Source organism: Pristis pectinata, chromosome 8 (assembly GCF_009764475.1).
Source record: "Pristis pectinata isolate sPriPec2 chromosome 8, sPriPec2.1.pri, whole genome shotgun sequence".
Taxonomy (NCBI): Eukaryota; Metazoa; Chordata; class Chondrichthyes; order Rhinopristiformes; family Pristidae; genus Pristis; species Pristis pectinata.
Window position 1 is genome coordinate 91,254,049 of NC_067412.1, and position 72,089 is coordinate 91,326,137.

General features: G+C 42.9%; 1 protein-coding gene across 3 annotated transcripts; it reads right to left on the reverse strand.

The window, feature by feature from the left end:
* Positions 1-3,541: 3,541 nt before the first annotated feature.
* Positions 3,542-57,281, reverse strand: si:rp71-46j2.7 (sorting nexin-25). Of its 3 annotated transcripts, none has more exons than XM_052021855.1 (16): positions 57,194-57,281; positions 53,343-53,436; positions 49,795-50,011; positions 46,354-46,496; positions 42,724-42,874; positions 40,014-40,066; positions 34,869-35,059; positions 30,034-30,117; positions 28,209-28,337; positions 26,378-26,491; positions 24,892-25,005; positions 19,389-19,710; positions 16,124-16,190; positions 9,168-9,349; positions 6,722-6,813; positions 3,542-3,935 (listed from the first exon to the last, which is right to left on the reverse strand). In XM_052021855.1, exons 2-16 carry the CDS (start codon positions 53,428-53,430, stop codon positions 3,834-3,836), a joined length of 2,049 nt encoding a protein of 682 aa, XP_051877815.1. In that variant the 5' UTR covers positions 53,431-53,436; positions 57,194-57,281; the 3' UTR covers positions 3,542-3,833. The 3 variants fall into 3 exon arrangements, with proteins under 3 accessions (XP_051877815.1, XP_051877814.1, XP_051877813.1); XM_052021854.1 differs by lacking the exon at positions 57,194-57,281 and adding an exon at positions 56,660-57,009; XM_052021853.1 differs by lacking the exon at positions 57,194-57,281 and adding an exon at positions 56,606-57,009.
* Between the last annotated feature and the right edge of the window lie 14,808 nt (positions 57,282-72,089).

Genomic DNA, 72,089 nt, shown 5'->3' on the forward strand with positions numbered 1-72,089 from the left:
GCAGTAGGAGTGAAGTTTTCAATATTATTTTTCAAATTTACCGTGAAATGGAATTACAAATCAATGTAATATAAATGATTCTGTAATTTTCATTTTTTCCCCCAGTTTTTAAGTCACTCGCAGCTGATGGATGAGTAAATTTGCTCAAAAATACTTTGTGTGGTGAACTCAATTCAACAGTGTTAACCAACTTCAATATACCACTCTGAAATATATCCAGAAACATTTATTTTAATGCAATCTTCAAAAAAAATAATTAAGGTGTAAAACAGTGCCCAATTGCACAGCTTCACAGAAGGCTTTATGTTGGTATGATGCAGATGAACTTCCATGGAAATACAAGCAAAGCAAAACATCTTAAGAGCAATACATTGTTAAGTGCAATTTCAGGATGCGTCACTAATAAAATCATAAGTGGAAATTCTGGCTAATATGCTTCAACATTCCTTCGGTGGATGAGGTACAAATGCTTTTCATCTGAGACACTAGATGGAGCAGTGGCTAATAGTGGAGAGCCTGGAATAAGGTAAAAGCATTGAAGTTTACACATCAAGATGGTTTGAGAGCTGTTTTTAATTGCAAAGGACTGGGTTCATATTGGTTCACTTTTCCTTCCAGAGAATGAGGAGAGTTTTAGAGTCAGCATTGGTCTGCTCGCTTTTTTTATAGCCTATAATACTTTGCTCCTAATAGTTCTGTCCAATTTCTTAAGCGGATTAGAAACATTTTATGGGTGTTTATCACTGTTCATTCAAAGGTCATCTGTACAGATCTGAATTGAATTCCGATTCTAATATGACATCCAATCTTTTCCATTCTTTTTCTTCTTTTCTCTGGATTGAGATCTTTTGAAAACCACCTTTTGTGGAAAGATTAGAGATTAAATGTCTGCCAAATGTTAATCTTTGTTCCCCACATACATTTTGCATGAGTAATTACAATACTTTGCATTGATGTAATGCTCTTAAAGTAGCAAAATGTCCCAAGGTGAACGACAAAATGTGAGCAAGGCAAAGGGGTGATGTCAGGACCTGTGCATATGACTTTAAGGAACGTCCCAAAATTGGACAGAATAGTGGAGAAGAGCAGGAAGTTTTAAGAAGGGAATTTCAAAGCCTGAAGTCCAGGTGCTGAAGGCACTACTTCCAATGGAGAGGAAAAGGCACTCAGGAATAGGAAGCAAGAGCCAAATACAAAGTTGTAAAGCAGAATTCACTCAACAGGAAAAGAGAGAAACAAAGAAAATGGGGAGAGAATGACTTACGGCCTTGTAAAGACACTGAGTGGGCAGGCACGGTAGTGTAGCGGTTAGCACAACACTATTACAGCGCCAGCGACCCGGGTTCAATTCCCGCCGCAGTCTGTAAGGAGCTTGTACGTTCTCCCTGTGTCTGCGTGGGTTTCCTCTGGGTGCTCCGGTTTCCTCCCGCATTCCAAAGACGTACGGGTTAGGAATTTGTGGGCATGCTATGTTGGCGCCAGAGGCGTGGCGACACTTGCGGGCTGCCCCTAGAACACTCTGTGCAAAAGATGCATTTCACTTTGTGTTGCAATGTACATGTGACTAATAAAAATATCTCTAATAAAGATATCTCATCTTATTCTTATCATACATACCGGCGGAGAGGGCAGAACCAGAAATGAGATAGTGGGACAAATGAAATTCATCTGTGTCTCTGGCTATAGGCAATGGTTTGTACAAGGACCCAAAAAAATTGGTTCTGGTAGCAGGAAAACAGTACAATAAAAGCAAAGAAATATATCAATAGGAATATCAATCCAACTTGCAAGTTCAGGCCAGAGGCATTGCAGCTTTGGACCACAGGATTACACAGCACTGAAACAGGTCATTGCAGCATTTACCTCCCACGTGAGCTTCCTCCAGTCTTTCCTCATATAAATCTGTCAGCATAACCCTCTGGTCTATTCTCCCTCCCCTAACCTCCCCTTAAATGCATCTATCTATACTAATGGGTACAGTAGCATTGTGGTTAAAACCAAATTAACAATTACAAAAATGGAATTAAAAGGAAAAAACCTATTAACAATGAAACTACTGGACTGTTGTAAGAACATCGCTGCTTACCAAAGTCCTTCAGAGAAGTAACTCTGCCAGTGCTTAGCTGGTCTGGCCCATTTATGAATCCAGGTCCAAAACTCTGGTTGCCTTGTAACTACCTAGCACTTTAGGGGCAACGTGGGATGAACTATAAATGCTGCCAGTGACGTTCTCCTCCTGAGGCAGCAAGTTCCACTTTCTCACTACTCATTGAGTGAAGAAGCTTCTTTCAAATTTCCAACTCAATTTCTTGGTGACTGTCTTATATGGAAGGCCTGAAAACATTCTCACTGTATACTCTTTATCAGAGCCTTTCACGTTAAAGGCTCAACCTCTCAGTAAGATTGAATTTTTTTTCTCGGACAAATGAGTGAAACTAGTAGTTTGGTAACAGATTAAGAGTTTATTAAGAACAACTGTCCATACTTAACAACTAGTGATGGTTGACAAGTAGCTTACAGTCCTTGGTCTGTGGAGCCACTTGGAGACAGTGATGTCTTCAGTCTGTTCTCCCTTCCTGTTTCTCCATGTGGTCCTTCCACCTGTGTGGATCCTCCTTCCACCTGCTTATCTTTATCTCCCAATCCTCAAAGTCCATACATGGTCTTTACTACAGTCTACTTAATTTCATTGACTCCAGTGGTCAAAAACCTTACAGCCACTAAACCTCTTTTAGCTCCACCCAGCTCAGCACCTCATGTTAATTTGGCCGTTGTTTACCCTTATGCCCCCAACACAGGTCATTCAATCTGTTCCCACCCCATCCTTCCTGCTGGCCTCTGACTTTACGAACAATTCCCTTGTCGCCATCAAATTAATGATGATGTGTGTCTGAGTTGCTTCCCGTTTGTCTGCCTTCTTTCCAAAAACACAGTGTTGAAAATCTGGTCACTGCATAGGAAAAGCCACCTCAAGGAAGCAGCATCTACAATTGTACTACTACTCATAAATAAAAGATCACGAGGGGTTTGTCTGATACCATACCTCAAATCTATCTATATGTGGGTTTCACAATCATATAGCATGGGAGCAGGTCCTTCAGCTCTCCGTCCATTGCCAATCATGAAGCACCCATTTACACTAATCCTACATTAATCCCATTTTCCTTCTCCTCCTATTCTCACCAACTCTCCCCAGACTTTACCACCCACCCAAACACTAGGGGCAATTTACAACGGCCAATTAACCTACCAACCCACACATCTTTGGGACGTGGGGAGGAAACCAGCACACACAGGGGGAAACCTATGCAGTTACAGGAGGAACGTGCAAGCTCCACACCGACAGCACTTAAGGCCAAGACTGAATCTTGGTCACTGGAGCTGAATATCTGTGTTGACCATAAGAGGTTCCAGGATGGTATAATTTTTGGTCTATTGAAGGATTCCATGCAGAGCAGGAATCACAAGCACGCCATTGTTTCTATATTTGTGGCAGAGATGAATACTCCAGCCTAGTTTAATGGCTTGCATTAAGTATGCAATTCTGTGTCCTAACACCAACTTTAAGGCACTTGTGGAGATTCAGCCAATAGTAGCAAACGTAATGTATCTTCAAAGTAACAATTGATATCTAGCAACATCACAGAGTCGAGTCATTGATGGAAATGAACTGTAAACATTTGTGCTCCCACAATCTGCTCTTCCATCACAGTCAGGTGATTTAACAGCAGAGGAGGAAATACTGGAGGCTGCAAAATATCCTTACGCCAGGTATATTTCTAACATTTGCCACTCTTCATGAATCCAGGCATTTTTCATATTGGTTGATCATTTTACAAGTCAACAGCGAGGTCTTCCAGGCAAAGCCCTGGATCTCCTTTCCATGAGTCCTTTACCTCAGGAATGAGTTCAAAAAGCAGAAACACCAGGATTGTCTGTATAAATGCAGGACACACACACACAAATGTGATCAATTTACATCTTAACAATACAGTGGAGATTCAGCATGAAAGACTTACTGATTCATTCTTTACTATTAGAACACAGAACAGTACAGCACAGGAACAGGCCCTTCAGCCCACAATGTTGTGCTGAACTAATTAAAATAGTAATTAGACGCCTAACCAAACTAATCCTTTCTGCCTACGCAATGTCCACATCCCTCCATTCTCTGCACATCCATGTGCCTATCTAAGAGCCTCTTAAATGCCTCTATCGTATTTGCTTCCACTACCACCCAGGCACCCACTACTCTCTGTGTAAAAAAAACTTGCCCCACACATCTCCTTTGAACTTACCCCCTCTTGCTTTAAATGCCTGCCCTCTAGTATTATACAGTTCATCCCTGGGGAAAAGATACCAACTGTCCATTCTACCTATGCCTTCTCTTATAAACTTCTATCGGGTCTCCCCTTGGCCTCCGCCACTCCAGAGACAACAAGCCAAGTTTGTCCAACCTGTCCTTATAGCAGATACTCTCTAATCTATTCAACATCTTGGTAAACCTCTTCTCTACCCTCTCCAAAGCCTCCACATCCTTCCTATAATGGGGCACCCAGAACTGAATGCAATACTCCAGATGCAGCCTAACCAGAGTTTTATAAAGCTGCAACATAGCTTTCCAACTCTTGAACTCAAATTAAATTCTAATTAAAACATTTTGAATGGGACTGCCCAATAACACTTCGAAGCTGGTCACTTTGTTCAAAGAAACTTCAAAAGCTGATTATCAATTATAAATATTAGTGTGATGCTTTAATAAATGTAAAATGAAAAAAAACAACATGGAAGCCAGAATTGACAGGGTCATTCAGCAACCCTAGGACTACAGCTCAATGAAAACCTCAATTGAGTAGAAAAAAAATGAGTTAAGACAATACTCTTACACCTTTCATCAGATGGCATCATCTGTATTTGAGAGGGAAAGCTCACAAGAAAATGAAACAAAAGAAGACCCTTTGAACCTGTACCATTATTCAGTGAGACTTTGGCAGATGCTGTGCCCTCCTGATATATATAGTTTTCAAAAATCTATCAACCTCTATCTATGAACATAGACAACTGAGCATTCAAACTGTGATAGTGAACATCACCAATAGCCTGTCCTGGTCCAACCACGTGAACACCACAGCCAAGAAAGCTCACCAACGCCTCTAGTTCCTCAGGAGGCTAAAGAAATTCAGCACGTCCTCTTTGACACTCACCAAATTTTATTGATGCACTATAGAAAGCATCCTATCTGGATGCATCACAGCTTGGTATGGCAAGTGCTCTGCCCGGGACCGCAAGAAACTGCAGAGAGTTGTGGGCACAGCTCAGCACATCACGGAAACTAGCCTCCCCTCCATGGACTCTGTCTATACCTCTCACTGCCTCGGTAAAGCAGCCAGCATAATCAAAGACCCCACCCACCCCGGATATTCTTTCTTCTCCCCTCTCCCATCAGGCAGAAGATACAAAAGCCTGAAAGCACGTACCACCAGGCTCAAGGACAGCTTCTATCCTGCTGTTGAACTATTAAGACCATTGAATGGTTCCCTGGTACAATAAGATGGACTCTTGACCTCACAATCTACCTGGTTATGACCTTGCACCTTATTGTCTACCTGCACTGCACTTTCTCTGTAGCTGTGACACCTTACTCTGCATTCTGTATTGTTTTACCTTGTACTACCTCGATGCACTGTGTAATGAATTGATCTGTATGAACGGTATACACAACAAGGTGTTCCACTGTACCTCACTACAAGTGACAATAATAAACCAATTCCAATGTACAGAATTCTGAAGATTTACAACTCTTCACATTGAAATTTTCCCTTCTCCCAGTGCTAAATGGCTGATCTGTTATCCTGAGACTGTGCAGCTTAATTCCAGCATCTTCAGCTAGGATCTACCATCCATCTCGTCAATCCCTTTCAAAACCTTGTATGTCTCTCTTCGCCTTCTTCTGACTTCCAGCGAGTACTGTCCAACATTAATCTCTCCTCACAGAACAGCTCATTTATCCCAGAAATCAATGAAGTGAATCCAAACCTAACTAACTCCAAATAAGTTGGTCCTTTAGGTCTTGGACAAAAATTGCACAAAGTACTCCAGTTAGTTTTTGCCAAAGCCCCATACAATCTCAGCAAGACATTTTTGTATTCTAATCCTCTTGCAATAAAGCCCAACATTCTAGGCAGCTCCCTAATGTTCTGTTGAGCCTCATGTTCTATTTTCACGAATCACTGAACAGGACACTAGGAGCTTCACCTACACCAACATTTACTAATTTCTCACCATTTAAAGAAGTTCTTTTATTCATTTGAAGGAGAAGTGATTCTATTTATTGCCTATTATATCCTTTTCCAAAGCATCTAGTGGTCAATGAGGGAACGTGAGTTACTGTTGTCATACAGAAAATATGACAGTCAATTTGAATTCAGCGAGGTCCCACACCTAGTGAGACAACAATTAATTTTAGTGAAGATGGTTGAAGGTAGAACAAAGGCCAGAACATGGGAAGAATTCTGCTTTACCTCTATTCTGAGAAAGCTGACATGATCTCAGTTTAACATCTCATTCAAAAGACAGGTCAATACTCCCCTGGGCAAGCTATCTTTGTGCTCAAGTACCTAGAGTGAGCTCTGAACCACATTTGACAATCTTGTGAACCAACATTTTTAAGCTGTCAACTGCATGTAGTAAGAGAAAGTGAAGAGCATTTTGTGGTACTTACATATACTAATCGCTTATTGGCTTCCGTATCTTGAAATATAGTAAATAGATTGTTGACAATTTCAGTTCCAGGCAAAAACATACGGAAAAAAACTGAAATAAAACATAGTGAAGATCATCAACCTGAAACATTAATTCTGTTTCTCTCTCCACAGATGCTGTTAGACCTGCTGAGTATTTCTAGCATTTTCTGTTTTTATTTCAGGTTTCCAGCATCTTCATTGAGTCACAGAGCAATACAGCACAGATACAGGCCCTTCGGCTCAACGAGTCCATGCCGACCACGGTGCCCACCCAGCTAGTCCCGATTTCCTGTGTTCAGCCCATATCCCTCTAAGTCCCGCCCCTCCATGTACCTATCCAAGTGCTCCTTAAATGATACTATTGTACCTGCCTCACCCACTTCCTCTGGCAGCTTGTTCCATATACTCACCACCCTCTGCATGAAAAAGTTGCCCCTCAGGTCCCTTTTAAATCTTTCCCCTCTCACCCTAAACCTATGCCCCTTAGTTTTGGACTCCCCTACCCTGGGGAAAAGACTGTTACCATCCCCCTCTCATAATTTTAAACATTTCTATAAGGTCGCCCCTCATTTTCCTACATTCCAAGGAACAAAGACCTAGTCTGGCCAACCTCTCCCTATAACTCAGGCCCTCTAGTCCTGGCAACATCCTTGTAAATCTTTTCTGCTCTCTTTCCAGTTTAACCACATCTTTCCTATAACAGGGTGACCAAAACTGTACACAGTACTCCAAGTGTGACCCCACCAACAACTTATACAACTGCAACATAATGTCCCAACTCCTATACGCAATGCCCTGACTGATGAAGGCCAGTGTGTTGAATTCCTTTTTCACCACCCTGTCTAACTGTGAAGCTGTGTTCAATGAACTATACACTTGTACTCCCTAGTGCCCTACCATTCATAGTATAAGTCCTATGCTGGTATGACTTTCCAAAATGCATCACCTCACACTTATCTGTACTGAAGTCTATTTACCACTTCTTGGCCCACTTCCCTAACTGATCAAGATCCCCCTGTAATCCACGATCAACAACGCCTCCTAACTTGGTGTCATCTACATCTGCAGTGTTATAGTTTTGTAAATTTCTGCACATTCAAAATGTGGTGTCAAATTAAAATGACATACATACATACCCTGTGGTTAGTAAAGAGACCAAGGCCACAGTAACGGCCAACATTTGTTATAAATTGATAGGTTGAGCTAAATTTTAATGTCTATGTTTTAATGTTAGCGCAAATTACAATTTTAGAAATTTCAAACCTGGATCCAACTCACTTCTAATTTTTTCTTGTGTTTAAAGGGGAGCGGAGAGGACTAGGCGACCAACATGTTCAGATGAGGTTTGTTATTCAATTAAATATTACTGTGAATTTGGTAGCCTTTCATTTAACCTACTTGGCTGGGTTTCCCAGGCCTCAGGAAATTCAGCTGCTGAAGGGAGGTGAGAACAGTTTTGCGGAGAAAGTAAGCACTCCTCTTGACCCTTCAAGGCAAACCATCCCCCACCCCACTACCATCAGATACTCAACTAGGGTCTAGGATGGGACCAATCAATTTACCACAACCCAAGTTCTGTGTCCAATTTCAGTGATCACCACGTAGGAAGGAAATGAAGGTCCTACACGCAAATGATTTATTACAGTGGTTCCCAAAGATCTGAGGCAGATGACCAAATGCTTGGGCAAAGAGATACGTTTTAAGGAGGGTCTTAAAGGAAGGAAACGTAGTGAGGCAGAAAGGTTAAGAGGGAATTCCAGAGCTTAGCGTCACAAGCATTCCAGAGCTGCTGAGTAATAGCATAATAGTTAAAAATATCGTACGATAATCCAGAGGCCCGAATGAGTTCAAATCACACGCTGGCACACAGAATTTTAATGAAATAAATTCTGGATTTAAAATATTTATTGATAATGATTATCAGACTCCACCACCGTTTGAGTCCTTCAACCTCCCCCAGTCTCCACCAATCACAGATATTCCCTTTCGTTCTCTTCACCCTATCACTGCAGCTTAAATTGTCGAAGTTTCCCTAATTCTAATAAAAGATCAGGGACCTGAAACGTTAACCGTTTTTCTCTCCATGTGTGCTAACCAATCTGCTGAGGGACTTCCAGTGTTTCCTATTTTTATTTTGGATTTCTAGCATCTACAGTATTTTGCAGAGGATGAAACCGGCTGGTTGTTCCAACAATTCCTCTGGAGAAGGCAAAATTGAGCTGGGAAATTCCTCTCTTTGAAGCAAGTCCTGGGGATCACCCTAACCATGACAATATAATTGGATTTGATTCAGCAGGAAGATTGGCAGCCTTGGAACAAGTTTGGGGCTGCTCCCTTGGGCAAGAAAAAATTGGAAGGGATGGGGCCTGAGTGAGGGTCTGGGTGGTGGAAGATTAAAAGAAAGCCTGGATAACTGAATTTTACCTGGAATTTTTCTCAACAGTACTTCTTTAGCTTTCTCTTTTGCAGAGGCTTTTTCTTCATCGGATCTTTCTGGAGATGGACAGACAGGCTTTCCATTTGGCCACAACACCTCTCTTAGATGATCTATGTACCAGGTTACCTGCTCTTTACTGAAGAACCAGTCGAGATATTTCTTTAGAGACCTATTGAAGAAAAACAATCCAAGGAGTCAAACATAACACACCTCAGAAGAAGATTCAATGCCAAAATGTTTGAAGTGTGCTGCGGTCAACAGTATGGGTGTTGTTAAGTATATTAAGTATATGGCCCTCACTAATTTTTATAGATGTACCATAGAAAGCATCCTATTTGGATGTATCATGGCTTGGTACGGCAACTGCCCTGCCCAAGACTGCAAGAAATGGCAGAGAGTTATGCATGCAGCCCAGTCCATCACGCAAACAGCCTCCCCTCCGTGGACCCTGTCTACACTATTCGCTGCCTCGGAAAAGCAGTCAACATAATCAAGGACCCCTCCTGCCCTGGTCATTCTCTCTTCTCCCCCCTTCCATTGGGCAGAAAATACAAATGCCTGCGAACACACACCACCAGGCTCAAGGACAACTTCTATCCCATTGTTATAAGACTCTTGAACGGACTTTTTATACAATAAAATTTAACTCTTGATCTCTCAATCAATCTCATCATGGCCCTTGCACTTTATTTGCCTACCTGCATTGCACTTTCTTTGCAACTGTAACACTATATTCTGCCTTCTGTTTTGTGTTCCTTTTGTACTATCTCAAAGTATTTATGTACGGAATGATCTATCTGGATGGCATGCAAACAAAAGCTTTTCACTGTATCTCGGTATATGTGACAATAACAAACCAATTACCAATTCATCTTAGAGTTTGCATATTTTGATCATTTGGTTACATTTTGCCTCAACATGTAAATTCTTTCACTACATGTTTTAACTTGCTTTTACGAAAGGCTAAGTCAATTAGTTTGCACCAATAAGGGCATAACTAATTTATGAAAACAGATTTCACCAAACATAGCAACATTTCCCAGTACAGTGTTATATATTTACTTAATCTACCAGAATTCTCTCCATGCAATAACAAGAAATAGCAACTACGGGACCAGACAACATCCTAGCTGGAGACCCGTGCTGCAGCAACATGTTATATGCCTTCTTTAGTACCCTGTCTACTTGCATTGCCACTTTCAAGGAGCTATGGACTTGGCTGGTTGTAACATCCAGTACCCCAGTAAAACTGAAGTCAATGAAGCCAAGGGAAAACTCTCCAGCGGCTGGAGATGTCCAGCGGACAAAGGAAGATGTCATAAGTCAAGCATCTCAGCTCCAAGACATCAACTGCACGAGTTCCTCAGCGCAGTGTCCTTCATCTTCAGCTGCCTCTTCTGTGACCTTCCTTCTATCACAAGGTCAGAAGTGGTGTTTGCACTATGTTCAATTCTGTTCATAACTCCTCAGCAAAGGAAGCAACCCCTGCTGCAAGCAGCAAGACCTAGACCACATCCAGATATATGCTGAGAAGGGAAGTAAAATTGCACCACAGAAGTCCCAGGCAATGACCCATGAATTAATACAGTTTTTATATTCAGTACTTGATGGTATTTCCATAATCATAGAGTCATAGTGTCAAAGAATAATACAGCATGATTCAGTACTTGATGGTATTTCCATAATCATAGAGTCATAGTGTCAAAGAATAATACAGCATGAAAGCAGGCCCTTTGGCCCAATTTGTCTATGCTGACCATGGTGCTTACCAACCATGTTCTATTTGCCCGCATTTGGCCCATATCCCTCTAAACCCCTCCTATCCATGTACTTACCCAAATGTCCTTTAAATGTTGTTGTTGTACCTGCCTCAACCACTTCCTCTGGCAGCTCGTTCCGTATACTCACCACCTTCTGCGTGAAGAAGTTGCCCCTCAGGTCCCTTTTAAATCTTTCACCTCAAACCTATGCCTTCTAGTTTTTAGTTCTCCTTCTCTGGGAAAAAGACAGTGTGCATTCACCCTATTTATACCCCTCACAATTTTAAACACCTCAATAAGGTCACCGCTCAATCTCCTATGCTCCAAGGAATAAAGTCCTAGCCTGCCCAACCTCTCCCTGTAACTCAGGCCCTTGAGTCGTGACTCAAGCCCATTAATCTGCCTGGATCAGGAAATACACAGTTGCTTGCTTTGTTCCCTCAGATTCCAGATGGACTGGTTTCCCCAACCACTACTTGCAAACATTGTGTTAAAACAAGGGGGCATTTAAGCAAGGGACTTGCTGACTTGCTGTCCTTTGAAATGCTACAAGTATATATGGACCAATATCGGGCATAGCAGAAGAGCCTTCCAAGATAGTGAATTGGAAAAATAAATGGCATAAAGGGCACTCAAAGGCAGTTCCGACACATAATTTACAGCATAGAAACTTACCATTTAGTTCAACTAGACCACGTTGTTATTTTTGGCTCCCAAACTTCTCACCATATCTAGGCTACATAGTGGTTACTAGTATTGGTTAGAGTAAGTTTTCTCTTTTAGTACAAGCTGAATAGGTAGAAACTCTAAATGAGGCTTCTTTTCCTTCTTAAATTAATATTACAAATAATATATACCTGCAGTGAAAAGTATTTTGTTGTAAACATACATACTCTGTGTTGAAAAATGTTGGTTCAGGTAACTGTCAATTATATTGGGCACAGAAGTATCCCAGAATATCTGGAGCGATTTGAGTCGGAGTCTGTAAGATGTCAAGGGGATGTCACTGATGCTTTTCTCTCGGGACTGACAACAGTGTTGGCAGGACATGAGGGTCTGAGTTATAGGGGCAGGTTGGACTTCATTCCTTGGAGCGCAAGATACTGAGGTATAAACATCACTATATTTATACATAGAGATGTATACAGTCTTGAGGGTCATAGATAGGATGAATGCACACAGTCTTTTTCCCAGGGAAGGGGAATCAAAAACTAAAGCGCATAGGTTCAAGGTGAGGGGGGAAAGATTTAAAAGGGACTTCTTCACGCAGAGGGTAGTGTATATATGTAACGAGCTGCCAGGGGAAGTGGTTGAGGCAGGTACAATAATAAGATTTAAAAGACACTTGGACAGGTTCATGGATAGGAAAGGTTTTGAGGGATATGGGCCAAATGTGGGCAAATGGGACTAGCTTCGACAGGCATCTTGGTCGGCATGGACAAGTTGGGCCAAAGGTCCTGTTTCTGCGCTGTATACCTCAATGACTGACCTTCTGGAATTTGAGAGAGTTGAGAGAGATGCTGATGGTTGAAGAAGAAAAAGGGATCAACAAAAATGGGCTTTTTAAAGAGAGCAGACAGTTACTTGAAGGAGCAGTGAGACTGTAGTGTCTAAGGAAAGAGAGAGGTTATGGTGTGGGAGACCATCAGGCCCAGGTGGAACACAAGAAAAAAATGACTGGTAAAGAGCCAAGGGTTATTGTGGAGTTGTTGGAATGACCTTCACTAGAAAAAGGACAAATGCAACTTTAATTCAAAATGGAGCAAAGGTTATCCAAAATTTACTACCCCTAGAAAAATTTACTACCCCTAGGCTAGAAAGGTGTTTGCTTGGAGTAAAGGGAATTATGAGGCTCTCAGGCAGGAAATTGGAAGATTAAATTGGGAACAGATGTTCTCTGGGAAAAGTACGGAAGAAATGTGGCAAATATTCAGGGGATATTTGTGTGGAGCTCTGCATAGACATGTTCCGATGAGACAGGGGAGTCATGACAGGATACAGGAACCGTGGTGTACAAAGGCTATAATAAATCTAGTCAAAAGGAAAAGAAAAGCATACAAAAGGTACAGAGAGCTAGGTAATGTTAGAGATCTGGAGGAGTACAAGGCTAAAAGGAAGGAACTTAAGAAAGAGATTAGGAGTGCCAGAAAGGGACATGAGAAGGGCTTGGCGGGCAGGATTAAGGAAAACCCCAAGGCGTTCTACAAGTATGTGAAGAATAAGAGGATGAGATGTGAAAGGATAGGGCCTATCAAATGCAGCAGTGGGAGAGTGTGTATGGATCCGGAAGAAATAGCGGAGGTACTTAATGAATACTTTATGTCAGTATTCACTACGGAAAAGGATCTGGGGGATTGTAGTGGGGACTTGCAGTGGCCTGAAAAGCTTGAGCATGTGGATATTAGAAAAGAGGTGGTGCTGAAACTTTTGGAAAGCATTAAGTTAGATAAGTCGCCGGGACCGGATGAGATGTACCGCAGGTTGCTGTGGGAGGCGAGGGAGGAGATTGCGGAACCTCTGACGATGATCTTTGTGTCGTCCATGGAGACGGGAGAGGTTCTGGAAGATTGGAGGGTTGTGGATGTTGTTCCCTTATTCAAGAAGGGGAGTAGGGATAGCCCAGGAAATTATAGACCGGTGAGTCTTACCTCAGTGGTTGGTAAGCTGATGGAGAAGATCCTGAGAGGCAGGATTTATGAACATATGGAGAGGTATAATATGATTAGGAATAGTCAGCATGGCTTTGTTAAGGGCAGGTCCTGCCTTATGAGCCTGATTGAATTTTTTGAGGATGTGACTAAGCACATCGTTGAAGGGAGAGCAGTAGATGTGGCGTATATGGATTTCAGCAAGGCGTTTGATAAGGTACCCCATGCGAGGCTTATGGAGAAGGTGAGGAGACATGGGATCCAAGGGGACATTGCAGTGTGGATCCAGAACTGGCTGGCCCACAGAAGGCAAAGAGTGGTTGTTGAAGGGTCGTATTCTGAGTGGAGGTCAGTGACCAGTGGTGTACCTCAGGGATCTGTACTGGGACCCTTACTCTTTGTGATTTTTATAAACGATCTGGATGAGGAAGTGGAGGGTTAGTAAGTTTGCGGATAACACGAAGGTTGGGGGTGTTGTGAATAGTTTGGAGGGCTGTCAGAGGTTACAGAGGGACATAGATAGGATGCAGAGTTGGGCTGAGAAGTGGCAGATGCAGTTCAACCCAGATAAGTGTGAAGTGGTTCATTTTGGTAGGTCAAATATGTTGGCGGAATATAGTCTTAATGTTAGGACTCTTGGCAGTGTGGAGGATCAGAGGGATCTTGGGGTCCGAGTCCATAGGACGCTCAAAGTGGCTGCACAGGTTGACTCTGTGGTTAAGAAGGCATATGGTGTATTGTCCTTCATCAATCGGGGAATTGAATTTAGGAGCCATGAGGTATTGTTGCAGCTATATAGGTCCCTGGTCAGACCCCACTTGGAGTATTGTGCTCAGTTCTGGTCGCCTCACTACAGGAAAGATGTGGAAGCCATAGAGAGGGTGCAGAGGAGATTTACAAGGATGCTGCCTGGAATGCAGAGCATGCCTTATGAAAGCAGGTTGAGGGAACTTGGCCTTTTCTTCTTGGAGAGACGGAGGATGAGGGGGGACCTGATAGAGGTGTATAAGATGATGAGAGGTATTGATAGGGTAGATAGTCAGAGACTTTTCCCCAGGGCTGACATGGTGGCCACAAGAGGACATAGGTTTAAGGTGCTGGGGAATAGATATAGAGGAGATGTCAGGGGTAAGTTTTTTACTCAGAGAGTGGTGAGTGCGTGGAATGGGCTGCCAGAAACAGTGGTGGAGGCTGATACGATAGGGTCTTTCAAGAGACTGTTAGATAGGTACATGGAGCTGAGTAAAATAGAGGGCTATGGGTAAGCCTAGTAATTTCTAGGGTAGGGACATGTTCGGCACAGCTTTGGGGGCCGAAGGGCCTGAATTGTGCTGTAATTGTTCTATGTTCTACCCCGCTGAAATGATTGAAACCTCATGGGGCAGCCTTTGAGTGTGGTCTTGCCCAGCTTTAAAGATAATCTAATGTCTGGTTGAAATTAGATGTTCGCTGGAAGGTTTATGTAAAAAAAACAGTTGAAGGTGGTGCAGTAAAGAAAAATTTGGTGAAGCAAGCAAAGTACTCAATATTTAGCCAAAGGCAGGAACATCCATTTTCAATAGTAAATGAAAATTTTAAAAAATGGAAACCTGAAATAGAAAGGGAAAATGCTGGAAACACTCAGCAGTTTGGCAGCAACAGCAGAAAGAGAAATAAAGTTAATGTTTCATGTTGAAAACCCTTAACAGAACTGAAATGTTAACTCTGCACTATTACAGATGCTACCTAACATGCTGAGGGTTTCTAGTATTTTGCTGTTTTTAATATCTGTTTTCACATTAAGGCTGTCACATTCAGTGAGCAGGAATCAGGAATGACTGTGGACTTCGGAGAACATTGAGGGGTCAGCTGTGGAAAGGGTGAGCAGCTTCAAGTTCCTGGGCGTCAACATCTCAGAGGATCCGTCCTAGGCCCCACATATGGATGCAATCATGGAGAAGGCATGCCAGAGGCTCTACTTCATTAGGAGTTTGAGGAGATTTGGTACGTCACTAAAGACTCTTGCAAATTTCTACAGATGTTCAGTGGAGAGCATTCTGACTGGTTGCATCACAGTCCAGTATGGAGGCTCCAATGCGCAGGATTGCAAGAGGCTGCAGAGGGTTGTAGACTCAGCCAGCTCCATCACGGGCACAACCCTCCCCGCCATCAGGGATATCTTCAAGAGGCAGTGCCTAAAGAAGGCGGCATCCGTCACTAAGGATCCTCACCACCCGGGACATGCCCTCTTCTCGCTACTACCATCAGGGAGGAGGTACAGGAGCCTGAAGACCCACACTCAACGTTTCAGGAACAGCTTCTTCCCCTCTGCCATGAGCACTACTTCGTTCTTCCTTTTTTTGCACTATTTACTCTGTAAATTATGGTGATTTTTATGTCATTGCACTGTACTGCTGCCACAAAACAACAAATTTTACAACATATAAATCGGTGATAATAAACCTGATTCTGATTTTGATATACGTTGTTTCCTTAAGTGACAATTATAGAAAGCCATAAGCCAATTGTCAAATGCATTAATCGTGAGTCACTTACTTTTTCCTCATTGCCAGTATATATTTTACCACTCCCATTACAACTGTTATCCTTAAATTGTTTTGCTCTGCAAAAGAAAAATATATTTGTAAGGAAAATTGATGGAAATCACATTCATTCAAATCACAAGTACATTGATATCTTAAAAGCAGATGAACACATGAATTTAAAACACAGAAAAAGGCCATTTAGTCTACTATGGCAGGGCTAACTCTACAAGAGAGCTAAATAAATAAACTACTCCCTTTCTCTTACTCCACTGTCCTTTAATTTTTATCCTTCAGGCATTAATTCAATTCCCTTTTATAGGTTACTGTTCAATCTGCTTCCACCTCCCTTTCAGGCACCCTGCTCTGGATCAAATATCATCATAATTAACAATGCGAGTTGTAACTCATCTCCCGGTTACAAAAACGACTGGAGGGGGCAAAAAGGAATTAGATGGTTGATATCAACATGCAGAGTTTAGAACTCTCAGGAAAGCCCAACCAGGTCAAACTCTTTTCTCTGTTTGAGGGTGATGTCTTAAAATTATAAAAAGATTTGATGGTTTGGACAGTCAGAGACTTAGGGTTCTACATTGGTATCAATGTAGGGAAGCAGTTTATACAAATACAATGCATAAGGTAGTCACTAATAATTCTATTTTACACTACGCAAAAGATGTATTTCACTGTGTTTTGATGTACATGTGACTAATAAAGATATCATCATCTTATCTAGAAGAAACTTGAAAAATCTGCTATCTTATGGAATAGTTGAGGCCAAAAGCAAAGATCTATCAAAGAGGAAGCTTAGGATAGACATAAGACAAGATATCCTTTATTAGTCACATGTACATCGAAACACACAGTGAAATATATCTTTTGCGTAGAGTGTTCTGGGGGCAGCCCGTAAGTGTCGCCACGCTTCCGGCGCCAACATAGCATGCCCACAACTTCCTAACCAGTACGTCTCCGGAATATGGGAGGAAACTAGAGCACCCGGAGGAAACCCACGCAGACACGGGGAGAATATGCAAACTCCTTACAGACAGTGGCTGGAATTAAACCCGGGGTGGGGGGGGGGGGGAATGGAATAGTAGGATTTATTGATGGGGGCTGGATGAAACTGGTGGGAACAGACCATGTGAGCTGTATAATACATAACGTGGAGTGTGCCACACCAGAACATCACCATACAATGTGGCAGAAGAGCAGAACCATGGTTCAGGATATCTACAGTAATAAGTTCCCAAATTCGTCTGAAAGGTGCAGATTGTGGGGATTGGCAAGGAGCAAGAAGGGCCACCGGGCAGCGGAACAATTAATCACGCAACTAAAACTTACCAATGTGTACACACTTAAAGATATACCTAACCCTAATGATTGCAATTCATCAACAGGCCCCAAAGGAATAGAGTTAATCTTGATCAACTAAGGGATGATATGGAGATTATTTCATTCCAATAAAAAATGACAGGAATGTATTTTAAACATGAAGAACATTTTGAATATTTTTAAATTCATGAGTGAACTGTTAAATTTTGTGGTTATATCCAGTGCTGCTTAAGCTGTTGAAATGTAATAATTGTACTTTAATTAATATACTTGCATTTCTACAGTCAGGAAAACCAAATTTAGCTTATACATTTGTCTGCTGGAGCAGTAGAAGCAGGCACTAGCTGTCAGTTGAAGACAACAGCTGTGGACACATCAGGTGGAGGGAAGTCACTCACCATCCCAAGGACTGGGAGTCAAAATCACAGAGAAGGTCTTGACTTCAATCAACTGCCTACTTGGCTGCCACTGTATTACCACCAGTCAGAACACAGCCATAATACTGACAGAACTTGGTTGCCACCCTTTAATATGCTCTACAATCTTCTGCTCTTGAGCAATCTTTGTAATATCGATGTACTGCCAAAAGGAGGCAGTCATAGTATGTGTCCATTCTGTAAAAGTGCCTTATTTTCAGCAAATAATTTCAATGGTTTGCTCTCCCAATCAGAAATGTAACAGATACAGTTCCATCTGCTGTTATAAAATGTGCGTAATATCTTTTTACGTTTAAATGTTAACACTGGACTTGTTAACATTGTTTGATGTTTACCATACAATCTTCTTCATTTTTTCCTTAAATACATGTGGGCAAATGCTACAGTTCTTAAAGGAAGGTGCAAGTCCTACAGAGAAATTCCACTGAGGTCTGTCTTCAGCCTGTTGTAACTAAGATAATTTATATAGTACTACTCATGGTCTCATGGTAACCCAGAGTGGTGTACAGCCAATGAGAACATCTGAAGTGTTGGCACTGCTGTAGTGTGGGTAAAGCCATAACTAATTGGCTGATGTGATCTGAGTGAAGAACATATTTCTAGTGATAGTGGCAGGGGGAACGAATATAGGGCAGGAACATTGTTGACAGTCAGAGACTTTTTCCCAGGGCGACAATGGCTAACATGAGGGGGCATAATTTTAAGGTGATTGGAGGAAGATATAAGGGGAATGTCAGGGGTAAGTTTTTTACATAGAGAGTGGTGGGTGCGTGGAACGCACTGCCTGCAGTGGTTGTGGGGGCAAATACAGGTACAGTTAAGAGACTCTTAGGCATAGGAATGATAGAGAAATGGGGGGGGGGGGAGCTATGATGTGGGAGGGAAGGGTTAGATAGATTTTATTAGAGCAGGATAAAATGTCAGCACAACATTGTGGGCCGAAGGGCCTGTACTGTGCTGTAACATTCTATGTTTATGAAATGGTGGCATGAATCATTGAATATGAGCATTTTAATAGAAACACACTGGCTCCAGCTCTGCACTCACAGTGAACTGTGCACTCAAATCTCTGCAGTAGGGATTGAAGCCTAAATGTTTGGCCTCAGAGGTAAGAGTGCTGCCCACTGAGCCACCCTGACACATCATATCAGACACTCAGAGAGAGAAACTTCTTTCCCATGACCAACTCATACTGGCTGAGAAAAAAATTAACCAGGCTTCTTCAAAAAACCTTACTTACTGACTGACAGGTTGTATTGATCTGGTGAAACTGGTAGAACCATTAATGTCTTCAGTTATTTGAGTTCCACTGTATTTTTGGGCAATTATGGAGAGACTTTAATATGTGTATGCAAGCTTACAATTGAAGAAACTCCTTAAAAGAGTCAGCTTCTGGAAGTCTGAACAAGATGTGGTTCTAACAGTGTTGTGGGCTGACAGCTGAATATAAACGATAGTAATTTAGTCAGGAAGTAATGCAATTCTGCTTCAAAAAAGAAAAATGTTCACCTATACATATTATTTCTTCCAGGAGTTTGTGAAATTGGCCTGCAATTCCTTCAGGTAGTTCAGCAAGTCTTCCAGAAACCTTCTTGCTTCTCCTTCTGGCTTTTTGCACATCTTCATCCTCAGGTCTATATGGCATGAACCGGAAGGAAGGTTCATGATCTGTGTCCTCGCTGCTTATTGTAGAAGGAAGTAGTTCGGCAGACTTTGTGTCCTGGAGTTCCACATTTGATAGACTTGTTTCATGAGGTTCAACAGCTTCTTCCCCATGACCCAGATCTTTGTCACATGGGCCCTCTGAAGCATCGCTCTCTGCATCAGTTTCCTGTGACGGGTAATAGATGCGTGAAAAAAATGACACTGAAATGATCATGGAACCCCAAGTTTCACACTTCACAAATAATAACTTGCACAGATAATCAGTCGTTCTGCAGTACCCAAGGCTGTTACTGTCTTCCCAATCACTGCAACCTCCACAGGACCTCTGCATTCTTTCAACTCTAGCTTCTTAAACAACCCTGACCTTTTATTGTTTCACCACTGGCAGTCATATCTCCAGCTGCCAAGGCCCTAAAATTGGTAAATTGGTTTATCATTGTCACCGAGGTACAGTGAAAAACTTGTCTTGCATACTGTTCATTACAACAGTGCATTACTGTGCATTAAGCTCTACAATTCACTCCTTTGTGAGGCACTTTAAAATCCAACACTTTGATTAAGCTTTGGTCACCTACTCCAAAGTCTCTTTGTCAAACTTTCTGAAAGAATGCTCAAGTGATATTTTTTAGTACATTTTAGGACAACAATTTTCATGTAAATATACCCTTGACATTTCAAAACTATTCCTAGAAACATTATCTAACTGCCTCCAGCAAGAGAAGGCCACTTAGCCCTCCGAACCTGCTCTGCCATTCAATATGATCACGACTCCAGAAGACCATAAGATACAGGAGCAGAATTAGGCCAATCGGCCCATCAAATCCACTCTGCCATTCAATCATGGCCAATATTTTTTTTGACTCCATTCTCCCACTTTCTCCTTGTAACCCTTAACCCCCTTACCAATCAAGTAGCTTTCAATCTCTGCCTTAAATACACCCAGCGACTTGGTCTCCACAGCCCTCCTTGGCAACAAATTCCATAGATTCACTACCCTCTGGGATTTCTCCTCATCTCAGTTTTAAAGGGATGTCCCTTTATTCTGAGGCTGTGCCCTTGGATCCTTAACTCTCCACATCCACTCTATCCAGGCCTTTCAGTATCTGGTAGGTTTCAATAAGATCCCCCCTCATCATTCTGAACTCCATCAAGTATAGGCCCAGAGACATCAAACTCTCCTCATATGTTAAGAATGATCCCAGGAATGAAAGGCTTGTGAACTCCTCTGGGCCTTCTCTAGGCCCAGCACATCCTTCCTTAGATACAGGGCCCAAAATTGCTCACAATATTTCAAATGCGGACTGATCAACGCCTTATAAAGCCTCAGCAGTACATACTTGCTTGTATATTCTAGTCCTCTCGAAATGAATGCCAACGTTGCATTTGCTTTCTTTACTACCGACTCAACCTGCAAGTTAACCTCAAGGGAATCCTGAACTAGGACGCCCAAGTCTCTTTGCACCTCTGATGCTCAGTACCATATTCCTGTTCTCTCCCCTTGCTCTTTGATATCTTTTCTATCTAGAAATCTACCTATGCGTCTTCTTAAAACTAGAATGTCCCCCAACCAGGGGAAAAAAAATCAGGTGTCCAGCTCCTTCAGAATTTTGCATGTTAAAGATGTGACATTAAGGGAAGCTGTTACTTTCCTATTGGCTGTGCTTGCATCCTTTTCTCCTTGCACTGTGCTTAGTTCTACTTGTTCCCCTCCCATCTTAACCACAGCAATACCCTGCCTCCCCCCCCCCACCTCTCCAACAACATTGCTCAAGTTTCCAAAGGTGCAGTCTCACAGTCTGGTGCCTGGTAACTTCATCCTAAAACATGGGGTCACACATTCAACTCTACCTGTTCGAGGTACATCGAGAGGCAGAAATTAGTTCTCAATCACGAAAGCAAAATATAATAGCACGGAACAGAATTAGGTTCCATTGTAAACAGACACTCATGTAGAGAGGCAGAGGCAGAAATGTACAAGGAATCTTTCCGCATGAACTAAGATGGACTAAGTGCTCTTGTGACAACAGGCAAATACAGTAGAACATACTGTAAGTATTGTGTTGATTAACCTAGAAAATATTATGAATTGGTAGTAGGCCAGAAAATGATCCCCTCAATAAAAGGAAACAAGAAAGGATGAAAATGAAAGAATTGCAGTTGCTTATAGTATGAAATAAAACAGAAAACACCAGAAACAATCACGTCAGGCAACACCTGCGGGAAGAGGAGCACAGCTAACGTCTGACAAAGGTCATCCTACCCGAAATGTTCACTCTGTTTCACCTTCCAGGAAACAATGGAAGGTCGATGCAGGCAGTTATATCAAACAGTGAGGAAAATGTCAGGACTGCAAAGGATAAGACACTCGTTATAATCATAAAGAATGTCACGTGAAGTTTTGACAAGTGCTGTTATTAATGTTGTGAATAGTTTGGAAGCTATCTATAGATATGTTTACCACTCAGAATTGTAGCATGACCAAATATGGCAAATAAGCCTTGCTGCTGATGTCCTGCCTAAGGCACATCACCATTCCCACCAGAAACTGGCAGGAAGCTCACCTAGGACAGACTAAGACATACAAGGGATGTTAAAATGGAACAGAAAAGGCTTCTCCTGAGCACTTCTGATAAATTATAGCGGCAGTCTGGTACTATGTGATGAAATTGATTCAACACTAGTTGATTCAACACTGACTTTTGTCACAGAAATCAGTAATGGCCTGGCCAATTGGATAGGAGGTGTGAGATAAGGGCTCAGGTCCTAAAAATTAGACCCATGCTTTTCAGTAGCAGTTACACACAGAGGATGACAGTGGTTAGGAAATCACTTCCAGAAGGGCATGTCGGATCTGGTTATTTTCGAATCCGCAGGTTCTTTCAGGGGTCCAGGAATGAGTTGAAAACAACTTGGTGCTTCACAAAGTTTTAATGGAAAAATTTAAAACAAAGAAACAGTCACAGAGCACATGGCACTGGCTTTACTACTGGGAGATGAGCCGAGACAAAAGGAACTAAAGATGAGCTAGGGCCAGGGAGACTGTGGGGGGGACGGGGGTGGTGGGTGGTGGGGGAAGAGAGCAAGAGAGTGATAGAGGCAAGATAAGCAGGAGAGAGATAGAGGGAAGAGAGAGGGAGATAAGCAAGAGAGTGATTAACAAAAGCGACACCTTTTATACCTGAGATAAGAAGTACTCCTTAGCTAACAATAGTGCAATCAGGAAACCTGTTGGATACCTGTGGCCAAACCAACCAATGAAAAAAAACACATGTTCACCTGATGGACGAACCAATAAGCTTGGAAGTGGCCATTCCTTGTGCAGCCACTTGAGGTGTATTAAACACTATACATGTTAAAAAAACTAATTAAAACAGTCAAATCCAACAGGCAACTGATACAAGGTCATTTATTGACTTTAAATTTATAAATAGATAGGCTGAATGCACACACAGTCTTTTTCCCAGGTTTGAGGAATCACGAACTAGAGGGCATAGGTTTAAGGTGAGAGGGGAAAGATTTAAAAGGGACCTGAGGAGCAACTTTTTCACCCAGATGGTGGTCTATACGTGGAATGAGCTGACAGAGGAAGTGGTTGAGGCAGGTACATTACTATTTAAAAGACATGAATGGGAAAGGTTTAGAGGGATATGGGTTAAATGTAGACAAATGAGACTAACTTGGATGGGCATCTTGGCTGGCATGGACCAGTTGGGCTGAATGGCCTGTTTCAGTGCTGTACTACTCTATGGCTCTGATTTAAAGATTTCTATTTACTAAAGGTTTTAAGGGACGTGTGGCAAGGTTAGTACAACCACACTGAATGGTACAACATGCTTCATGGGCTAAATGGCCTCTCCTCTTCCTATGTCCTGTGAACCTCTCATTTGTGCAGAAGAACTACGGCCAAAACAATTGCACAGAAATGATTCAAGAATTTGATTACTTAGCCTTGCTTATTTGTGGATGGCAGGTCCACATATTATTGCAATATGAGTGTAAAAAAACAAAACAGTGGATCTTTATCTCCATCTGGTTTTCAAGGGAAAGACGTGATAACACTATCACCCATGGCCAGGTGAATCAAACTATAGGTTGGCACTCCGATACGGAGGAAGTGCTGCCCTTTGGATATACTGTTTTTCAAATGAGGTCCTGTTTTCACTCAGAACAACACATGAGGCACTAATTTAAAGAAATGCTGGGGACTTATCCCTCGTCTCCCAGTCAATATTTCTTTATCAACATCACTTAAAAGAAGCACTGATGCAATTACGTGCTCATTATTATCTTGCTAATTGCGGGAGCTTGCTATGGGCAACACACACAAAATGCTGGAGGAATTCAGCAGGTCAGGCAACATCTATGGAGGGAAATGGACAGTTGATGTTTCGGGTTCAGACCCTCCATCGCGACTGGAAAAAAAGAGGGGAGATAGCCAGTATAAGAAGGTTGGGGGGGGGGGGTTGTGATAGGTGGGTGAGCTGGCAGGTGATAGGTGGATCCAGGTGAGAGTGGGTGACAGGCGGGTGAGGGAGGGGCGGAAAGAGGTGACAGGTGGAAGTGACAAAGGGCTGAAGAAGATGGGATCTGATAGGAGAGGACAGTGGACCATGGAATAATGGGGAGGAGAGGAGGGGAACTGGAGGGAGGAATGTGTGGGTGATGGGCATATCGAGAGGATGGGGAAGGGGAAGAGATGGGGCCAGTGGGATAAGATAATAAAAAGGAGACAGTGATAACTTGCTATGGACAAGTTTCTTTCTCTGCTTTCTATGATACAAAGGGGTTGTACTTCAGAAAAAATAATTCATTGGCTGTAAAGCACTTTGGGATGTAATGAAGATATGAAAGACTCTGTAGGAATGCATGTTTCCCCCTATTTATCCCCATGAAGCTGAGCTTGTGGAAATCATTTAAAACAACCAAGATCTGATGTGTTGCAAAATAACCATCATTGTTTTGAAGCAATTTATCATCGAATAATTTAAATGTTAAAACGCCAATGAAACCAAATCTCCTTCCCGATGTCAACTTTCAGCAAACCTGAGCAAACGTGGACTTTGTTTTCAGTTCATTGCAGTATATCAGCAGCATAACTGGCTGAATATGCATCCTAGAGAGATGACCTCTCCAATCACTTCACCAAAAACAGTTTCACAGGAGAAGGGAGGGCTTGTCTGTGGATGGGTTCATTGCATCAAGTAAGAGGAAAAATATCAATCATTATAGTGTTCGATCTATTAATGTTCACAGCACTCAGTCTAAGTCTTCCTTAAAAAACTTGTTCACACAATAAACTAAGTTCAGAATAAAAGGAAAACAGTTCACCCACTTTCTGTGCTCATACCTCATCCTCCTCAGAAAACAGCGAAGTTAGCAGCCCCCAGTAGTCTCGATCACCGGGTGAGAAGAAGTTAAGTACACTCTCATTGCACAAAATGGACTCATTAGAGATCAGCTTCTGCAACAGAAAATGCACCAGGTTTGGATTTAAGATGTGTGTTTCTATAAGACAGCTTCCTACCCAGTGAGAGTGCAGAGCAGGCCACAACGTTGTAACTGACTCATTTCTACAGTGCAACATTCTTGATATATGCTACAGCCACTGATAGAAGGTTCCTTTTGGGAGAAATAAAGTAAAAAGTCCTCTTACCTGCCTGCCATATCACCCATTTTCTGAGTGATGTAAATATAAAAGTGACAACATGTTTTAAATTTTGCAATTGTTCTAATTAAGTTTCCAGAATACCAGTGTTCGATATTAGATGCCTGGTGTTTAAGTTACATAAACGGGTCTCAGTTTTTGTTTGCGGAGGATCAAATACACCTAGAGTCATGGAGTCATACAGCATGGAAATAGGCCCTTCAGCCCATCTGGTCCATGCCAACCAAGATACCCATCTAAGCTAGTCCCATTTACCCACATTTGGCCCATATCCCTCTAAATCTTTCCTGTCTAATTGTCTTTTAAATGTTAATGTACCTTCCTCAACCACTTCATCTGGCAGCTCATTCCATATGTTGTCCACTCTCTGGGTGAATAAGTTGCCCCTTGGGTTGCTATTAAATCTCTCATCTCTCACATTAAACCAATGCCCTCTAGTTCTTGATTCCCCAACCCTGGAAAAAAGACTGTGCATTCACCCTATCTATGCCCCCTCCTGACTTTATACACCTTTACAAAGATCACCCTCATTCTCCTATGCTCCAATGAATGAAGTCCTAGCCTGCTCAACCTCTCTCTATAACTAGCATCAAACAATCTGCTGAAAGAACTCAAGGGGTCAAGCAACATCTGTAGGAGGAAACGAGTTGTTGTTTCAGGTCAAAACCCTGTATCAGGAGTGATGCAGGGTTTTGACCCAAAACATGGACAATTCCTTTCTTCCCACAGATTCTGCTTGAACTGCTGAGTTCTTCCAGCAGATTATTTGTTGCTCCAGATTCCAGCACCTGTAGTCTCTTGTGTGTCTCGCTCTACAATTGTCTCCTAGAAACCCATTGAAACAGCAGTAATATAAAAGCAGTTTTATATTATTAACTGGTAACTGGGCCTTTAGCCATTGTCTTCAGCTGAATGTATCCTGTAACATTTGGTTCTGTTTTACTTCATTAAATGATTATTTCAGTACATCACCAGCATTTCAAATAGCTGTTCATGACTGAGCCCTACTTCAGATAGTAACACTATGCTTCATTTAAAACCATCTAAAAATTGAGGTTCATTAAAAAAAAAATTTTGCCACGATTGTTCTCATAAGCAGATTGTTCACATCAGATATTCATTTACGCGGGCAGCATCATACAGAGTCACTGATGTTTGGTTCACTAACCTCTAAAAACCCAGTCAGTTGAAGCTTAAGGTCTTCTCCGAGTTCATCGCTGATCTTGTCGGAGGGCAAGCCGTTGACTGAAGGCAGCTCTGTTTCAACAAGGGAGCTGAATGCCTGAAAAATAAAAAGAGCAGATTTCAACTGCAGCCCAAAGAGATGAGATGATTTGGGGCAGAAGCTCATCTTTGGTTGCTTCTGCAAAACCTGCAACATTGTCTTCTCTATCTATTAAACTCCACTTCCAGAATTTGGTTCCAATGGCTTTAATAGAACGGAATATCACATGCAACTACTGCTAAATTGTGCATTTAGTGCAGGCAACTAAGGATGAACTTCCCTTCACAGTCCCTTACAAGAACACCACTGCTCTGTTCCTCAACTTACAAATTTTTGCCATATCACCAGTTCATGTCCTCGGTTTATAACATTTTTTTACTATATTGAAAAGTACAATTTCTGCCCATACTACATTTTGCACTTTTGTGCAGTAAGATAAGATATCTTTATTAGTCACGTGTATATCGAAACACACAGTGAAATACATCTGTTGCGTAGAGTGTTCTGGGGGCAGCCCACAGGTGTCGCCACGCTTCCGGCGCCAACATAGCATGCCCACAACTTCCTAACCCGTACGTCTTTGGAATGTGGGAGGAAACCGGAGCACCCGGAGGAAACCCACGCAGACACAGGGAGAATGTACAAACTTCTTACAGACAGTGGCCGGAATTGAACCCTGGTCGCTGGCGCTGTAATAGTGTTATGCTAACCGCTACACTACCGTGCCTGATTTGTCAAGGGTTTGGATTGTTCTTGGGATTCATCACAATTTATCCTTCAAGATGGCTTCAAATGCCACATTTATTTGGAGGACTGCACCTCTCCAAGAAATTATGGTAAGCTGTCACTAAACTGGCTGTAATTAATGGAAGAGAAAAAGATGAATGTTTAGTGGACATCAGCTCTTTGTGAAAGCTTGCAGCATCAATAGTGCAAATAATCCTTAATGATGCAGATAAAATAAAAGTCAGTACACAAAATATCACCCCAGAAATGCATTGCTTTTTGCAAAGATATGTTACGGTGGAGGGAATGGAAAAAAAGATTGAATATGTAGTTAGAAAAATAGAATCATGGCATATGCCCGAGTTTGATGCTGATCTGGGAAAAGGCAAGATCATTATTGGCAAGATCTGAAAGAACATGAGGTGGGTGGTAGATATTCTGAGAGACATTCAAGACCAGCCATTATGATAGAAAACTTTTCCAATGAGCTGAAATCATTAAGGAAGGCGGCTCATTTCCTAAACACGCACACAAGATGAGCTCTTTTGGATGAGGATGCCCTTCTACACATTCATCTCAAGGGATGAGAAACCTGCTTCAGGCTTCAAGACAGTCAAAGGTCATCACATACACACGGCCCCTCCTCAGTCCCTGTAGCCTGGCAACACTTCGTATCTCAGCTCGTGAAGAATGACCAGAGGAGATGCTGGTGGAGGCACGCTCATTCCCGGACCCTGTGGCCTCGGATAAAACTTCACTGCCCTCAGGAAAAACTGGGAGAAGAGATGAGGAAAGGTGAAACTAAAAATAACCAGAGCAGCAATCAGTGAGTTGAGTGAGGGTGCAGAGGAGCTGAAAATTACTTTCTTTCTAATGTCAAGTGACTCATGGACCACTGGCTGTGAACACACTGCCCATCAGAATTAGCCAGGTTTATTCACCAATACCACAATTTTTCTAAATGTTTGCTTGATATTCATTTGCAGGGATTCTTGTGAAAACAAAATAATTTGCTTTCTTGTGATTGATAATCAAACAATCTTGCTACCTTGCTAAGCTCGTTCTGAAGGTCCTGAAATTCATGGAATGTTCTTTTCACAGACCAGCATTCTTCCGTGTCTTCAAGGTTTTCTATGTCTATTGTGCAGAGTAGCTCCTCTGATTCATCCCAGGATACCTGCAAAAAGGTACGGCGTTAAAATCTCAGACTTCTCCTCAAATGCCCAGCAGTCCCCATGTTCAGTGGCAATAAAGGTTACGGTTGTGACTTTCTTGGCTGTGATATCTTCACACATTCAAAGAATTTGCAGACACTATATCCTGTCTTGCAAGAAGTAGAAATAACCACATAGGTGGCATACAAATGGGCAATGAGGCCATTGACACATTACCTGGCCTGTGCAGAGTTCAGAATGCATTTCAGAAGTTGAGTTTACGCAGAATCCTGAATGCAGCAAATGCTGTTAAAGTGTAAAAAATACTTTTGGCATGCTTTTAAACATAGCTGTAGCGGAACTGGGAGAAAGGTGGGTGCAATCATGCAGCATTATATTTATAAAATTGGGCAAGATTTTGAGGTCAGATTGCACAGTAGAAATTTCTGCTGGATCTATATCCATCGGGACTTCAGGTGAAGCTTTTACTACGAAGAGCTTAAATCCAAACTGAATATGAACTGGCTTCAAAAGAGAAAACTTAGAGGACAAAGAGAAACTTCAAATGACTGAAGTGGTGATCACACAAATTACGCAGGACTGGAAATATCTTATCCGACACAGCATTGTAAATGCAGATGGTACTGCTGAAAACAATGGCTAAGGGGTCTGTTGCTGTTCTGTACAACTCTATACTGGGTGTGTATTGTCCGACACTGACACAACTCTCCATTCAGGTTAAAGGATTTTAGGAATAACAGTGATACAATGATATTGCAACAGAAACGGGGCTACTAAAGAGTGTTACAAAAAAGGATACAGCTACCAAACGACCACAGGTGTACACTGAGAGGCATAAATGATCTTTTGTTGCCAACCCACAATCCACGAAAGAGTATTTGGTGTTGGTTGGTATTGGCATTGATTTATTAGATATTAACTTATTAGTCACACGTACATCGAGACACACAGTGAAATGCATCTTTCTGCATTACTGAGAATGCGCTGGGGGCAGCCCTCAAGTGTTGCCGCTCTTCCGGTGCCAGTATAGCATGCCCACCGCTCCTAACCTGGACGTCTTTGGAATGTGGGAGGAAACCAGAGCACCCGGAGGAAGCCCACGCAGGCACATGGGGAGAATGTACAAACTCCTTCCAGACAGCGGAAGGAATTGAACCCGGGTCGCAGGTGCTGTAATAGCGTTACGCTAACCACTACACTACCGTGCTGCCCCAGGTACCCAGCTACAGTGAAAAGCTTTTGTTTGCGTGCCATCCAGACTAATCATTCCATATATAAGTACATTGAGATAGTAAAAAGGAAAAGCAGAATGCAGTGTTACAGTTACAGAGAAAGTGCAGTGCAGGCAGACAAATTAAGTGCAAGGGCCACGATGAGGTAGATTGGGAGATCAAGAGTTTATCTTTTAGCGTACAAGAGGTCCATTCAAGAGCCTGATAATAGTGGGATAGAAGCTGTCCTTGAACCTGGTGGTACATGCTCTCAAGCTTTTGTATCTTCTGCCCGGGGTGGGAGGCGTCCTCGATTACGCTGGCTGCTTTCCCAAGGCAGCAGGAAGCATCAGAGCCAATGGAGGAGAGGCTGGTTTGCAGTTCTCACCACCCCAATGAGTGGAACTGAATGCTCTTCTGTGTGTTAGTGTTTGTGCCTAAAGTACATCCACACATCAAATGGTTTCAATACACTATAATGCCATACCTCAGAAATGGTGATCCTACAATTTGTTAATGGTGACTGTTCTTCAGTTGAGTCATAAATATTTTCTTTCAGCCATTCAAACACCTAAAAGACAAATATACCCCATAAACATTCATGCTATGATATCACAACAGTACTCACATTTCCTTCTGTATTGTGAAGAGTCACGGCTGTCACACGACACCACTGATCACCTGGTCAAAAGTCACATCACTGTCAATCAAGGTCTGGCTCCACCCACTCATTAGTCCACACTTGACCATTGGCCTCTGTAAACACTTGTGTACCTGGCCTTGGGCCATTGGCTTGTTTGAACTACCTGGTCTGGACCACCCAGCCCTCCAGCACTATAAAGAGTGCCACATGTGCCTGTTTCTCTCTCTTCATTGCTCTGAGGAATTGTGAAACAATGCTGAAGAGACCATTGGTAAGACTGTGCACTTCTGCAAGGGTTAGGAGCGTCCTAAGTATATTCCTGGTAGCGTACAGCTGTGCCTCCACTGAGTCGAGGGGTGGCAGCCATCGTATTGTTTCTTCCTTGATCATTTGTACCCAGTTGGTTGTGTGTGCATCTCACCCTTGTTGTGATTCCCCCCACGTTTGCAATCACCAGTGTGTGTGTGTTTGTTCCTGTTTATCCCGTCCTGCGTTTGTCTTTTATAAATCATTTTAACTCCAAAGACTGTCCAGAGTCCTTGTCCCTTGAGACCCTCCAATCTGTTACATAACACCTTCCTACACTGAAGGATGCCATTCAGCCCATCAATTCCATGCCAGCGCTCAGAGAGATCCCATATGTTGCATTCCCCTGTAACCTATTCTCTCCAACTCCTCTGTTGCTCCTGCCACCCACTTACACTGGGTGTAATTTACAGTAATCAGTTAACCTATCAAACAGCACGTCCTTGAGACTTGGGAGGAAACCAGAGAACCGGGGAAAGCCATGCAGGGAGAACGTGCAAACTCCACACAGACAACAGCAGAGGTCAGGATCGAACCCAGGTCACTGGAGCTGCGTGGCAACATCAGTACCTGCTCATCTCCGAAGTCAATGGAACAGACCTAGCTTCTAACAAACAGGTGGAGATGGTCAAATGTCAGTTTGGAGATCTTCCATCAAGCACAACATCATCAAATCAGTGAGTAACCTGGGGCATGTCACCATGAAGGTGATGAACGGGGGGGCACCACAGTAGCTTCAGTGACTGGGGTTCAATCCTGACCTCAGGCGCTGTCTGGGTGGAACTTGCACGTTCTCCCCTGTGATCATGTGGGTTCCCCCTGAGTGCTCCAGCTTCCTCCCACATCCTAAAAATGTGCAGGTTAGTAGGTTAATTGGCTGCTGTAAATTGCCCCCAGTGATAAAATCTCGGGGAGAGTTGATGGGAATGTGGGGAGAATAAAAAGGGGATTAGTGCAAGTGAATTCTTGATGGGCGGCACAGACTGGGTGGGCTGAAGGGCCTCGATGGCTCACCCTACAACTGTGAACAGATAACTAGGACTAAGAGTATTCAGGTTGACCTCTGTGGATTCAAAGGCAGAGGCAAAAAAAATCCTCTCATCCACAGCTGGTACTTGAAGTGCAGACCAAGAAAGTGAAGGAAATACATCCTAACTAGGAATCAGAATAAAGGCAAAATCTGTAATGGAATTACTTGCTCATTTACCAAGAAAATTAGCCATTTTATGGACAGCAAAACACTGTTTAGATCACACTTGGAGTCCTGTGTGCAGTTCTGGTCGCCACACTATAGGAAGGATGTGGTTGCACTAGAGAGAGTGCAGAGGAGATTCACCGGGATGTTGCCTGCATTGGAGGACATTGGTTATGGGGAGAGATTGGACAGACTGGGCTTGTTTTCCCTGGAATGAAGGAGGCTGAGGGATAACCTGATAGAAGTATATAAAAGACATAGATAGGGTAGATAGTCAGAATCTTTTTCCCATGGTAGGGTTATCACAAACATGAGGGTATGGGTTTAAGGTGAGAGAAAGGAGTTTTAAAGGGGACCACACACACACACACACACACACACACACACACACACACACACACACACACACACACACACACACACACACAGCGGTTGATATCTGGAACGCACTGCCAGTGAGATGGTGGTATGTTTAAGAGACATTTAGACAGGCACTTAAACAGGCAAGGAAGAGAAGGATATGGATCTAATGCGGGCAAATGGTATTAGTTGGAAGGTCAAAGGGTCAGCATGGATGTGGTGGGCCGAAGGGCCTGTATTTGTGCTGTGTTACTCTAATGCATGTCAGCAAGTTTACAGCTTGGAGCTAAACTGAATTTGGTTTACTTACTTGATAAGGCTACAAAACATAAGCAAATCCCCTAATCAAGTCAATAAGTTAACAGTCCGATGAGGTACTGTCCAAATGTTTTCTGGAAACAAATAAATAACATCCACAGACATCCTCCCATTCAGCACCTTGGTCACCTCTTTAAAAAAAAATTGAATTTGGCCTGTAGGAATCCAAACTGGTTCTTTCTAATCAGCTAAAAGTTTGCAAGGTGTTCAGTCACTCCATCCTAACTACAGATTTGAATAATTTTCCAAAAATAGATTTTTGGACAATCAATTTTCCACTCATCTTTCTACAAGTGAAGTAGCATTCACAATGCTTCAAAAAAAATTAGCTTAGTACTTTAGAATGACTACTTATTCCACTATTTCCCCATCCTCTCACTACCACCCCCCTCCCTCACTGTTTATCAATTTACAGCCCTCCTGACCACCCAATTAATTCTTTCTGCTGATATCCTGGTCCCAAAATGGTTCATCTGGAATGAATTCCCTTGCCGACACAGGAAAGTTGCAAATGTTTTAAGAAAGGGCAAGTGTGAAGTGTTGAATTTTGGTAGGTGAAATGTAAGGGGAAAGTATACAGTTAATGGCAGGAACCTTAACAGCATTGATGTACAGAAGGATCTTGGAGTCCAAGTCCATATCTCCCTGAAAGTAGCTACACAAGTAGATAGGGTAGTGAAGAAAGGTGTATGACATGCTTGCCTTTGTTGCTAGGGGCATAGAGTACAAGAGTCAGGAAGCCACGATGCAGTTGCATAAAACTTTGGTTAGGCCACACTTGGAGTATTGCCTGCAATTGTGGTTGTCCCATTACAGGAAGGATGTGGAGGCTTTGGAGAAGGTGCAGAAGAGGTTTATCAGGATGCTATCTGATTTAGGGGGCATTAGCTTCAAGGAGAGGTTTGACAAACTTGGATTGTTTTCTCTGAAGCATCAGAGGCTAAGGGGAGGCCTAAGAAGTTTTTAAAGCTATGAGAGGCACTGATAGGGTAGACAGCAAGAATCTTTTTCCCAGGGTAGAAATGTCAAATACTAGAGGACATAGCTTTAAGGTAAGAGGGAAAGTTGAAGGGGGATGTGTGGAGAAAGTTGTTTTATTTTAAAAACACAGAGCGGTAGGTGCAGGGAACACACTGTCAGCGGTGGTAGTGGAAGCAGATATGATAATGGCATTCAAGAGGCTTTTATATGGGCATATAATTTGGCATCATGCTCAGCACAGACATCATGGGCCGAAGGGCTTGTGCTGTGCTGTACTGTTCTATGTTCTAAATGGAACCTGGTTCTCTCACCACACCTTCAGGCAGTTCCCCAATCCATCTATCCTTTTCCCAAAATGCAAATAGCTCAGATAATAAAAGATTATAACACTTGAAATGTCCTTTTATTTAACTCCTAGCACTCTCCAAATGGGGCCTCTTTGTATTTTCCTATGTTGTTGGTTCCAATGTGAATTGGATGGGATTCGCTCTCTCCCTCTAAAATACATCCATGTCGGTTTGAGATATTCCCCATTCAGAGGGATTGAAAGGGTAGACCTTGAGAGGTTGTTTTCTCCACCACAGTGTCTGCCACTAGGGGTCAGGTGTTGACCATTTGTGTCAGAGTTTCCTCACTTGGAGAGCATGCATCTTTGGAATTCTGTTGTCGAGTAATTCTTGATTGAAATTAATGGGATTTTGGGTTCTAAGGGGCACAAGGAATGTGGGGATACAGTGTGAATATGATCTCGGTGGTTAGGGGTCAGTCATGATCTGACTAAATGAGGGACCGCAAGGTGTAATTGGGTTTCTATTTCTTGTATTATCAGGCAATATAATAGGCAGGAGGGTCAAGTGTGCTCACAACATTTGCTATCCAGCCCATCCCTCACTACTTAGATCCAGGTTATCTAGTTTAGGCAAAAGCAACCATCCCTGTACAGCTGCTGCTCTGTGCATCTTTCACTGGGCTGGCAACTTGTCAGATGTTGGATAAAGCCTTTCCATTGAGCTCACTGCTATGAGTGGTTTTGTGTCAAAGTCCATCAGGTAATAGTGGGTGTCTGCAGCTTGAGTGCAACAAGGATGGAACATTCCATCACCAGGGACTTTGGAGAAAGTGGAAATTGCTGAGCAGGCTTCACCCAACAACTTCCTCCAGTACCTAGAACTTAGTGGTGGAGTGGGAAGGAAGCAGCTTTGTAACATGAAGGATGATCACACAAAATAGATTATTTCTGATCATAAAGCTTCAAAGATCTTGTTAGTATTTTCCATTTCTCTTCCCCAGGGAAGCATAACTGGAGACTCTCCTGGTACGTTTACATTTTGACACAAACACACCCTCAGCAAGGAAGTATTGCAGGGCTTTTTTTAAATAAACATTGCTACATTTAAATACTTCCCAAAGCTAGTACAAGAAAATATTGATTTTCTTTCCACTTCTTATAGCATACAGCCAATAAGAAAATAGACACCAACGTTAGAACTATGAACTTTTAGAGGGATTGCCAACAAACCTTATGGGAGGAATTGAATTCATCATCAGGGATGATAGCTGCACATTTGAATTGCAGGGCAATATTTTCATCATCATTGCATATTCCATCAACTTCATCCATGTGCTTCATTGTTGAACCAGCTTCAATGTATCTCTTCTTTTTGGATTTCTTGGAGATTTTATTAATAAACTTTTTCAGCTTACGATACACTTGAACAGAACAAATATTCCAATCACAATTAAATGCAATAGAATAAACTATTGAACTATGTTACACCACCAGAACTTCATCAAGGAGAAGAGTGCAGTGCAACCAGAGCTGATGTGACTTGTGAAAGTTGTAAAGGAATTGATACAGAAGAAAGTTTCCACTGTCCCAAAATACAAGGGTCAAGATTCGGAGCAAGAAGTAAAACGATTGTGTACCAAGATTGTAAAGTATGCAGAAAATTGGTCAATGAACAACAGAGTCTTCGGCAAAGATATGATGGAATCAAAAAGGGAGCAGTGAAAGTTTCCAGAGCCAAATGCACACCACAGTTGTCCTACCTCTGGGCTGTCGGGCATGGTGAAGGAGGAGTCTGGGTGGTGGCTAACATGATGCTGCAAGACTTTTGATCAGGTGACTCATGGAATAGATTTCCCTACTCACATTTGACATGGACCTCAAGCATTTGAACGTTAATACAGAAGCATAGAAAATGTAGAATATTACAGTACAGAGGGAGGCCATTATGCGTATGCTGGGCCTCATCTCCAGAAAGTGGAGGAGAATTGAAATAGCAACAAAACAGATCAAACTTTTGCAACACACACAAAACACTGGAGGAACTCAGCAGGTCAGGCAGCATCTATGGAGGGAAATAAACAGTTGACATTTTGGGTCAAGACCCTTCATCCGGACTGGAAAAGAAGAGGGCAGAAGCCGGAATAAGAAGGTCAGAGAGGGGGAGGAGCACAGGCTGGCAGATGATAGGTGAGTCCAGGTAAGAGAGAGAAGGTAGGTCGGTGGGTATATCACTCGGAGTCAGAGCACTACAGCACAGAAACAGGCCCTTTGGCCCATCTAGTCCATGCCTGCCTGGTTTTCTACCTAGTCCCATCCACCTGCGCCTGGACCATAGCCCTCCATACCTCTCTCATTCATGTACCTACCCAAACTTCCCTTAAATGTTACAATTGAACCTGCATCCACCACTTCCGCTGGCAGCTCATTCCACACTCGCACCACCCTGAGTGAAGAAGATCCCCCTCAGATTCCACTTAAATATTTCACCTTTCACTATGACCTCTAGTTCTAGTCTCACCCAACCTGAGGGGAAAAAGCCTGCATGCATTCACACTATCTATACCCCTCATAATTTTGTATACCTCTCAGACCTCCCCTCATTCTCCTGCACTTCCGGGAATAAATTCCTAACCTATTCACCCTTTTCCTACAACTCAGGTCCTCAAGTCCTGGCAACATCCGTGTAAATTTTCTCTGCACTCTTTTAAGCTTATTGATATCTTTCCTGTAGATAGGTGATAAGAACTGCACACAATACTCTAAATTTGGCCTCACCAACATCTTATACAACTTCAAAAATAACATCCCTACTCAATGCCCTGATTTATGAAGGCCAATGTGCCAAAAGCTCTTTACCACCCTATCTACCTACGATGGCACTTTCAAGGAATTATGGATCTGTATTTCCAGGTCCCTGTGTTCTACTGCACACCTCAGAGCCCTGCCATTCACTGTGTAAGTCTTACCCTGGTTTGTCCTCCCAAAGTGCATCAGCTCACACTTGTCTGCACTAAATTCCATCTTCCACTTTTCAGCCCATTTTCCCAGCTGGTCAAGATCACGTTGCAAGCTTCGATAGCCTTCCTCGCTGTCCACTATGCCCCCAATCTTGGTGTTTCCACATTTGCTGATCCAGTTTACCACATTATAATTTAAATCATTAATATAGATGATAAACAACAATGGACCCAGCACTGATCCCTGAGGCACACCACTAGTCACAGGCCTCCAATCAGAGACATCCATCTACTACCACTCTCTGGCTTCTCCCATTAAGCCAACATTGAATCCAATTGACTACTTCATCCTGAATGCCAAGCGACTTAACCTTCTGGAGAAGCCTCCCATGTGGGACTTTGTCAAAGGCTTGGCTAAAGTCCATGTAGACAACATCTACTACCTTCCCTTCATCAGCCTTCCTGGTAACCTCCTCGAAAAACTATTAGATTGATTAGACATGACCTGCCACACACAAAGCCATGTTGACTATCCCTAATCAGGCCATCTATCCAAATACTTATATACCCTGTCCCTCAGGATACTTTCCAATAATTTACCCACGACTGATGTCAGGCTCACCAGCCTATAATTTACCAGCTTATTCTTAAAGCCTTTATTAAACAACAGAACAACATTAACTGTTCTCCAGTCCTCTGGCACCTCACCCGTGGCTAAGGATGATTTAACTATCTCTGCCAGGGCCCCTGCAATTTCTGCACTGGCCTCCCACAAGGTCTGAGGGGAAACCTCATCAGGCCCTGGGGATTTATCCACCCTAATTCACCTCAAGACAGCCAGCACCTCCTCTTCCATAATCCAGATACAGTCCATGAACTCACTACTCTTTTTCCTCGGTTCTATAGACTGTCTCTCTCTCCCGAGTAAACATAGATGCAAAAAATCCATTTAAATCTCCCCCATCTCTTTCAGCTCCATGCATAGATGACCATGCTGATCTTCAAGAGGAGTAATTTTGTCCCTTGCTATCCTTTTGCTCTTAATATGGCTATAGAAACCCTTGGGATTCTTTCACCCTGTCTGCCAGAGCAACCTTGTGTCCTCTTTTTGCCCTCCTGATTTCTCTCTTGTGTTCTCTTGCATTTCTTATACTCCTCAAGTACCTCATTTGATCCTAACTGCCTATACCTGATATGCACCTCCTTTTTCTTTACCAGGGCCTCAATATCCCTTGATAACCAAGGTTCCTTAAACCTGTTAGCCTTGCCTTTTATCCTAACAGGAACGTATAGATTCTGTACTCTCAAATATTCCACTCTTGAAGGCCTCCCACTTACCAAGCACCTCTTTGCCAGAAAACAACCTATCCCAATCCACGCCTGCCAGATCCTTTCTGATGCCATCAAAATTGGCCTTCCTCCAGTTTAGAATCTTAACCCTAGGACCAGTCCTATCCTTCTCCATAATTATCTTGAAACCAATGGAATTATGATCACTAGATCCAAAGTGTTCCCCTACACACACTTCTGTCATCTGCTGTCTCATTCCCTAAGAGGAGATCAGTATCACATTCTCTCCAGCTGGGATCTCTACATATTGATTAAGGAAACTTTCCTGAACACAATAGACAAACTCGATCCCATCCAGTCCATTTCCAGTATTGGAGCCTCAGTCAATAGGTAGAAAGTTAAAATTACCCACTATCACAGCTTTATATTTCCTGAAAATGTCTGTTCTCTTTCTACAAATTTGCTCCTCTAAATCCCGCTGACTACTGGGAGGTCTATAATATAGTCCCATTAACATGGTTGTTCCTTTTTTATTCCTCAGTTCCACCCATATTGCCTCAGTAATCAAGCCCTCCAGTACGCCCTCTCTGAGCACTACCGTGACATTTTCCCTGATGAGTAATGCCACCCCTCCCCCCTTAATACCTCCCCCTCTATCATGTCCAAACAACAGAACCCTGGAACATTGAGCTGCCAGTCCTGCCCCTCCTGCAACTAAGTCTCATTAATGGCTACAACATCATAATTCCACGTATGGATCCATGCTCTAAGTTCATCTGCCTTACCTACAATACTCCTTGCATTGAAATAGACACAACCCAGAACATTAGTCCCACCGCGCTCAACCTTTCGGTTTCTATCTTTGCCTGTAGGCTTAACATCTACTTCCCCCACAGCCCCTCCATTTGCTGTCCTGCCACTCTAGTTTCCGCCCCCCTGCAACTCTAGTTTAAAACCCGCCCGAGCAGCACTTGCAAACCTCTGGATGTTCACTCTCCCCCTTAAGAATGCTGTGGACTCGATCTGAGACACCTCTGACCCTGGCACCTGGGAGGCAACATACCATCTGAGAGTCTCGTTCTCGTCCACAGAACCTTCTGTCTGCTCCCCTAACCAAAGAATACTCTATCACAACTGCTTGCCTCTTCTCGCCACTTCCCTTCTGAGGGAAAGAGCCAGACTCAGTGCCCAAGACCTGACCACTGTGGCTTTCCCCTGGTAGGTCATCCCCTCCCAGCACTATCTAAAACGATATACCTGTTATTGAAGGGAATGGCCACAGGGGTACCCTGCACTGACTGTCTATTCCCTTTCTCTCTCCTGTCACTCAGCTACCTGCCTCCTACAACTTAGGTGTGACTGCTTCCCTGTAACTCCTGTCTATCAACCCTTAGTCTCCTGAATGATTAGAAGGTCATCCAGCTCCAACTCCAGCTCCCTAACACGGTCTGTAAGGAGCTGCAGCCAGGTGCACTTCTCGCAGATGTAGTCATCAGGGACACTGGAGGTCCCCCTGACTTCCGACATCATGCAAGAGGAGCACACCACTGCCCTGGGTGTCATTCCCACTGCTCTACCTGTGCAATAATAAAGAAAGAAAGAAAGAAAGAGAACTTAACAGAACCTCCCCTTAGCCTCCACCTCTAAGCCTCTTGCACCAAAGCCGAAAATGGCCACTCTGCTTTACCCTACCTGTCTTTTACTGGCTGAGTTGCCATGCACTTAGCCAATCAGAAACAACTTTTTTTAAAAAATGCTGCTGGCTCCTCCCCTTTGTTGCTTTGGCTGCTGGAACTCCCTTTCCTCTCCCGTCCCCCCACCCACCTATCTTCCCCCCCTCACCTGGACTCACCTGTCACTTGCCAGCCTATGCCCCTCCCCGACCTTTTTATTCTGGCTTCTGCCCTCTTCCTTTACAGTCCTGATGAAGGGTCTCGACATGAAATGTCAACTGTCTATTTCCCTCCATAGATGCCGCCCTGACCTGCTGAGTTCCCCAGCATTTTATGTTGTTGTGCTCCAGATTCCAGCAACTGCAGAATCTTGTGTCAAACTTTTGCAAGATCCACAAAAGGACAATGTTTTAGAAAGAAAATCCACAAAACTGTTCCTGAGGCGAACCACTTACCACCTTTTTCCTTCAATTTCCTTTCCTTTTTAGCTACGGCTACATCGTACTCACTGCAGGAACAAAGACGGGAAAACATCAATGTCGTTGGCAGCTGATGCAAACCCCTCCACAAGTGTCAACTATGGCTACGTTGGGAATACTGCCAACTCTCACTCCACAAACGTGAGCACAGAAATCTAGGCTGACACACTGGATACTGAGGGAGTGCCACACTGGCAGAGTTACTACCTTTCAGATGGAATGTCACCTCCAGGACCTGTCAACCCTCTCCGTTGGAAGTAAGAGGTCTCATGGCTCTAATTTAAAGAAGAGCGGTGAAGTTCTTTCTGGGTCCAGGCCAATATTTACTTCTCAATTTCATTATAATTAACATCACAGGGTTAATTGTGGGAGCTTACTGTGCACATATCTATTGCCATACTTCCTACATGAAAACAGTGACAATGTTTCAAAAGTATTTCACTGGCTGCAAAATCCTTTGCGATATCAACCATTCAGCTTGTGAAGCCTCTAATGGCTCAATGCAAGAGCAACCCAGGCAGTTCCACTCACTCGCCCTCTCCCTGTATCCCTGCAAATTCTTTCCATTCAGATACATATCCAGCTTCCTCTTGAATACCATGACTGAATCTGCCTCCATTACTACCCCTGGATGTGCATTCCAGAACCTAAAAAACCCTCAATATTGCTGCGTAATTTCTTTCATGGCCGCTTTGGTTCTTTTGCCAGTCGCATTCATTCTAATGTCCTCTGGTTCTTGACCTTTCTGTCAACGGGAATGGCAGGTTCTCTGATTTTAAATAGCTCTATTCTAGCTGCCAAATAGGACTGGCTTGGATGGGGCATCTTGGTCAGCATGGACCAGTTGGGCCAAAGGGACTGTTTTCATGCTGTATGACTCTATCTAATCCACTCACAATCTCCTCTTTTCCAGGAAGAATAACCCTAGTTTCTCCAGTATATTCACATAACTGACATTCCTCATCCCTGGAATCATTTTAATAAATCCCTCCTGCACCCAAAACCTTCACGTTTCGTAAAATGTGGGGAACAGGGAGGCCATCGTGTGTGCTGACTTTTGCAGGGACCTCCTAATCTCCAGAAAGTAGAGGAGGATTGAGGTAGCAAGAAAAGAGAAATTGAACTGGTGGCTAAATGGCTATTTTATGAAGATTCATCACTACTTCCTTGCTCTTGTACTCCAAGGGTCTCCATGGCTCCCTTGTAAAAAGAACATGTCTCCTTCAAGTGGTTTACTCTACCAGCCTGCCAAGATCTCCCAGACCCCTTGGCAAGGATTCTTCTGCCATTGCTGCATCCATTCTTGAAAGAACATTCAAGAATAGCAGGAAGACTACTGCTTGTACTAAGGGCTAGCTCTTGAGGTTGCAGCTATGAGGCTAAGTACAGGCAGCTGCAAGGTCTTGCAATAGATCAAAACTGACACAGTGTGGTGTAACAGAGGAAAACCAAACAATGCTGTTCTGGAAACCCTGCACTAGAAGACAGCACTCTTTATACGACTTTTAAAAATGATGTTAAGATGTTAAAAGAAAAGAATTTCTAGGCTTCTCATAGAAACTACAGCATGGTAAAGGCCCTTCGGCCCACAATGTTGTGCCGACATTTTATCCTGCTCTAAGATCTATCTAACCCTTCCCTCCCACATAACCCCCTATTTTTCCATTATTCATCATTTTCTTTCCTAAACTACCTGCCTCACCAACACAATCGTGATTGAATCTGTTTTATGGATAAGGTGCAAATAATCACATGACACCATGGTGGAGAAGAGACAATGTTACTAAAACCTAGCTGCCATATTTCACATAATGTGGACTGCACAAACACTGTTTCATTAGCATTGAACTAACAGGAGACTGTGAAAGGCACCATCTAAGGGGAAATCCTTTTAAACCATGAAGCCAACTGGTTTATCCATGGAGTGGAAGAGTCAGAAATCACCAGAAAGACCCAGTGTCAGTCCCCACTCTGCATGGAATTCAAGGTTAAAGGTTCAAGTTACCTTATTGTCATTCACCCATATGCTATAAAAACACATGGAGGAACGAAATGTCATTTCCCCCAGACTCACACAACAAAGGACATACATAAAACAGACGACATACAATAAACGCAGACAAAAAAAATTGTTCAAGTACAAATAGTGCAAAAAACAGTATATACAGAATACAAATTTAGTGCAGAGTTAGTGCAAAACCGAGTTGGACGAAGAAAATACAGAACTCAGTGTGTTGCGCTGATTGCATAAACATGTTCAGCAGCAGCCAATGTTCTTATACACCATTGTGCAAACCAGGGCTTTTGACGCAGCATTTGTCTGAAACTGTCTCCAGGGTGTTCAGGAGCCTGACAGCCTGGGGGAAAAAACTGCTGTATGATCCAGCTGGGCTTCACACCTGATTTTACAGACCTTTCTGATCCTGAATTAAGGACAAATAACACTGGCCCCTCCTCCTGATCACTGTAATACTGCCAGCTCATTACTCAGGGACAAGACTGGTCCTGGTTGTGATTCCTTCCTGAGTTGCATAGTTTGCTGACTTTCCCAGGGTCTGATTACATCTTGTGCAAGAACACAATCTCTGGGGACAATGATCAAGGAAACCTTGCTAGAAACAATCAATTCCAGTTGCAGAGCGAGGAAGACAAATAATCCAAGCTACGTCACCAGGCCTCTACTCACGGAGTGAATTTAATATTCTTCTCAGCGCTGGCAGGAGAATTTGGGATGACATTCTCTCCTTCAGGGGCAAGCGAGTCTTGATCCAATAACATAATCAATGACTGATTGATAAAGTCTGCGTCACAAACCATATTTATCGTTTCCTCCAATACTGCCAGAGATAAGAAAAGCAATAAGAGGATAAAAGTGAATAATTGACAAAGGATATTTCTTCCCTTACAATTTGCACTGTGTTATGCACAGTGTTCGTTTGAACCTGATTATTTCTTCATCTATCATTTAAGAGCTTATTGTTTCTTAGTCGGTTTTCCCACCTGTGGTGTTGAATATGCTGGCTCTTACAGGAGTGCAGTCCCATGGACATGGGGATGTCAGGGGTAAGTTTTTTTACACAGAGTCTGGTGGGTGCATGGAATGCACTGCCTGCAGAGGTTGTGGGGGCAAATACATTAGGGACATTTGAGAGAGTCTTAGATAGACACATGAATGATAGAAAAATAGGGGGCTATGTGGGAGGGAAGGGTTAGATAGCTCTTAGAGCAGGATAAATTGTCAGCACAACATTGTGGGTCAAAGGGCCTGTACTGTGCTGTAGTGTTCTACGTTCTATGTTGACACTGCGAGGTCTCTCCAACCATGTCATCTGTGCCATGAGCCTGCACTTTGTTATGTTTTAGTGTGTTAAACCACAAAGGATCCCCACAACCACACCTGCCCTGATTTCTGTTCCATGCATTTCCCCCATGGGACTTTTCTCACCCTGACACGTCACAGAAACGTGTTTACCACTGTGTAGGTTAAAGGTCAAATTTTTAAAAACCCATCAATTCTAACCATGTGTCCTAATTCAATACCCTGAAAATACACAGCACAGACCTTTTATTTAAGAGGCAGTTATCTTAATCGGAACTTCCACTTTCTCACCCCCTTCCCCCCACCCCATCATAAAGGGATTTTGACAAAGCCCAAGGTTAATACTTGCATATCAATTTCCATTGCAAGCTAATGCGGTTCAGATTGCAAACCTCTGAGCACTCCCGGTCCTCTGGGGCATAGGACTCCGGTCAATGATTGTGTTCAAAACTGATGTAATAGAAGTTTTGACTATGGGGGAAATGCATCAGGCTTAGTCACATCAGATAGAATGGTGGAGCAAGTTTGATGGTGCGCAACAGCCTATCTCTGTTTACTGTTCTTTACATTCTTAGAGAGAGAGAGAGAGTAGATAAGGAGGGAACATAGAACACTACAGCACAGTACAGGCCCTTCGGCCCAACAATGTTGTGCTGACATTTTATCCTGCTGAGGGAGTTCCTGAGTTTGGGGCCTTGGCTGATGCAGCAGAGGAATCAAATTATCAAGGCCAGAACTGGTGAACCCCAAGGGTTGTAGGCCTGGTGAAGGGTTCAGAGACAGGGAGGGGACGGGGTCTCTGAAAATAAGGTTGAGAATTTTAAAACTGAACTGTTGCTGGACTGTTGTGGATGATGGATGAACTACTTGACGCAAGTTGTGGACACCAGAGTTTTCTATGAGCACTGATTTATGTTAGATCGGAGATCTGTATAAAAGATGATGCAGAGGGACCGTGATATAGATTGTGGGTCTGAATGATGAACAGAGAGAGAGAGATACAGATGGAGATAAATATGTTTATGTAGCACTTTTAACGTATTGCAGAGATGTTTACCGGAAATAATTGGTACCGAGTCACAAGAGGCATGTCAGGTGACCAAATACTTGGTGAAAGAGGCTCTTAAAGGAAGAGAATGATGTGGAGAAGAGGTGAAATCCACAAAATTCCTCAGCGTAGGGTCTTGGCACCAGAAGGCATGGCTGCCATTGATGGGGTGCAAGGAACTGTGCATATAGAGGTGGCCAGATTGAAGGGACACAGAGCTCTCAGGGGGTTGCAGAGAAGCAAGGGACTAAGGAACTTGAAAACAGGTGTGAGACCCTTAAATCTGAAGAACTGCCAGACCAGGTCTGTGAACACAGGGGTGATGAGTGAAAAGGATTCAGTGAGAATTAGAATATGGGCAGCGGAGTTCTGGATGAGCTGAAGTTTACAGAGGGGGCAAGATCCATTGGGCAGGAGGTACAGAAGCCTGAAATCCCACATCACCAGTTCAAGCTACTTCCCTTCAACCAGTCGGTTCTTGAACCAACCGGCACAACCATAATCACTACCTCAGTATAGCAACACCAAGTCCACTTCGCACTACAATGGACCTTATTCTTTTCTGTTCTAATTATATTCTTTCTTGTATAATTTATGCTTTTCTTGTGAATGTTTTGTATCTATTGTGTATTAATTTGTGAATGTGATGCTATGTGCCTGTGATGCTGCGGCAAGTAAGTTTTTAATTGCACCTGTGCACACATGTACTTGTGCATATGACAATAAACTCAACTTTGACTTTGTCAGTACAGTGCAAGATTTCCAGCGCAAGTGTCTGGAGACTGAATAATAATAGATCCTAATCATTGTCAACCCTTAACGGTGGCATATATGCATATGCAATGTAATGTTTAAGTGTTGTTTATATGTAACATCATGTTTTGTGGTGTAAATACATATACAACATAAAATATTTAGAACACATTTATTTTTTAGTATTTACCCAAACTCTTTCTTGTCTCTGCTTCCAATGAGATCAATTTAGACTAAGGAAGGTGGACATTACATAGAAGATGAACTGGCAAGTGTGTAATCAACCGCCAGCACAGGTCCCTCACATTGATAAAAGTAGTGTGGGGGATCCGGGAGCACTTCGGAAAAATGAGCAAAAGCCTCCAGAAAGTCGTGATCCATTTCTGCAGGGATTCTCAGTGCACAAGTATTTGAATTTTGGATGGAGACAAGAGACTGCAGATGCCGAAATCTGGACCAACGAGCAAGATGCTGGAGTGTTTGTTTGCTCAGTGTGTCAGGCAGCATCTGTGGAGGGAAAATGATAATCGGCGATTCCATCCAGTGCACATGAAGGGTCTCGACCCAAAATGTTGACTGAATTTTGGATATATTTTCTCTATCGATATTCAGATGTGAGATCTTCAACTCCAGAACGTACACACGTCATACATGGAAGGATGTGATCATGGTGGAGAGGGTGCAGAGGAGATTCACCAGGATGTTGCCTGGATTGGAGCGTTTCAGTTATAAGGAGATACTGGTTAGGCTGTGTTTGTTTTCCCTGGAGCAGGGGAGGCTGAGGGGTGACCTGATAAGAGGTATACAAAATTATGAGAGGGTTAGATAGAGTAGATAGAATCTTTTCCCCATGGTGGGAATGTTTAAAATCAAGAGGGCATAGGTGTAAGATGACAAGGAAGAGGTTTAGAGGGGCTCTGAGGGGGACATTTTCACACAGAGTGCTTGGAATCTGGAACCTGCCCGAGGAGGAAGTGGAGGCAGGCGCTCTCGCAACATTTAAGAATCATCTTGAATTGTCAAGAAGGCTACAGTCCAAATGTAGCTAAATGGGACTGGTATGGATAAGTACAACAGTCAGCATGGACATGTTGGGCCGAAGGGCCTGTTTCTGTGCTGTATGACTTAATGACGTTACCAGTGACCCCAGTCTTAACAATCCTTCAGCCTTGAGCTCAGCCAATGTTGATACCTACCTTTCAGTGCAATAACTTCCCTCATCAGATATTGGTAACAGTTTAATTTCCACAATGAATCTGGAAACAGATTGTGTATCAGGGCTTCTGCACTCCTTCTCAGAAAATAGACCTCATCTTCTCGAGTCTGGAAAACCTTCTCTCTACAAAACACGATTACGAGGATTTTTTTTAAAAAACAAGCCAAAATAGAAAGCTTAATATATGGGACTATAGTTAGCTACAAATCCCTAAGGAAAACCTATCGTTAAATCTGCCATATTTTAAACTTACATCACTGAGGCTTCTGAGGTCTGTCCCATTTCTGCATTTGGCTCAGTTGCTCTCAGCCACATAATGACCGATACCAACAACTGGGTTCAATGGCTCGGGGATGTGAGTGGTTCAACTAGCCAGTACTATTGTAGAGGATCACTGAAGAGCAACCATTGTTTGTAGGTCAGGACTGGTGACTTGGATGGAGGAGGATGTGCTGTGTCTGTAGTCGCACCTCTACAACTTCCTGTCCTCTTCCCTATATCAGAGGGAAGAGGACAGGATATTCCCTGTATTCCCTATATCTTCCACCCTATCAGAGAAACTCCTCCACTTTTCTCTGCATTTAAAAACTTGATTCCCTCTAATCTTTCCAGTTCTGATAAAAGATGAATGTGAGAAATGTTTCTCTCTCCCATGCACATGCTGCCTGACCTGCTGAGTATTTTCAACATTCTCTCTTCTCTATATCAAATGTAACTCCCTGAAGAAGTTATTGCATTTGTTGATAGAACTACAAGTCTGTCACTTTGCCCCTTCCAAGGCAGCTGGGGGCAAGACAGACTAGAATCCTTCAATCAGTCAAAACTCAAAATGCTGCAGACGCTGAAAGTCTGAAATAAAAACAGAAAATGATGGAAATTCTCAGCATCTGAGAGAAACAGGGTTTCTCTTTCAGGTCAATGACCTTTTATCAGAACAGAGCAGTTCCAGCATTTACTAATTTTATTTTGGCATTCAATAGATGCCTGGTTCAGGTAAAAGATGGGAATATATTGGGGAGCATGCCTTATGAAAACAGGTTGAGTGAACTCAATCTTTTCTCCTTGGAGTGACGGAGGATGAGAGATGACCTGATAGAGGTATATAAGATGATGAGAGGCATTGATCGTGTGGATAGTCAGAGACTTTTCCCCAGGGCTGAAATGGTTGCCACAAGAGGACACAGGTTTAAGGTGCTGGGGAGTAGGTACAGAGGAGATGTCAGGGGTAAGTTTTTTTTACTCAGAGAGTGGTGAGTGCATGGAATGGGCTGCCGGCAACGGTGGTGGAGGCGGATACGATAGGGTCTTTTAAGAGACTTTTGGATAGGTACATGGAGCTACAAAAATAGAGGGCTATGGGTAAGCCTAGTAATTTCTAAGGTAGGGACATGTTCGGCACAACTTTGTGGGCCGAAGGGCCTGTAATGTGCTGTAGGTTTTCTATGCTTCTATATTAATTTATGGGCCTTAAACTATTCTTGATTATTTAACAGCAAGATCAGATTCTGATCAGCCTGAATGAATAATGTTAGTGAAGGGGGAAAGTTTGGCATTTCTTTATTGTGAATGTAGATTATACGTTGATAATGAGAACCAGGAAAGGATAAATATTCAACTGACAGGTATTTTGCAAAACACAGAAAGTCAAACCTGCCAATAATTGCTGGCATTTACCTACTTACTGAGGTGGAAAGCAGCTGACAGTGAGCGATTTGACCTCTCTGGTTAGAGAAACATATGTACACGCCTTGGACTGCAGCTTAGATTCACCAGATTGACTCCTGGGATGAAGGCGTTGCAATAAGGATATCAGAAGAATAAGAATGGAAATTATCAAGAGTGTACAACATTTCGAGATGGAGTGGATCTGAGAGACTGGGTGGTCTCGGGATAAGAGTTTGACCATTTAGGACTAAGGAGAAATTACTCTGTGCAGTGAATTGTAAAACTAGCTCTACCACAGAGGACAGGGGATGCTGTCACCAAGTCTCTTCATGGCTGAGTAGATAAAATTTTGACCACTAAGGGAATCGGGAAGTATAGGGTTTGGGCCGGAAGCGAATGAGACATGGGATAAACAAAGATCTTCCCGAATGCAAGCTCCAGGAGCCATCTGGTTTGCCTCTGTTTCTATTTATTTTACTCTTAAGGTTCTTTATACTACAGTACTTAAACAACAAGTACTGAGGAAGATTTATTACTGGCTTAGTCACATGTCAGGACTTGCATCAAGTTCTGATTAAAAAAAACATTTCACTGACTAAAACTGGGCTGGTTACATGGACAGAACTGCAGTTCGAAAAGTTATTGTTAACTAGGTGCAACTTGCATTGGCAGTTGCAAAGCTAACACATCATATCCCAGTAAACGTACATGGTTGGGAAAGGAAAATTCCTTATTCCTTCAGTATTCAGTTTCTCTTCTCACCATATCAGACTAAATATCTCAGTGGGACAGCTGCCAGCTTTGTAGGCCAGAGGTATGGAAAGAATTTTCAAATTAGAAGAGGGAAGGGAAAAAGAGTTCTGAGCTGGAGATAGCGCAAGAGGAGCTTCACACAGAAGCAGATTCGAAGTGAAAGATTGGAGAGGCATTGTGAAGGAAAATACAGCAGTTTCATCAGAGGTTCTTGTTAAGTCTGGAAGAAAGGCAGATTCGTCCTAACAATGTACGTGTTGTGAGAGGGTCAGAGCATTTAAACAGCTAAATTGTACTGGGGTTTGACAGCATGGTGGTCAAGTCACTAGACTAGTGAAAGATTTAAAGGGGACCTGAGGGGCAGGTTTTGTGCTGGGTATATGCCAGAGAAGGCAGTAGAGGTGGGTACAATTACATGGTTAAAAAGACATTTGGATAGGTACATGGTTAGGAAAGGCTTAGAGGGATATGGGCCAAATGCAGGCATATGGGACTAGCTCAGAGAGACACCTTGGTCAGCGTGGATGAGTTGGGTCAAAGGGCCTGTTTTGATGCTGTGTGACTCTGTCTCTAGTATTCAGAGAATGGGACTGTTGACTTGGCAATGCAAGCTTGAATTGCACCATGCCAGATCAGGAATTCAAATAATTAAATAAATGATTTTTTTAATAAACCCTTCTGGTTCACAAATGCCCTTTGAGTAAGGAAACCTCAGGACTTCAACTCTTCCTGGTCTGGTGTGGCCTGTATATGACTTCAAACCCACCAAACTAGTTGACAACTGCCCTTGGAATAGTTTTGCAGGCTGTTCAGTTCAAAGGGCAATTAAGAATGGGTAACAAGAGCTAAACAAGAGCTAGAAATTACAGAATGGATGAATAATGCAAAAGAAAATACACTGAAAACACAAGTGGTAAAGGTAATAAAACTCTAGGCATTTTGAATTTGCTCTTATTTTATCTACTGTTCCAATTTTTTTCCCCCAAAAGAAAACATATCATACCTCTTATTTTCCTCCTTGGCAATTCGTAAATGGATAGTAAGGATCTGAATCAATCCAAGTTCTATTCTGGTGTAGTTCAGATTCCTGATTTTCCCCACTGCATAATCCACGGCTGTGTTAAACTCATCAAGCAGGACCTGGTAGAGTGGCTGATTAGCTGTGTCCTCAGGAGGGTTATACCACAACAAGATGAATTGGGAGTAACTGCAATCAAATACTTGGGGAGGAAAACAATCCACTTAAAAAGATATTAGCTAATCAGGTTGAAGTTAACACTACATGAAACATAGTTAGGTCATTCCTGGAGCACTGAACAGTTCTGGGCACTACATCCTTGCAGACGATATATTGACCTTGTGGGGGTGGGAGAATAGAGCAGAAATCTACTGGAATGACAGCTGGACCCCAAGGGTTAACTTAGCAGAATTACACAAAGTACGGTTGGAATTCAAAAAGCAAGAACCTGTAAATACTGGAAATCTGTTAAAAAAAAACAGAACAGACTAGAAATACTCAGCAGGTCAGGTAGCATCTGTGGTGAGAAAAACAGAATTAATGTTTCAGGTTGATGACCATTCTGCAGAACTGGAAAATGTTAGAAAGATCATCAACTGGAAACTTTAACTCTGTCTCCAAAGATGCTGGCTGGCTTGCTAAGAACCACTTGCATTTTCTGTTTTTATTCTGATGTTGCTATTTCCTGAGAATTAGAAAACAATGGAGTGGTGTGATTGAAATTTTGAAATATTAGGGGGAAACCAAAATTGGAGTTGTGTACAAATCAATTCTGCTGGTTGAGCAATTGAAGACCAGGAGGTAGAGGTAAAACAAATCAGAGCCAGGTTTTTCAGAAGCAAGGCTTGGAAACACTTCGACATAAAGCAGTAAGGTTAGAGTTCTCTCCTCCACTAATGGTAGTGGATGCTGGGTTAGATGTTAAGTTCTAAATTTACAATGGATTTGTTTTGTTTACACATGGTATTCTGGATGGACTCTTGGGCAAGATCTGGTAAATGGAGTTAGGTTATTGAACACCCATCTCATTGACTGATGGAACTAGCCATAGAAGCTAAACAGCCCATTCCTTCTCCTGTGTTTTACAAATCCTTTATTTAAAAGGATAGAAAATAGAACAATAAAAAATAGCTATTGCTGCATAATTGGCAAAACCAAAATTCAATGGCAAGATGGCGCCGGAGCATGGCGACTCATTGCAAGCTGCTCTCTGCAGATCTACTCATTACTTTTACTATAATCGTTCTGCACTTTAAAATTTTTACCCTGTACCTACCTCAATGCACTCTGTACTACCTCAATGCATGGTGTAATGAATTGATCTGTATGAACGGTATGCAAGACAAGTTTTTCACTATACCTCGGTACAAGTGACAATAATAAACCAATTCCAATTAGTGGATCCCTTTAAAAGACTTTCATTATCAGTTACTTTTCTCTCCGAGCTGTGGTTTGGCTGGTGATAGGCAATATTTACTCTCTGTGAATTAGCAATGTGTAGACAAGTCTGCAGAGTCTGTACATGCTGAAGAATGCACTGAGATTATAAAATAAATACGCACAGCAGATAAGTTGGCAAAGGCAGATGGATTGGCCTGGGATGACACACCCCCTGCACCCCTGCCAATCTGGGTTAAATCTTGCAGCACCACACAAGTCATGTGACAATTTCAGGTCCAAACATGAACCGCTTTACTGCCCCAGTGCTAATTAAAGGTTTGCAGATTCAATGAAGTACGGTTAATGGGAAAAGGTCAAATAATTTGCAGTAATTTCCTGCAGCCCAGACTCACTGCCTCTCTCCCTCACACAAAAATGGGTAATTGTTCATAACATAAATCGACAAGGATGAGGACCGATCAAACTCAAGATGGCAAGTTATAGCTTAATGAGACCTTTGCTTGGATAGGGCTTTCTTGGACAGTGGGACTGTCATATCATGGCCTAAGGATGGGGAGAGAAAGGGTTCCCAGCCATTCTCCGCCCTGTCTATTCCTAACAGCCACTGGCATGCATTTCACTCGGAAAGGGAGATGAGGGAACTCTGGATAATGAGAAGCAAAAAATGTCATTCACTTTGCTGCTCTGAAGGATTTGGCATCATACCTGCCAAGTCACCAGGGGATCCGAAATTATTCCCCATATCACACACCCTCCCACAGGGATGAATTCTAATGTCAAAACCCAAAGTTCTAAATTGCAGGTTTTGTTCCACTGAAACTCCGCCCTAGATCATCAGCACTAAACGTTCACAAGATTATTGACAGCATTCAGTTCTATGGAACTAGATGTGTGAAGTGATTATACCTGGAAGGCAGTACCCTATGTGCTATAAATAATGATGAACTAAACACTAATTTCTTCCCCATTAATTTTTAACTTTTTTCTTTAGAATAAACCTGGGGAGTAAATAGCTTTAATGGATTTTAATAGACTGAGCTTTAATTAATCCTGCATCTGTTTGTCAAGGAGGGATTACAGAATTTCTGCCTAATTCTCTATGCCACAACAGGCAACAGATTATTGATACCTTCTAGCTGGAGAAGTTAGAAAACAAGATAACAATGTTTAAAAGACACTTAGACAGGTACATGGATAGGAAAGGTTTAGAGTGGTACGGACCAAACATGGGCATCTGGGTTGGGACGGATGAGTTGGGCCGAAGGGCCTGTTTCTGTGCTCTATTGCTCTATGACTCTACAAGAGTGGTGTGAAACGTCAAACTACCATTGGAGACACAAGAGACCACAGATGCTGGAATCTGGAGCACAAAACAAACTGCTGAGGATCTCAGCAGGTCAGGCAACATCTGTGGAGGGAAATGGACAGTCGACTTTTCAGGTCGAGCCCCTTCATCTGGACTGAATGAGTCACGAGTCCAACCCAAAACATCAACTGTCCATTTCTCTCCACAGATGCTGCCTGACCCGTTGAGTTCCTCCAGCAGTTTGTTCTTTTCTTGCTCCAAACCACCATTGGAAGCTTTAAATGTTTCCCTTGGTTTGTGGTGAGAAATGGCACAGAAGGGTCACTGGAAGGAAAGAACAGTGGCCAATGCAAAAAAAAAGTTGAGTTTAGGTAATTACAATGCCAATTCTGTGAAGCTGGGGAAGAGTTTGTAAATGGAGTCTTTAAGCTACAGAACTCATGTTGTTTTGATTGGCGATAAATGCCAGCATGAGTACTGCATGGAAGATAACCAAGGTTTTGACATTAATAAGTTCTTGAAATACTCAGTTATCTTGGACTTACAGGCCAGCAACCAATGCTTCTGCATTTTCCATTGCACAATTCTGCTAATTGCACTGTTAGGCTGCTGAGCACAGGAATAGAAAAGCCCAGCATGGGAAGTGAAGTTGTCTGCAATCTCTCATTATATGAAAATTGGTCAATTATCGAAAGTTATACCGCACTATAAACGTCACTGGGTTTAACTCCACAAAAACCATGGTACAAGTAAAAGTAGGGCTTATGTGCAAACCAGTGAGTATGAAACAAGTGCAGCAAAGGAATTCTGCACTTTATAGATTTACCTTTCTTTAGTGACTGATGAAGGAGTGAACTCTGAACACTTCCATCGGTCACATCCAGTTGATTCTTAGGTTGGTTTACTTCCTGCATAGAAATCTGTTACGGGATTAATATTATTTAAGAGATTAATATGCACAGGTGTTTTAAACAGCTATTCCTTGCATGAACCATTAGTAGTGGGGGAGGTTTCATGAACAGCTCCAAAAGCTTACAAACTAGCAACTGATATTTACTGTCACTCAACGCATTGAAACTCACTTTGTGGATTACTTAAGACTGATGTTCACTCCAACCACTACTGTTATGGACAGAGGCTTCCATGACAAGTAGAGTGGTGAGGACAAGACCAAGTAGGACTTTTTACTTCCACTTTTTCCCTCAGCCATCACTACCCCTTCTCCCAAGTCCCATCCTTCAGTCTCCCTACTCTGACCTCTTTCCCTAACTGCCTCCCCTAGTCTTCCCAATCCCTTGGTTCCCTTTCCTCTCTGGTCCCTCCCCCTTCCTTCACCTCCTCGCTTTTCTTTCCCATTCCGACCCTGCTCCTCCCCAGTCTCCAGCTCCGGCTAAGAGTGAGGCTGCCCACTGATTGTTGTGCTTCACCCTTTTCACGGGTGGCTCCTCAATTGCCATTCGACCTCTCACACTGGAGGCCAGTCCCCGCACCCACACCACCCGAAACCTGCAGCCCAGCCCAGAACTCTCCTGAATAAAGAAAACTTAGGAGAATCTTCAACTGCTGTCTGGATTCTGTCCAATGGATCCCAGTGTGGGGTAATTCCCCAGTGATCAGGGATTTCGGAGCTACAGGGAACTGGCACAGAATAGGTGATAAGACCTGGGGCAGATCAGCCAGGCTCATTATATGGCCGGGGAGTCTGGAGGGGCCAGGATTCATCCTGCAGAAGTGGAAGCATCACACGCAGCCACCATCTTCTTCCAGCAGAAACTTAGCATCAGTGGGTCCATCCTATTGAGCTTCCTGGATCTCTCTTTCCTGCATTCCCCGGGTCTCTCGCTCTCTCTCTCTCTCTCTCTCTCTCTCTCCTGCACTGCCTTAACATTGCCCAAGGCCTCTCTGCCGCAATTCTTTTAAAATGCATAACAAAATTGCCCATCTCAGCAGAAACCACAAATAAAGGAAATGGGCTGATTCTGAAATTGTGCTACATTCTGCCCAGTAATTCTGATACTCAAATGAGCCATTGAAGGTTGCAAGAACCAACAAGAATAATAAAAACTTTACAATCAATATGTGGGGTCACTAATGAAAAACTGCACTAAATCCTTCTATTGGTGGGAGATAAGCAATTCCTTTAATTTATTTACTTTGCTCTAATTCTGGTCTTAATACAGGTTAGCCAACATTTTGCTTATGGTTTTGACTGTGATATTTTTGGGTGTCATTACAATCTCAAGGTAACCTGTCATTGCTTCTCAGCGTCTCACTAACATCTCAGCAGCTGCAAATACACAGCGAAATATGGAAATCCAGAAGATGTTATATGTAATCCCCTCTCCTTGGCATCGCTCACTGATGTAGTCTTTTAGGTACAATCAAAAACAAATCAGAAATTTGCTGTGAATTTCAACATTTTTGCATGAAATTCTTGCTGTAAAAGTTTACTGATAATATTACAACTTGTTGAATAAGGATCTACAAGAACTCTGAGAAAAAGTCAGAATTACTGTTGAATAACATCTGTGGTTCTGAAAGATTAACCTTACACATGTGGAAACTCACTGAAGTAACAGGCACATTTCTCTATTTTAATAATGTTTTGTTTAAAGTTAATTCATGCTTTTTCAGCTATAACTTAGTTCTTGATGTACCAATCAATTTTGCTTTCTGTAAACTGTAGTGTAGTGGTTAATGTAAAGTTATTACAGCGCCAGTGACCCGAGTTCAATTCCGGCTGCTGTCTGTAAGAAGTTTGTACATTCTCCCGGTGTCTGCGTGGGTTTCCTCCGGGTGCTCTGGTTTCCTCCCAATTTCCAAAGACGTATGGGTTAGGAAGTTGTGGGCACGCTATGTTGGCACCAGAAGTGTGACGACACTTGCGGGCTGCCTCCAGAACACTACGCAAAGATACATTTCACTGTGTGTTTTGATGCACATGTGACTAATAGATATCCTATCCCTTATTCCATGGTGCTTCAGTTTAATACTGAAAACCTGTCACACTGCCAGCCTTAACAATGTTAATTTTCCTGTTCAAGAGGATGATAGAAAGCTGTGTGGGATTGGTACTCTGAGGTGACAGCATCAGATGGCACCTTCTTCAACCAACTCTTTCTAATTTTGACTTGTGACAGTCTGGTCTGCTCAGACTGCTTCTTCAAATATATTTGTGTTTGGTCTCTCATGATAGAGGGAAACTTACGTGGGTGATGATTCAGAGAACCGGCCAAAAACTGTCAGGGGGCTGACTTCTGAGGCGGGATTTCAGAGAGAGACAGATATAAACAGCACGATGTCGCAAATCTGGAAATTTTCGTAAAGAATTCCTGACAGTAGTCCCAACAGTTTAACACTGGTGTTATTGTATCTTAAATCCAATATCAGCTCAAAGCAATACTAGAAGGGAACACCTTGCCTTACCTCGTCTGTATTTTAGCAATTGTGCTTTATCTAAAGAAAATGCTCGTGCAGGAAAACTGAAATAAAATGCTGGAAACACTCGGCAGGTCAGGCAGCATCTGTGGGAAGAGAAACAGAGTTAACGTTTCGGGTCAGAACTATTTTTTTCCAGTTCTGATGAATGGTCCCGGACTTGAAACGTTAACTGTTTCTCTTCGCACAGATGCTGCCTGATCTGCTCAGCAGTTCCAACATTTTCTGTTTTTATTGTTGATTGTGCGCACATAACTTCTGTATGCCATTTCTCACTCACTCCGTGTCACCAGGGGAACTGGAGAAATGCTGGCTGCAGGGAGGTGGTGATTTGATCTATACAGATTCATTGGATGATTAACTATAGGACAGAATAACATCAGGTATCCAACAGTGATAAATCAAATAACAACTTCGAAAGTGCAAGCAAGTTTTTCATTGTACCTTTGCCTCAATTGTGCACATAACAAATAAACTCGACTTATAAACATCCGTGCAACACGAGTGTTGTGTTGAGAAGTCAGAGGGAAGAGAACCCGTTGAAAGATGCTGATTTATCCAGTGATTCGGTAACAAGACGGAATGCAGCGCTATGATCATTTGAACAACTTTGAACGTACGTGACGGCAAATCTGCTGCACTTCGCCCTACCTGACTCAGCCCGCTCGGTATCACCGAGTGCGGCGCAACAGACGAGGTGCTCACCGTGGTCTCCGGTGGGCTCCGACCGTCGGTAGCGGCGCTGTGGTCCCGTTCATCGGAGGCAGCGTCGCCCAGCCAAGAGCCGGCGCACCAGAGGAAGAGCAGTCCCAGTAGGATGGGGTCCCAGCGAAACAGGAAAGCGGCGACCAGGAGTCTGCACAACAGCTGGGTTAGAGACATGACTGGGAGGGAGGGAGGTTCGGCGCCTCCACGCAAAGAAAATCCTCACGCACCATTGGCTGACTCCGAACAAGCCCGGGTAGAGACTGTCCGAAGAGAAAGTATTGTGAATCGGTGTAGCTGCACCAAGTGATCTGCTCCTTGTCGACTTCCTCACTGATGTAGGGGCCTTGTTTATTGTCTGGCTTCAAAAGTGGAGGCGGGGGTGGAGGGGGGGGGGGCGTGTCTGTACAGTCAGCTGAAAGCCAGACTGGGTAAAGGGAGACGAGTTTCTTTTCTCTACATCTGGTAGATTTCTGCTCAGCCTTAAGGAGACTACTGCTTTTTTGAAAAAAAAATCCAGATTGAGTTAAATACCTGAATTTAAATCCCACAGCAGTGGGATTTGAACCTGCACCCTCAGATCATTATCCTGGTGCCTTGTTCTTCACCCTGAGCATGTCTGGGAACTCACTGCGTTTGACCAGGGGTCTCCAGACTGAACAAGTCTCCGATCCTGATGCAGGGTTTCGGCCAGAAACGTCAACAATTCCTTCCCCCTCCCCCCCCCCCCCCCCCCCCCCAACAGATGCTGCTCGACCCACTGAATTCCTCCAGCAGATTGTTTGTTGCTCCATATTCCAGCATCTGCAGTCTCTTGTGTCTCCAGGGGCCCTTGGCATCAACTCAGTGTTACCTGAACTTGTTCAAGTCATAAGCAGGACCTGTGGATGATCCAGGAACAATGGCTGGCTGCACTGATTTTGTTGAAATATTCCAATCTGACCCAGGGTACCAGGAATCACCAGCATCTAGGAACCAAAATCCTGCACAATTATTGTGGGAAACTTCAGGAGATGGAAAGTTCATAGGGCATGTGTTCCTTCATCTTCTTTGAATATTTTGCCATTAATTGTAATATTGGAAGTATAGGAAAAAGCTGGGAGTACTTGACTGACCAGATCTGATTGGCAGCAAGTGTCAAACAAAGAGTGGGATCACAGAGAACTCAAATGCAGAACACCAGGATGAGAATGGAGTCAGGATGCTTCCTTGGAACCGAATGCAGGCGGCAACCAGGAGCAATCTTGCCTCAGGGCTCTGAGATCAAGTCCCAACATGGAAACAGGATATCCAAGGAAAAACAGCAAAACCAGGACTGCTCTAAAGTTGACAGCTCTAAGCAGCTGGGAGACAAAATATACCCAAAGATTGACCAATACTCTGGCAACTAGTGCTAGTGAAACCAGGGTTCTTATACTAGTCTCCTGATGGAACTCAGGTGATTAGTAGTGCATGGAAACCATGTGCTGCACAACAAGGCACCATCAATGGGGCCGAATCGACGGCCAGCACTCGGAACCATGACAGCAAGCTACAGATCATGGTAAAATCTCCAGGCATATGCCCAGTCATCATTTGCAACATTATTCACTTCTCCACTTCCAACTTCACTCAATAGTGAAACAGAATTGCTGACAACTTGCAGCATGGTGAGGAAAAGGAGAAGCAGTCAAAACTTCAGATGGAACTTCCTCAGTGTTGTTCAAAATATTTCCATTGTGTCAGTGGTAATTCAATGGTTAACGTTCTGAGTCAGAGGTGGTGGGTTCTCCTAGCACCTTGGCCAATATTGATCCCTCAACCAACATCATTAAAAAAACTAATCATCTCATTGCTGTTTGTGGGACTCCGTATCCTGTAATTTAAGAGTATATATGCTTCAAAAGACTACATCATTGGCTGTTGCAAATTGAGGCTGCAAATGGCACTGTATAAATGAGTTTGTAATTCGAAACTGGTTTTTATCACTGGTTTTGTCCTTTGGCAGGTTTTTTGCTTGCATTAGGGAGTAATTCTGGCAAATATGGAGCTGCCTTGGTTGTCCAGTGCAGAGTTCATTAGTGCGGTCAATTACACCAGGAGATCGTGGACTCAATTTATCTACCACTATAATGCAGTTGGTACAACACATTCCTCTGAATCAAAATGCTGTGGGTTTAACTCCCACTCAAGGGGCTTGAGTCCAATAACTAGCCTTGATAATTCTTTGCAGTGCTATAGAAACACAGCACTGATGGAGGTGTTGTCTTTCAGGTGAGATGTTAACGTTAGGCTCCATCTGCTTTCTCAGTTTGACATAAAAGATCTCTTGGCAACTTATTGATAAAGAGCACGGGAAACATCACAACAGTACTGAAAGTCAACTTACAGGGTCATTGTCACATTGCTGTTTGCGGCAGATTACTGGTAAATTGGTTAATTATTGTCACATGTACTGAGGTACAGTGAGAAACTTTGTTTTGAATGCCATCCATACAGATCATTTCATCACATCAGTACACTGAGGTAGTACAAGGGAACACAATAACAATGCAGAATAAAGACAGTTACAGGGAAAGTGCAATGCAGGCAGACAGGAAGGTGCAAGGCCATAACAAGGTAGACTGTGCAGTCAAGAGTCCATCTTATCATTCTAAACTACCATTCAATAGTCTTATAACAGTGGACTAGAAGTTGTCCTTGACCCTGGTGGTACGTGTTTTAAGGCTTTTGTATCTTCTGCCTGATGGGACAGGGGAGAAGAGAGGATGTCCGGGGTGGGTGGGATCTTTGATTGTTATTTTACTGAGGCAGTGAGAAGTGTAGGCAGAGTCCATGGAGGGGAGGCTGTGATGTGCTGAGCTGTGTCCACAACTCTTGGCAGTTTCTTGCAGTCTCAAGCAGAGCAGTTGCAATACCAAGCCGTGATGCATCCAGATAGGATGCTTTCTAAGGTGCATCGATAAAAATCGGTGAGTGTCAAAGGGGACATGCCAAATTTCTTTAGCCTCCTGAGGAAGTAGAAGAGCTGGTGCACTTTCTTCGCCATGGGGTCTACATAGTTGGACCAGGACAGGATATTGGTTATGTTCACTCCCAGGAACTTGAAGCTCTCAAACCTCTCGACCTCAGCACCATTGATGTAAACAGGAATGTGTGCACCGCCCTCCTTCCTGAAGTCAACGACCAGCTCTTCCCTGAATTATAACATTGTTACTTTCAAAAGAATATAATAGGCTGTAAAATGTTTCAGGGTGTTCTGAGGTTGTGACAGATGTTATATAAATGCAAGGCTTTTTCACCTCTTTAAAGTGAGGTTCAGTACAAATTTCTGGGTAACAACCAATTATCACACCCTACATGCCTAAATACTCTCTGCATGTTTCAAGAGCAATTTACTGGAAATCTACAGTTGAAAAACCTCAATGTTGATTTTTAGTTTCAGTTTCAGTTGTTTTTCTTGCCCAATTTGCTTCCTTGAAGCAATTGACTGTCATTCAGGGGACTTTGCTAAGATGCGCTGGCATTATCTGTATTTCAGCCAAGTAACTGCTTTTAACATATGATTTAGGTGGTGAGTGTTGGCAGGCAATGACATTGTGGAATTAGACACACAGCTGAGCATAGATTTGTTCTCAGCCATGATATACACATCTCCCAAAGGAATAATTATAAAGCAATCAAGCAGGGGAATTTTGGCTGGTTGTTTTGTCTTTTCCTAAGTCAGCAGGACTAAGACAAGTTGCCCTGATGCAAGGTCTCAAACCAAGTTGTTGAACATCACTCTGTCTCTGCAGATGCTGCCTGACCTGCTGAGTTCCTCCAGCAGTTTTTTTTTGCTAAAGGCAAGTTGTGTTGTACCAATTGCTGGTCAGGCTGACATCAGCTAAAAGGACATTCATACAGTTACATCTACACATTGAAGTTTAAAAGCTCAGCCTGAATTAAGGGTTGGGGCCTTTAACGTGAGAAAGGGATGAGGAGGAGCTAACGTCCTTCAGAGGAGGGGTACAGCAGTAGACGTCTTGGAGACAGGGTTGTGTGGGAAAGCAGGCATTCTTGGAAGGAAAGCAGATTTCTTGGAGGTGTTGATATTCTGGAGGGGTTGAACCTAAAAGGAAATAGTCTCCTTTTCCTTTGCCGCAGAGATTGCTTGTGCTTTGAAGCATCATTTTCTTGTGCTTAATGTCCACGTGAAACTGTAGAAATCTGAGTCAGATGTGCAATTTTAGAAAGATTTACTCATCAATATAACACTTTTAACTTCCTTTTCATGAGAAAACAGGGGAATAGAACATAGAACATTACAGCACAGAACAGGCCCTTCAGCCCACAAGCTTGTGCCGACATAGCTATTCCCTCCTACCTACAGAATGCCCATATCCCTCCATTTTCCTCTCATTCATGTGCCTATCCAAGCCCCTCTTAAAAGCCCCCAATGAATTTGCCTCCATCACCCTATCAGGCAATGCATTCCAGGCATCCACTACTCTCTGAGTAGTAAACGTATCCCTCACATCTGTTCTGAATCTACCCCCTCTCACCTTAAATGTATGCCCTCTGGTATTGGATTGGTCAATAATGGGAAAAAGATATTGCTTGTCCACCCTATCTATGCCCCTCATAATTTTATACACTTCCAACAGGTCCCCCCTCAGCCTCCGCCGCTCCAGAGAAAACAGCCCAAGTTTGTCCAGCCTCTCCTGATAGCACATGCCCTCTAATCCAGGCAGCATCCCAGTAAAACTCCTCTGCATCCTCTAAAACCCCAACATCCTTCCTACAGTGAGGTGACCAGAATCGCACGTAATACTCTAAATGCGGCCTAACCAGAGTTCTATAGAGATGCGTCATAATTGATCTGTTAACCTGAGATCAGAAAATGAAAGTTTAAAAAATCAGATACTGGAAATCTGAAACAAAAACCAAAAATGCTAGAAGCACTTAGCAGGGGAAACAGCTTCTCTTTCCACAGATGAGTGTTTCCAGTATTTTCCTTTTTTTGTTGTTGTCTAAGATCAGTAATAGGGAAACTGCTGTGATCTATAATGAAGAATGTGATTAGTATAATTTACAAGGGGGAAGGTGTGGATGTGGCACAGATAGATTTTCAGATGGCTTTTGATCAGCTTCTACATGAGTTTGTTCAGCAAGGTTAGGGCACATGGGATAGGGGGTAACATACCAGCACAGATTGAGAATTAAATCTCCAACAGAAAGCAAAAATAAATGGGTCTTTCAAGTTGGCAGGCTGTGACTAGTGGGGTACTGCAGGATTCGGTGCTCCAGCCCCAGCTATTTGTAATCTATATCAGCATTTTGGTTGAGGGGACCAAATGTCATGTTCCGAAGTTCGCTGATGACACAAAGTTTGGTGGAATTATGAGTAGGGAAGGGAATGTAAGGCTTCGAGGGAATGTAGACAGATTAAATGAATGGGTGAGAACGTGGCAATTGGAATATAATGTGGAAAAATGTGAAAAGCCTTGGTGCACACGACCTTACTGGGTTCAATCCTCGTGTGCTGTCTGTGTAGAGTTTGTACGTTCTCATTGTGACCACATGGGTTTCTCGCGGGTGACTTGATTTCCTCCTACATCCCAAACATTGCAGACTGATAGGTTAATTGCTCACTGTACTTTACCTCTTGTGTGGACGTGAGTGATGGAATCGGGGGGAGTTTGATGGGAATGTGGGAGAATAGGTTGCAGGGAAAATTCATGGGGAATGGGATTGCTCCATGAGCCAGAATAGACTTGATGGGGCAAATGGCCTCTTTTTATGTTGCAAGGAAATATGGAAAACAGAATATTTTTTAAACGGCGACAGATTGGGAAATGTTGATGTTAAGAGGGACCTAGGTATCTGGTACATATGTTACTGTACATATGTATACTGTAACATGTTTTTCTGTAATGGTAACATTTTATTCTGCATTCTGTTATTGTTTTCCCTTGTACTACCTCAATGCACTGATGTAATGAAATGATCTGTAAGAATGATAAGCAAAACAGTTTTTCACTGCACCTCCATACGTGTAACAATAATAAACCAATTTACTGATATAATTTAATTTAGAACATAGAATATAGTATAGCACTGGACAGACCATTCGGCCCACAATGTTGTGCTGACGATGCCAATTTATACTAAATGTCCTCCTCCTGTGTGTCATCCACATCCCCCCATTCCCTTCATATTCATGTGTCTATCTAAAAGCCTCTTAAACGCCACCAAACTGCCTGCTTCCACTACTCCCTGGTAACCCACTCCAGGCACCTACCACTCTCTGCATAAAAAACGTGCCCCTCACATCGCCTGTAAAATTTTTAAATTTTAAAATTAACTTCTTAAATTTACTGCAGGCTAACATGTCGACCGAACAAGCAATTAAGAAAGCACATAGTATGTTGGCCTTTACTATGAAAGGATTTGAACCCAGGTGCAAAGACATCTTACTGCAACTATATGGGGCTTTGGTAAGACTGCAGCATTGTGTACAGGTATGGTCACCTCATCTAAAAAAAAATGTGATTGCCTTAGGGTGAGTGCTAAAAAAAATCACCAGATTCGTTCCTAGGATGGTGGGTTTGCTATTTGAGGAGAGATTGAAAAGGCTGAGCATGAAGTCTCTTGAGTTTGAAAGTACGAGAGGAGATCTCATTCACACTTACGAAGCAAAAGTAAATGGGTGCATGCAGAGAGGATGTTTTCCCGGATGAGGGGGTCTAGAACAGGGGTCACAGCATCAGGATAAGGTGGAGACCACTTAGTACTCAGACAAGGAGAAGTTCCTTCACACAGAGGGTGGTGAGTCTTTGGAATTCTCTAGTCTGGAGGGTGGTGGAGGTTCAGACATTGAGTTCATTCTACACAGTGATCCACAGATTGCTAGATATTGGGGTAAACAAGGGATAAGGAGATAAGATGTTTATTTATTAGTCACATGTACATCGAAACACACAGTGAAATGCATCTTTTGCGTAGAGTGTTCTGGGGGCAGCCCGCAAGTGTCGCCACGCTTCTGGTGCCAACATAACATGCCCACAACTTCCTAACCCGTACGTCTTTGGAATGTGGGAGGAAACCGGAGCACCTGGGGGAAACCCACACAGGCACGGGGAGAACGTACAAACTCCTTACAGACAGCAGCGGGAATTGAACCCAGGTTGCTGGCGCTGTAATAGCGTCACACTAACTGCTGCACTACCGTGGGAAAATGGCACTGAAGTAGAAAGGAGACCCAAGAGACTGCAGATGCTGCAATCTGGAGCAAAAAAACAAACTACTGGGGGAACGCAGTGGGTCAGGCAGCACCTGTGGATGGAAATGGACAGTCAATGTTTCAGACAGTCCAGGTGGAGGGTCTCGACTTGAAATGTTGACTGAGGTAGAAAGTCAGCCATGGTCTTAGGGTGGTGGGGTAGGTTTTAGGGGTTACTTCCCTCTTTCTTAGACCAGATGAGGATGGCAGATTTGCAATAGTTAACTAGATTGGTTTTTAAACCAAAAATCAAATATTTTGCAGTCACTTATGACCAGCTTGTTTGTAATTCCAGATTATTAACTGAAGTTAAATTCTACAGTTGCCGTAGTGGGATTTGTACTCAGGCCTCTGGATTGTAAATCCAGCTGTCAAGATTCCTAGTGCAGTGACTTAACTGGTAAATTGGTAAACTGGACTTAACTGCTATTGCTTCCACCACAGCTGCATGATACGGAATATTTCTCTTATTTTCTTACGGTATAGAAGGAAGCCATTTGCCCCTTGAGTGTGTGTCAGTTTTCAATCTCATCTCCCCATTTATTTTCCTGTAACCTATTCTCTCTCTGGAAGTTCACTGTGATCCTCCTATTTCCCACTTACACTAGGGATAATTTATAGCAGCCAATTAACCTCCCTCCCTTTGGCATACGGGAAGAAAGTAGATTATCCGGGGAAAACCCACACAGCCACGGGGAGGACATGCAAACTCTGCACAGAGAGCACTGGAGGTCAGGATCAAACTTGGGTCACTGGAGCTGTGAGGTAGCAGCACAACCGGCTGTATCACCGTGCTGCCCTAGTTGGCAATGTTTAGAAATTGCCCCACAGTGGCCATAGCTCTGTCTGCAGGCAACAATTAGATGCATACAAAGCCAGTAAGAATTCTTAAGTGAGAAATTATTTGCAACTGAGAAAACCAAAGAATGGTTGAACTGTACAAAGAAGGATAGACTTGCACATACCTTGCTCCATTTATAACCTTGGGATTTCCCAAAGCACTTTACAGTTAGTGATACTCATCTGAAACATAATATGTTTAACATGGGACTCAACTGCACATGTCAAGATTCCACTGATGGAAATTTCCCACAAACAGCAATGATGCTATTGAGGGATAAATATTGAGCAAGATGCTATTACACAGAACACTATTCCTCATCTCAGCCTCAAGCGGCTGAATCCTTAACCTGAGACTATGCCCCTTGGGTCTAGATTTCCCTACTGGGGGATAATCCTCACAGTAGCTGCACTGTCAAACTCCTTCAGAATCTTGTATTTCACAATGAGATTGCCTCTCATTCTAAACTCAGAGAGTATAGGTCCATTCTGTTCAATCTTCCTTCATGAGGCAATCTCCCCACCCTGATCTTCAGCGCACTGCTACAAAGTCAAGTATCTCCTTCCTTAATAAGGGGACTAGACTGCACACAATACTCCACATGTGTTCTCACCTAGGCCCAGCGGTGTTGTAGCAAGATCTATTGTGCCCCATTCCCCCTGTTCTTCCTCAAAATATCACTTTGAGACCTTTTTTACATTCACCCAAGAACACAGATAGTGATTTCATATCTTATCCAATAGATGGTGCCAGCGCGCTCTCAATATTGAGCAAATGTCAGCCTGGATTTGATGTTCTAGTCTCCAGAAATAGGACTTGAATCCACAAGCTTCAGCCCGAGGGGTCAGAATCCAAGCAACTGCACCACAGCTGACACCTACCATTCAGTAAGGTTTACGTGTGCACAGGTGGGGATGGGCAAACACTCCTTGAGAGCTAAAAATCACTAAAAAGAATTAACATTACTATTCAAAAAAGAGGAAACTGGGAGAAAATAGGGAAAAACTGACCTGTTAACCCAACATCAGGAAGTTGCTGGAAAACATTGCGGCAGGGATAGCAGAGGACTTTGAAAAGTATAAAGTGATTAAGTAGAACTTTTAGGAGTCTTTGATGAATTAACAAGTAGAATAGATAAAAGGAAGCCAGTAGGTGTGGTATATTTCTTCTTTCCAAAGACATTTGATAAGGCGCCGCATGAAGAAAATTCCTGTACAAGATCTCATAAGGTTAAGGATAACATATTAAGATAAGATATCTTTATTAGTCACATGTACATCGAAACAGACAGTGAAATGCATCTTTCGTGTAGAGTGTTCTAGGGGCAGCCCACAAGTGTCGCCACACTTCTGGTGCCAACATAACATGCCCACAACTTCCTAACCTGTACGTCTTTGGAATGCGGGAGGAAACCGGAACACCCGGAGGAAACCCACGCAGACACGGGGAGAACGTACAAACTGCTTAGCAGACAGGGATAAGTTACCAGACACAAGGTAAAGAGTAGAGGTAAATGAGTCATCTTTAAATTGCCAGGCTGCAAATGGAGGGTGCCCCAGGTATCAGTGCTAAGCCCTTTTTCATAGTAATGATTTAAATGAAGGGATCAAACGTCGAGATCCAAAGCTTGAGAAGATACAAAGACAGGTGGAATCTAAGTGGTGAGCAGGACACACAGAGTTTTCAGGGAAGTATAGATAGGTTAAGTGAGTGAGTGAGCAAGTGGCAGACAGGGTAGTGACGTTATTCTTTCTGCTAGCAAGAACAGAGTGTTATTTAAATATTTTGGAACTATTTAATCTTGATGTTCAGAGAGAGCTGGATGTCCTCATGCAAGAAACAGGAAGTTAGCATGGAGCTACATCAAGTAAGTGAGAAGGCAGGTGAAATGTTGCCTTCTGTTGCAAGGGGGTCGGAGTACAAGAACAAGTAAAAATATACAGGGTGTTGGTGAGACCACCCTGGAACCCAGTGCAAAGCTTTGGTCTTCCTCAGTACTTGCTTTAGAGGCAATGCACTGAAGGTTTACTGTTTAGATTCATGGAATAAGGCATTGCCTTTTGAAGAAACATTAAACAGATTGGACCTATACTCTCTGGACGTTGGGAGAATGAGAGGTAATTTTCTTGAAACATGAAAGATTCTGAAGGAGCTTGAGAGGGGTAAATAATGTGAAGATGTTTCTCCCAGTGAGGGAGTGTAGAGTGTAATATCAGGAGAAGATCAGGAGGAATTTCTCTCATATTACTGCGAATCTTAGAATTTTCTTAGGGGTGGACTTGTGGGCGGCACGGTAGTGCAGCAGTTAGTGTAACACTGTTACAGCACCAGCGACCTGGGTTCGATTCCTGCCGCTGTCTGTAAGGAGTTTGTACGTTCTCCCCGTGTCTGCATGGGTTTCCCTTGGGTGTTCTGGTTTCCTCCCACATTCTAAAGACGTACGGGTTAGGAAGCTGTGGGCATGCTATGTTGGCCCCGGAAGCGTGGCGACACTTGCAGGTTGCCCCCAGAACACTCTACACAAAAAGATGCAGTTTCACTGTGTGTTTCGATGTACATGTGACTAATAAAGAAATAGCTACACCTATCTATAAATATCTACATCTACTTGGCCTAGTACTTTTTCCAAGTCAGGATGAATCGCTTAATATTAGCATGTTTAAAATTGTAATATGGTGATGGTCCAATTGGGTTCGGATTTGCAGTGGTCAAATGAGGTTCTAATTTTACACCTTTTTCCTCATCAATTGTACTTTACCCCGATCTCTAATCTCAGAGCCGGTATCTCCCTCATTCTCCCAGCACTATCCAACCAGGGAGCAGCACCGGGAGTTGAGATGTCAAAGTTGAGATGTCAGCCTTAGTAGAATTATGGAACACGGAGTTGTCTTTTGAAGAAACATTCAGTGGATCAGACTGATACTCTCTGGAGTTTGGGAGAATGAGGTGTAATCTTCTTGAAACATAAAAGATTCTGAGGGAGCTTCAAAGGGGTAAATGCTAAGGGCTAAAGATGTTGAGTTATTGCATACATCCAAGTATAGGCTAGCTGGGGACATATAGCAATGTGGAGTTGATGCCAAAGATCCTGTCAGCCCTCAATGGATGGCACCAGTGGGCTGCTCCTCCTAATTCTCTCATGTTCCTGTTTGTTTCATTCATGACTTAATGTGGCAGCAATGGGGAATGATCCATGGGGCCTGCAGATAGTGAGAATGCTTAGCTCTGTCTAACATGCTGCTTCGACTGTTTAGCATGCGAGCAGGTCCTGTGTTACACCTTTACCAGGCTGACATCTCATTTTTAGGTACAGTTGGGTTGCTCCCTGGTTAGTTGGTGCTGGTAGAGTGAGGGTAATTGGTTTATTATTGTCACATGTACTGAAGTACAGTGAAAAACTTTGTTCTGCATGCCATTCATGCAGATCATTTCAAAACGTAAGTACATTGAGGTAGTACAAAGGGAAAAGCAATAACAGAATGCAGAATATAATGTTGCAGTTACAGAGAAAGTGCAGTGCAGACAGACAATAAGGTGCAAGGGGCATGACGAGGTAGAGTGAGAGGTCAAGGTTTCATGTACCAGGCTATGAGATTATAGATTGGGGTAAAGTACAATTGATGAGGAAAAAGGAATAAAATTAAAACCTAATGACCACTGCAAACCCAATTGGACCATCGCTGTCAGTATTACAATTTTAAACATGCTAATCATGTGCCACTCGTGTTAATCAAATCATTCTGACTTGGATGAAGTACTAGGATAAGCCGTCCCCAAAGCCAGGCATTTATCCAAATAGAGACCTGCCCTGATCTGAATCCAGCAAATACAGCCATGCCCCATGGGACTTGGGTTGAAAGAAGCTGCCTGGATAGAAGCCAGATAGATGCATGTCATGATACCCACAATTCTGCTCGTGGTGAACTTGTAGAAAAGGAAGCGATATCTGCAGTGCAGGGCGATGGCCACGAGTGGGCAACAACGATGCAAAGAAAAAGCCTTTGGCGCTGTCACTAACTCTGCCATGCTAGTGTTGTTGGAAAGATTACAGGCACCTCGACATTGAACGATTGGTGGCAGGCACACAGTCTCGAGCAACAGAAACAAAACATGACATGACAGTTATATCAACATTTGTTATTCATATAAACAGTTGAAAATTGGTGAATATGTAAGAGTTTACAGTTCAGTTTTATGTTAATAAATCACTGACAATTTACTGCACCGTCCTGTGAATTTGATCTTTTTCACACAAGTTAAAATTCAGTGTAGAGAAAAAAGACAAAATTGATTGATATACAGTTGGATAAAATTACATGGATATAACTAGCCTTTGATGGTGTTAATGGACGTGTTTATACCAGTTTCCTGACATTCCTTCTCATCCTTCCAGCATTTATCTTAATAACCCCTTTCCTTTTGCAGACCTAGATAGCTTCCTCCCAAATAACTTGTGTCTCAACCACCTGTGTGAATGAGTTTCCAAGTTTAAACACATTCACCTTCTTATTGAATTTTCTAAACAGAAGATAAATATGTTTAAACGTGGAGTTGTAATTAGGTTGAATTCATGGCCCTTGGTTTTGGATTCTCTACGAGTGAAAGCATCCATGCTCTGCTCAATCCCATTCAAAACACAAAGGCCCTAACCCTTTCAATCAATGTTTATAACTCTAGCACTACCAATTGCAGGTTCACTCCATTTGAATGCAATATCCCAGTTCTTTGAGAGGCTGGTCATGGCACGCATCAACTCCAGCCTCCCAGAAAACCTCGACCCACTGCAACTCGCTTACTGCCGAAACAGGTCTATGGCAGATGCCATCTCCCTGGCCCTACGCTCAGCTCTGGAGCACCTGGAGTGTAAAAACACCTACATTAGACTATTGGTTATTGGCTACAGCTCCGCCTTCAATACTATAATTCCAAGCAAACTCATCTCCAAACTCCGAGACCTGGGAATCAACACCTCCCTCTGCAACTGGATCCTCGACTTCCTGACCAACAGACTGCAATCAGTAAGGATAGGCAGCAACACCACTGGCACGATTATTCTCAACACCGTGCCCCACAAGGCTGTGTCCTCTGCCCTCTACTCTACTCCCTATACACTCATGACTGTGTGGCTAGGTTCTGCTCTAACTCTGTCTACAAGTTTGTAGATGGTACCACTGTAGTGGGCCATATCTCAAATAACAACGAGTCAGAGTACAGGAAGGAGATAGAGAACTTAGTGACATGGTGTCATGACAACAACCTTTCCCTCAATGTCAGCAAAACAGAAGAGCTGGTCATTGACTTCAAGTGCACATGCTCCTGTCTACATCAATGATGCTGAGGTCGAGAGGGTTGAGAGACTCAAGTTCTTAGGAGTGAACATCACCAATAGCCTGTCCTGGTCCAACCACAAAGACATCACTGCCAAGAAAGCTCACCAGCGCCTCTAAAGAGCTCAGCACATCACGAAAACCAACCTCCCCTCCTTTGACTCAGTCTATACTTCTCGCTGCCTCAGTAAAGCAGTCAACGTAATCAAAGACCCCACCAACCCCAGACATTCTCTCTTCTCCCCTCTCCTATCAGGCAGAAGATACAAAAGCTTGAAAGCACATACCACCAGGCTCAAGAACAGCTTCTATCCGCTGTTATAAGACCATTGAATGTTTCCCTAGTACAATAAGATGGACTCTTGACCTCACAATCTACCTCGTTATGACCTTGCACCTCATTGTCTACCTGCACTGCACTTTCTCTGTAGCTGTTACATTTTATTCTGCATTCTGTTATTGTTTTACCTTGAACTACCTCGGTGCACTGTGTATTGAATTGATCTGTATGAACAGTATGCAAGACAAGTTTTTCACTGTACCTTGGTCCAAGTGACAATACTAAACCAATTCCAATTCCCAGGATAAATTCCAGGACTTCATTGAGATTTTACTTGCATGGCTGAACTGAGACGTTGCTTTTAGTGATTTGCTTGCCTGTAAATCAAGATCCCCCTAGTCTTCAGAATCAGAATCATTATCACTGACTTATACAGATGAAATTTGTTGTTTTGCAGCAGCAGTACAGTTCAAAAGCATAAAAATTACTATAAATTACAAAATAAATAAATAGTGCAAAAGTAGGAATGACAAAGTGAGTTCATGGATCGTTCAGCAATCTGATGGCAGAGGGCAGAAGCTGTTCCTAAAATGTTGAGTGAGGGTCTTCAGGCTCCTGTACCACCTCCCTGATGGTAGTAATGAGAAGAGGGCATGTCCCGGATGGTGAGGGTCCTCAGTGATGGATGCTGCCTTCTTGAGGCTTTATTTAATACCAACTAGTTTATTTCTGTGATGCTTATATCAATATTAATTTCTATATCTGTATTAAAGTTAAATTCTTCATTTTATTGTCCGGGTTGCAAGATTTCCAATGTCTGCTTGTATTCTGTGGCATTTTCCTTCAATGCTAACATCTCAGTTTGATGTTCTGCAAATATTTATATTGAGTTACCTGTTCTTTTGTCTAGATCAGTAATGTAAATTTTGAACAGCAGCGATCCCAGTACAGGTTCTTGTGGAACACCACTTTCTACCCTTTTCCAATCTGAATAACTATCCTTCACCACAACCCCTGTTTTCTCATTATAACCTGTAAGTAACCCATTCAGTTCTTGCTCAAAAACAAGTTGTATTTCATACTATTTTGAATAATATTTAGCATCTCATTGCTTCAAAATAATCACAGGATAATCATGATGGCTGCAAGCATCCTGATATTGGATGGGAGGGCTTCTCCATTTAAAAATGAAGTATAAAACTTGATAATACTTTAGAAACTGTCAGGGTGTTACTGCAGCAGCAGTCAGTTGGGTCCAGACTGTACCTTTAACTAAAGAGTGGTCCCCACTGCTTCCTCGTAGGCAGTCCCTCAGGATCGATGCTTCCACTCCAGTCCTGTGAGATCTGAGGGGGTTGATCAGGCTGATGTGGGACTCACAGTCGTAGATTGGCAGGAGATGCTTGGTGATACAGGTGGGCGAGAGGTCTCAATGGTGGTGTGCTCATTCCATCGTTTACCCTGAGCTTCTGTGTGCTCCCAACAATGACACTTGAAGTGATCCATGCAACGTTCAGCTGGCATGGACCAGGGACTCCCCATAACTCATAGAGTCACACAGCACAGAAATAGGCCCTTTGGCCCAACTGGTCCATGCCAACTTAGATTCCCATCTAAGCTAGTCCCATTTGCCTGTGTTTGGTCCATATCCCTCTAAGCCTTTCCTACCCATGTAACTGTCCAAATACCTTTCAAAAGTTGTTACTGTATCTGCCTTAAACACTTCCTCTGGCAGCTCG

Bases quoted from the DNA above. Each gene is read 5' to 3' on its own strand.
- si:rp71-46j2.7 (XM_052021853.1), bottom strand. From the start codon at position 56,836: ATGTCTCTAACCCAGCTGTTGTGCAGACTCCTGGTCGCCGCTTTCCTG. The intron at 42,875-46,353 runs GTAGGTATCAAC...TATCTCTGGCAG, and splicing joins GGAAGTTATTGCACTGAAAG to TATTGGAGGAAACGATAAAT. The intron at 19,711-24,891 runs GTATGAGCACAG...TACCCGTCACAG, and splicing joins TGTTTTCTGAGGAGGATGAG to GAAACTGATGCAGAGAGCGA.